This window comes from Eretmochelys imbricata, chromosome 9 (genome assembly GCF_965152235.1).
Source record: "Eretmochelys imbricata isolate rEreImb1 chromosome 9, rEreImb1.hap1, whole genome shotgun sequence".
NCBI lineage: Eukaryota > Metazoa > Chordata > Testudines > Cheloniidae > Eretmochelys > Eretmochelys imbricata.
In genome coordinates this window covers 57,766,572-57,838,296 of record NC_135580.1, presented here as the reverse complement: position 1 = coordinate 57,838,296, position 71,725 = coordinate 57,766,572, and the positions used below count along the sequence as shown (strand labels likewise).

Sequence of the window (71,725 nt, the reverse complement as noted above, 5' to 3'; positions counted from 1 at the left end):
AATATCTGTGAGAGTGAGGAGGAGATATTTATGGAGGGATGGGAGGTTGAGGCAAATCACCTGGCTGCTGGTTACGCACAGTCAGACACCAGGGCGGTTAGAAGAGCACAGGAGGGCGGGGTGTGCATCAGAGAAGCTTTGAAAAACAGTTTCATGACTGGACAGGCTACGGTGTGACAGTTCTGTTTGTTTCTCCTTGATGAAATCCCCCGCCCCTTGGTTCACTCTACTTCCCTGTAAGCCAACCACCCTCCCCTCCTCCCTTCGATCACCACTTGCAGAGGCAATAAAGTCATTGTTGCTTCACATTCATGCATTCTTTATTAATTCATCACACAAATAGGGGGATAACTACCAAGGTAGCCCGGGAGGGGTGGTGGAGGAGAGAAGCACCAGGAGGGGTGGTGGAGGAGGGAAGGACAAGGCCACACAGCACTTTAAAACTTTAAAACTTATTGAATGCCAGCTTTCTGTTGCTTGGGCAATCCTCTGGGGTGGAGTGGCTGGGTGGCTGGAGGCCCCCCCACTGCATTCTTAGGCATCTGGGTGAGGAGGCTATGGAACTTGGGGAGGAGGGCGGTTGGTTACACAGGGGCTGTAGCGGCGGTCTGTGCTCCTGCTGCCTTTCCTGCAGCTCAACCATACGCTGGAGCATATTGGTTTGATCCTCCAGCAGCCTCAGCATTGAATCCTGCCTCCTCTCATCACGCTGCCACCACCTTTCAGCTTCAGCCCTGTCTTCAGCCCACCACTTACTCTCTTCAGTCCGCCACCTCTCCTCCCGGTCATTTTGTGCTTTCCTGCACTCTGACATTGTCTGCCTCCATGCATTCGTCTGTGCTCTGTCAGTGTGGGAGGACAGCATGAGCTCAGAGAACATTTCATCACGAGTGCGTTTTTTTCACCTTCTAATCTTCGCTAGCCTCTGGGAAGGAGAAGATCCTGTGATCCTTGAAACACATGCAGCTGGTGGAGAGAAAAAAAGGGACAGTGGTATTTAAAAAGACACATTTTCTAGAACAATGGGTACACTCTTTCACGGTAAACCTTGCTGTTAACATTACATACATAGCACATGTGCTTTCATTACAAGGTCGCTTTTTGCCTCCCCCCAGCTCGTGGCTAGCCCCTCCCCCCTCCCCGTGGCTAACAGTGGGAACATTTCTGTTCAGCCACAGGCAAACAGCCCAGCAGGAACGGGACCTCTGAGTGTCCCCTTAAGAAAAGCACCCTATTTCAACCAGGTGCCATGAATGATATCACTCTCCTGAGGATAACACAGAGAGATAAAGAACAGATGTTGTTTGAATGCCAGCAAACATACACTGCAATCCTTTGTTCTACAATGATTCCCGAGTACGTGCTACTGGCCTGAAGTGGTAAAGTGTCCTACTATGGTGGATGGAATAAGGCTGCCCTCCCCAGAAACCTTTTGCAAAGGCTTTGGGGGTATATCCAGGAGAGCCACGAATGCCAGGGCAAATTAATCATTAAACATGCTTGCTTTTAAACCATGTATAGTATTTTAAAAGGTATACTCACCAGAGGTCCCTTCTCCGCCTGGCGGGTCCGGGAGGCAGCCTTGGGTGGGTTCGGGGGGTACTGGCTCCAAGTCCAGGGTGAGAAACAGTTCCTGGCTGTTGGGAAAAATGGTTTCTCCGCTTGCTTGCTGTGAGCTATCTACAACCTCATCAACGTCATCTTCCTTGTCCCCAAAACCTGCTTCCATGTTGCCTCCATCTCCACTGAAGGAGTCAAACAACGCGGCTGGGGTAGTGGTGGCTGAACTCTTTAAAATGGCATGCAGCTCATCATAGAAGCGGCATGTTTGGGGCTCGGACCAGGAGCGAAAACTCTCTGGTTTTCTGGTAGGCTTGCCTCAGCTCCTTAAGTTTCACGCGGCACTGCTTCGGGTCCCTGTTATGGCCTCTGTCCTTCATGCCCTCGGAGATTTTGACAAATGTTTTGGCATTTCGAAAACTGGAACGGAGTTCTGATAGCACGGATTCCTCTCCCCATACAGCGATCAGATCCTGTACCTCCCATTCGGTCCATGCTGGAGCTCTTTTGCAATTCTGGGACTCCATCATGGTCACCTCTGCTGATGAGCTCTGCATAGTCACCTGCAGCTTGCCACGCTGGCCAAACAGGAAATTGAAATTCAAAAGTTGGCAGGTCTTTTCCTGTCTACCTGGCCAGTGCATCTGAATTGAGAGTCCTGTCCAGAGCGGTCACAATGGAGCACTGTGGGATAGCTCCCGGAGGCCAATAACATCTAATTGCATCCACAGTACCCCAAATTCGACCCAACAAGGCTGATTTCAGTGCTAATCCCCTTGTCGGGGGTGGAGTAAGGAAATCGATTTTAAGAGCCCTTTAAGTCGAAAAAAGGGCTTCGTCGTGTGGACGGGTGCAGGGTTAAATTGATTTAACGCTGCTAAATTCGACCTCATCTCCTAGTGTAGACCAGAGTTGTGTCAGCAGCTGGTGAGCCAGCATGCCCTAGGATTCACCACTCTGTCCAGCAGCCACAGATAAGCACATTCCTGGAAAGTTTCTGCTAAAACACTCAGCAGTGAAATAGCAAACACTGGCAAGGCTGTTGTCGTCCAGATTCTGTGTCAACACCCCATTGGGATGAATGCGGCACTCCGTACACTGCAGAGCTAGTGGGGCAGCTGTCTGGCTGCAGGCTCAGGGAGATGTCACACACTGGTTCACAGCTAGCTCCTGTTTTGAAGATTTTCCTCATAACTCTAAGGGTCAGAAATTTACTTTTAAATTAAAGCTCAGACTCCACTGAGAACAATTCATGGGCAGTGGAATTTCACAGCCATGGAATCTCAGAATATATAGGCCCCTCCCCATACACATGCATACAGGCAGGCTCACAGGTTTATAAGCATGTTTACATTTGCAATGCATGTACATTTACACACATCTGAACTGAAATGCATGAACATTTACACACCAACTCTATCAGAGCATGTGCAGATACACACCAACCTGTACACTCTCCTGTATGCATTCCTTTGCACATGCTCCCTTTCAGAGGATGGGTGATCCTCTGTGCATTGCATCCCTTAGCAAGTGAGCTCAGTTTTATTTTCCCACCCCAGGGTTCGCATGTCCAGGTCTGAACAGTATCTGAGAGCAGAGACCCTCTGAAAAATTCTCTGGTGTACTGCAGCTGTCAGTCCTGAGGACCCGTCACACAGCATGAGCCCAACCAGCACTGCCAACCTTGGTGATCTGAGAAAGAGAGACAGACAGATTAATGCATGAAGAGCAAACAGTAAACTCAGTGCTATACATTGTCCTTTCGTGTAGGTTCCTTCGTGCTGTTCATTCCCTCTGGGGCACCTGGCATTGGCCACTGTCAGAGAGTTTTATAATGAAAAGGTTTGATGTTCAGGGTGCTGCACAAAGGTGCTGCTGGGTGCTGATGTTCAGGGTGCTGCTGGGCTTTAGATTCCCCCTTGATAAAACAGGAATAACAACCCTTCCATTCTCTCACCCTTTGTCTGTCTGATCTAGGTAGACTGCAGACGCTCTGGGGCAGAGATTCTCTCACCATGTGTTTGCACAGTGCTTAGTGCAGTGAGTCCCATGCTAGCTGGGACTTCTAGCCATTACTAGCATGCAAATTATAAATGCTGTCTTGCACTCAGACTCATCAGCTGAGTAATGCAAGTTGAGCGGTGGGAGGGATAACAATGCTCACAGCTAACCAATCTGTGCAATCTGAATGCAAACGCTGTGATACCTGCATGATCTGCTGCTCTCCTTGCAAGTGCCTCTTAGTCCCAGTGATGTGCTCCTTTATCTTCATCCTCACCAGGAGCATCACTGGGCGTTCGGAGAGGAGTGGGCCTACAGAAATTAAATGAGAGATGCTGCAGAGAGGAGAACAGAGAATAACGATACGGAGTTGTGGTTTCCAAGGTGAGGGGAGGAGAATGGTACTGGAGTTTAGCAGCTCTGTGATTGTGGCCCTGTTAAACCCTAGAGGTCTTGACCCAGCCTCCCGCAGCAAGGCGGTCTCACATCTATTAATAAGGTCTTAGTCTGCATCATGAATTCATAGGCACTGAACTGATGGGGCTCTATGTAGGACCATCATGTAAGCTGTCCCAATTTATGAGCCTCAAAAAGATGCCGCCGCTCTCTCACTGGTTGCTTCTGCCTGAGATCCATGGGATACACATCGTCTCTGCTGAGTAAATCTCACCTCCAAAATAAGAACAAAGGACTTGCTAGAGTGGATTGGACCTCGAGCCCAGCATCCCATCTGGGACAGGAGCCTGCACTACAGAGCAAGAGCAAAAGGGGTCAAAAGGCCCCCTTTGTCGCCCAGAGGCAGGACTCAGAATACCCAGAAGGGGCCACTCTGCTGAGGAGGACAGGGCCTTCCCCACAGGCACTTCATTGTAACCATAATCCAATGAGCAGTGTGGTGCGTGGCTCGCTCTGGGAGAGACGGTGTGGATGTGTCACAGAAGCTGCATGCAGGGGCTGGCTCTTTAGCTCAAGCTGTATGGACTTGTGCTTCTGGCCCTACAGGTCCTTGGCCCAGTGCCTAGTGTGCTGGCTTTGCCAATGACGTTCGGTTTTTAACGCCACAGTGCACCCAGACACCACAGTGATGGGCACTTAAATATGAGGAATGAATAACTATACACCCCTCACCCGGTAAGTGAATGAACAACGAATAAGTATGTGGATTCAAACAACCACACTTTCCCTTGTCTTTCCAGACCCCTGGAGTGCAGATGATGGGCTCCTGGAGCACTCCTTTTCCTGCCACTGAGTTCACACAGCCTCAGATAAATAGCTTCATTTGTGAGATCCAAGATGGCTTCCTTGCAGTGACACTCCCTGTGATGTACTCCCTCATCTTCATCATCAGCCTGCTCAGCAACATGCTGGCCCTCTGGGTGTTCTGGCGCCACATGCAGAGGAAGACCTCCATCACAGTGTCCATGAGGAACCTAGCTTTGTCAGACCTCCTGCTCTCCCTCTGCCTACCCTTCCGGGTGGCCTATCAAAACCAGAGCAGCCCTTTGATCCTCTGCACGGTAGTTGGTGCTTTCTTCTACCTCAACATGTATGTCAGCATCATGTTCCTCAGCCTGATCAGTCTGGACCGCTACCTGAAGATCATTTGACCTCTCCAGCAGCCTAAAATCCACAGTAGCTCCGAGGGTGGTTTGGCTGGCCTATGCCATTTTCACGCTGCCTTTCTTTTTCAAGACTAGAGAAAAGGGGCCTTATGCCGACAACCGCTTCCACTGCAGGAGCAAACGCCCACTGGGGGCAGCCCTCAACATGGTCGCTGAGGCCACCTTCTTCATTCACCTGCCTCTCTTCCTCTATTTTTATGGCAAGATATCTGCCAAGCTCCACAATGTCTCCTCAGGGAAAGCTCAGCAGCAGAGCAGAAGGACAAGCAGCAGGTCCATCACAAAGACCTTTGTGGTCCTGGTCATCTTCACTGTGTGCTTTGCCCCCTATCACTTTGTCCGCATGCCATATGTAAGGGGACTGTTGCCCCCTTACTAACATTCAGTGGGGGTGTTTTAGTTGCTAGCTCCAAGTACTAAAAAGGGGGAAGGGTCGATGGGGAATCAGGACCCTGAGACTGAAAGCCCCCAGGAACAATGGGGAGAGGCCAATGCTCCACGTCAGCCTGAATGACAGGGCGGGCAGGCTAATCAGAGTCAGGAGGCCAGGGAGGTCCCATCCTGCATGTGAGCTGGAATTGCCTGGGTCAGACAGAGTGGGGCCGAGCTAAGGAGAAAGCAGGGGCCCAAGCTGAGCTGGGGAGCAGAGCTGTGCCAGACCCAGAGAGAGCAGACCTTGTCCTGGGAGCAGAGCTGCAGCCCCAAAGCCAGAGGCACAGCCCAGGGTGAGCGGACTTGCCCTGGGAGCAGAGCTGCAGCAACCAGAGCCAGAGGGGCAGAAAAGCAGCCCACGAAGCAGGTCAGTGCTGGGAGCAGAGTGACAGAAGCAGCCTGCAGAGCAGACCTGTCCTGGGAGCAGAGCTGCAGCAACCAGAGACAGAGGGGCCAAAGAAGTAGCCCAGGGAGCTGGAGGCAGAGCACCAACAGCAGTGCTGAGACAGAGTGGTGGAGCTGGGGCTGGAGCAGTCTGGAGCTGGGTGCGGTGAGCAGCTGGGGAGAATGAGGGGGACCCTGGGCTGCAGGCCCAGCACAGGGAGACGCCTCAGCCAAGAGGCTCTGCAGGCCAGGCTTGGATTGTAACCCCGACAGGGCGGGGGCGACACTAGGAAGAAGGGTCATACCACTTAGAGCCTGAGAGCGTGTGGCCACCACCAGAGCAAGTGTCCAACCCACAGCGTCCCTACAGCACAGCCAGGGCCTGAGAAGGCGGCCTGGGACTTACAAGGAACAGACTGTGAACTGCCCTGACATTCCAGAGACACTGTTGGTGATGTTCTCTGCCACAGAGCTGGTTGATGTGTTTCCTTTAACCTTTCCCATTTTTCCTTATTAAAATTTATCGTTGATTAAATAACTTGCTTTTGCTTTAACTTGTATGTAATGGTCAGTGGGTCAGAGAAGAGTACAGTGCAGAGAGAGTACCCCGGAGTGGGGACACCCTAGCCCCTGTCCTAGGTGACCACAGCATGGTTGGGGGTCGAGCCCCCCAGGAATCCTGGGCCTAGCCTTGTTGGGGTTACGAGGACTCTGCCAGACAGAGAGTGGAAGGGGAGTCCTCAAGGGCAGGGAGGCCACTGGGTAAAGGAAGTGGGAGCGAGGACTCAGATCCTTTCGCTAGCCCATTTCACCAGGGTAGTGCAGAAGCCAGGAAAGTTCCCCACAATAGCGGGACTATTCCCCCACTTACACATACATCCTGGCTCAGCTGGATGTCATCTCCAGCACACAGTGGAAGTAGGCTCTCCACCTCACCAGCAAGCTTGTTCTCTGCATCTCGGCCCCCAACAGCTGCCTGGACCCCGTGATTTTCTTCTTGTCCAGCAGCTTCAGGAAAGCAGTGCTATGCACCATCCAAGGCAAGCTGAAGAGAGCTCTTCTGAGGAACCAGGGGGCTCTAAACCACAGTAAATCAATCACAGAACCAGGGCAGGATTAAAGAATTTTAATTTTAATTTTTAATTTAATCAGACTCCCCAATATTTCCATTGCGGGGGTTCTAGTGCCCCACCCAGCTCCCATTCTGCCACCCTGTATTGGGCTGTGTGTATACAGAGGTTTGTAGGAAACTTGTCACACCAGGGATAGCGACACTGGGGGCTCCAGGGTAGACCAGCTGCTGGCCTTTTTACCAACTTGCATCCAATCCTGTTCTGAGCGTGGCTGTAGGTGACTGTGGTGGTGACAGCTGGGCCCAATCTACACTAGCACCAGCAAAGCATTTGTGATGCTCACAAGTCTGGGGAAGTCCTGACTGGACCTGGGGGAAGGAAGCTGCCCCAGCTGCTACAGAGCCCTCTCTGGATACAAGGTGAAAGCACCAACACAGAGAAGGTAGCGCCCAAGGGCTGAGCTGCAGGCAAGCTGCAGTCCTACCTCCGTCAGCACGTTGCACCACAGCTGTGTGTGTTTATAGTAAAGGAAACAGGATATGGTGTGGGGCAGCTACTTCTCTGAAGTGAGCATCCTCCCCTCTAGTCCTTGGGGGTTTGCAGGCAGTACATTCAGAATTCAACCAGTTCAATGCCTCTTTGCCTTTGTTTCCATTACGTCCTGGGTCTGGCACGGAGCCTGCAGGCACACACCTTCCTCCACCACCTCCAAGGGCTATGATGTGACTGGCAGCTCCTTTATCTCCACCTGAAAGGTCTCTTCCTGTCTTTTTATCAGGACCTCCTCAGGACCTGGAAGCTATCCTTGGTAATTAGGTCCCTAGTGGGTGCCGAGGGGAGGAGTGCTGCACAGAACCCCTGCTACATGCCTCACACCTTTGTGTGCAGGTGGTGGTGCCTCCTTGGGCCACTGGAGGATGGCCCTGGCACGTCACCAGACTTGGAGACCTCCTGGACTACAGTTGGAGGGCCTGGGTGGACCCCATGGCATTCAGCCAGGGCATGGGGTTGCCCATTCTGCTTTTCCCCAGTTGTGTGCTCCTAGAGGTGAGGGCAGCCTTAACCCACACTGCTCTTGCTTATCCCAAATGGGTCCTGAGAGAGGGCGCTCCCCAACCACTCCTCATCCCAGGCCACTTAGAGCTTGTCACCAGGCCCCCTGCTAAGAAAGCTCTCCCAGCTACCCCCGACACAATACCAGCTAGGCCACCTCTGAACCATGCCCTGAGAACATCTGCACATGCTTGAGCTTCATGCCATCCACTTCCTTGCCCTCATCTCCTGCCCCGACCCCCAATTGCAGGCCATGCTGCCACCTGCCCAGGGCCAGGAACTCCAGTGTTCTGGTTCCACAGACCGCCGTGGATATTGGTTGGTGAGCACAGATTCATATTTCACATGGTCCATGGACTCTCCTGACACCCATCCCTTCTGCGCCAAGGGGGAGACCCTGGCACACATCTCCCGAGGGTGTGTCAGGCTGCAACCTCTCTTCCAGCGCTTTCCCCCTCCCCTGTTGATCCTGGCACGCCCTACATGTGGCCCCACAAAGTATTAAGACCTCCTCATTGACCTCCTCGTGGCACCAACCATCGCTCCAGCAGGAGGATGGGGCGGGGGTTCTATTTCTGGTCCCTCATCAAATCACACCTGTGAGCAGAGTTCCAATGACTCTTTAGCCACCTGGGAGGAGCGTTGGGCACTGTTAGGGGTTCTCTGCTCAGTGTCCCTGGCTGGAGCCCTGATTTTTTGGCCTCTGATCCTGGTTTTCCCTTGGTTGTCCCCAGAATTCATTGGTGGCCTAGGTTCAATGGTTTCTCCCCTTGGTTGAGGGAGCAGATCTTCAGTTGTAGGCCCACCCATCCCAACACCCGCAATAGGTACACCCCGGCCCTTCCACCCCTGTGTTCACAAGGATTTTCAAGCAACTACTGTTAATCAAGGCAGAAGTCCATTCCACAGCAACACAAAAATCCAGGCGAGGTGCTGCATTTCTTCCATGTCCCTGTGAACTTGGTCCTGGACTCAGTATCCTGGGCTTTTGGTATAACCCAGTGTGGCAATTCTTACCTTGTTGTGCTACATTAATATGCTAAGCTCCACCCACCCCTCTGCTGTAGGTAACTACTATCTGTGGGAAACTAACACAGAGGCCAAGGGACATGCTTGAGGTCATGTAGCATGTCTGTGGCAGAGCCAGAAATACAATCCAGAACTCCTAGTCCCCTGCTTTCACTGCTAGACCACGCTCCCTCTTGTGACTTGAAGAGGAGAAGTGGGGCAGCATGGGCCTAGGCAGTGTGGTATAGGCTTTTAGGAAAAACAGGCCAGACCAGACTTGAATTTCTAACATAGTTTAAAAAAAAAAAAAAAAAGTAGAACAATGTCCTCTTCTTTTGCAGGGTGAGGGAAACGTGGGCCTTTCTTACTTCTCATAAAAAAGCCAACAATTTTGCTGATTTTGCTTTTCTTTTGCAGGTCACCTTTAAAGGTCAATATTGTAAAAGGTGCATGGGACATTAGAGTCTGTGATTGTCTTGGTTTTGAGAACTTAAACCAAAGCTCTTCCCTGTTGCAACATATTACAGGATCAGAAGCCCATGCTCTTGTCATAGCCTGAACACTTCCACTAGTACCCTGTCGGCTGTGAGCTTCCTATTCAATTGGCCAAATGCTAACCCTGGGACTATGTTGGCTGGGAATGGAATCGGTGCATGCAACTGACAATAGAAAATGTGACAAGTTTGATCAACTAATTGCAGGCGCTAGCATAGTTTAAAGTGGTTTGGTGAATGAAAAAAGCTACACTGGCAAAAGCACTTTTATGCTGTACAACTGGGTCTACACTAGGACTTCCATCAGCACAGAAATGTTGCCAAAAAACAAGATCACACCCTTTACTGACACTGCTATACTGGAAAGGTTCTAGTGTACACCTGATATTGCACAATGAAGTGTCTGCTGCTTCATTTAATAGAGAAGGGAGAAGTATTACATGAATTCTCTATAGTTAAATTCTTTCAGCCAAATTCAGCTTTGGGGTAAATGGGCCCATTTCCACCAACTGCAGCGTAGTTGTGCTAGTTTCTAACCTGCTTAAATTTAGTCCTTTAGAATTTAAGGCTTACCCCCAAATTCTGCCTCCAATGTGCAGGGTGTAACCCCACTGCTAATGGAGGAGACACAGTGGGGACCAACCCAGAATTGGGGTGTTAGTCACTTTCTGGAACAGTTCTAACGATGGAGGATGCGCAGGTGCAGTGATGGCCGCAATAGGAATTTCTAACTGAAGAGATGACTACATTTTCTCTTGTGAGAGCATTTGGGACAGGTGAGAATCAGGTCACCTTAAGTCTGGTACTGGGAAATGCTGCAGGTCAAGAGGAGACCTTGACTTGTGGCCTCTCATGCCCATCTCCAGCCTTCTGACCTGACAGAAGTTAAAGATCCCCTAGTATTAGGGGAGAACAGAGAGCCAAAACTCCAGGGATAATAAAACAGGCTCTCCCTTTATAGGTTAGCACTAGGCACACTCCAAACCCCAAGTCCTCCAAGCATCCCTGCTCCTGTGGACACTCTCACAATTAGCAGACCCGCTGTTCCCCAAAGAACCGTACACCACAGCTTACTAACTACACCCTGCAGCACAGCTTCGGCTTAACACACAGCAGTTACATATATTTATGTTAGGATATAGATATTCAGGCCTGTCTGCAAAGCCTATACTCTAAGAATTTAGGTGTATTCTTATCACTTAGCTAGTTATAGAGGTATAAAAGAATCAAGAATCAAAACCACTGTCTGCCTGTCTGAGGCCCTGTTCTTAGGCTAAGGCCTTTGGCTAAGCAGCAGAGGCAGCCATAAGCTGGGAAGCGACCAGTCACATCCTCACATTCCAAACTAGTCACATTGAAAGAAGGTGCTATTGGGCTGTTAGGAATACAATCCTGTCCTGATAATGCCTATCGCCTCCAGAGAAAGGGAAGTGCCTAGAAGATGTAAAAGGAAATTTAGTTTGATAGCATCCTGTCTGGCAAGAACTCACTTATCAATAGCTGGAATGTGAAATCCTCATTTCTGTGTTGTTCTATCTCTGTAGTCCCCATTTCCCTATTGTTTGTCTGTATAATCTCCATCTGGTTCTGTGATTGTTTCCGTCTGCTGTATAATTAAGTTTGCTGGGTGTAAACTAATTCAGGTGGTGGGATATAATTGGTTAAATAACCATGTTAAAATATGTTAGGATTGGTTAGTTAAGTTTCAGTAAAATGATTGGTTAAGGTATAGCTAGCAGAACTCAAGTTCTCCTATATATGCTGCAGTCAATCAGGAAGTAAAGGTGGGGGTGGGGAAATTGGAATCATGTTTTGCTAAGGGGGAACATGGGAACAGAGACACAGGTAATGCTCTGTGGTGTCAGAGCTGGGAAGGGGGATACTAAGGAAGGAAACTGGAATCATGCTTGCTGGAAGTTCGCCCCAGTAAACATTGAATTGTTTGCACCTTTGGACTTCGGGTATTGTTGCTCTCTGTTCATGTGAGAAGGACCAGGGAAGTAAGCGGGTGAAGAAATAAGCCCCTAACAGTTTACAGCAAACCTAAGTTTATTTAACAAAGGAGAGAGGTTGGAGAAGCAGCAAGCACCTTCCATCCTGATTTTGCAGGTGTGATTTAGTAGAGACAAATGGTCACATATAAAATAAAATCATGACATGCTTTCTAGGGCCTAAACGTAACTAGTCTAAAGAAGCCCATCTCACCCAAAGTTCTTCCCAGTGGTTTCAGCCAAGCCTGGCTGAGATTTCTTTTCTTGAAGCAAATCCACTGGCAGTTTCCCTTCTCCCCTTGGCATCCATCTGCTGTACCCAGAGAGTTCTGAAAGGTCTTTGTCTTTACTTGCAAATAGGATGCCTCTGCTGGTTTTGTTTCTTTCTGACCCCTCCCCCACCAATCCACTGATTAGCATTTTGTTCAGACTACAAGTGAGCATCCATTATGAACCATCCAATACTCATGCAGGTAACCAGCCCAAGTGAGAAGCATCTTTTGCCCCCTGCTGGGTAGGAATGTGAGTCATCTTTTGGTAACCTGCCTTAGCTGCCAAACCTAGGGACCATCGTCAGCATATATATGTAATTCCTCACAGATTTCCCATACATATATCTTGCAGTACTTACAATGGCCAGTGTGACACAGGCACTCAGAGACCTCGCACAGCATTCTGTGGCAGACTAGTATGTAGGTAATAAACCCCACGGATCCCTATCACCTTTATGTCCTCCTGTGCCACCAGGCCAGCCAGCTGGCACAAAAGTCCCTGGATCACAAGCTCCTCGGCAGACCAGGTCTGGTTATTGCCAGAATCTGAAGCCAGAGACATGTAGGCCTTTGGCCAGCTCCACATCTAATTCTCTTGCAGGAGCAGAGTGTAATACCCAATAGCTTCTGTGTAGGACTAACTTACCAGATAGTCATCCATCCTCCAAATAGAGACACTGAAAGGACTAAAGTACTTCAGGCCCTCTCTCTCTCGGTCAGTCTCATGTCAGGTCTTGGACTGAAGTGTGAGTGACTCTCCTCAGGGCTGATATTGTTGAACCATTTCAAGTCCTTTGTCTGGAACCAAATTGCATCAATCTGGGTGCTGTTTCCCCTAGGTGTGCATTTAAAAAGATGTATCTGCATTGTTTCAGTACTGGGATTTGCATTATAACCCACCAGCAACTTCAGTTCCTGCAGGGAGCATCCCCCATTGAGCCAGGAATACAATCCCTAGCCAGCCCATAACCATACCTAATAATCTTTATGAATTTGATACAACAATCTGAATATTCCAGGCATCCATAGTACATCACATCTCAAGGAATAATCAAAGACTATTATATTTTTTCCAAAGCTTTGCATGTGTCACACCTTACATTCGCTTCAATGGGACTACTTGTTGTCATACTGATAAGGGTAGCATAAAATCCCTCCTGGGTAGCTGTACTGAATCTTTACCTGTAAGGGGTTAAGAAGCTCATATAACCTGGTTGGTACTTGACCAAAAGGACCAATGAGGAAGGAAGATACTTTCAAATCTTGGAGGGGGAGGATTTGTTTGTGGCTCTCTTTGTTTGATCCCTCTCCACCCGGAGAGAGAGGCCAGGCAGGTACATCTCCTGAAAACCTACCTGAAATGACCCATTTAAGTTACAAAAATTGTAAGTAAGGCAAAGAAATGCATTAGGTTATTTTTTGTTTTAGCTTGTGAATTTTCCCTATGCTAAGAGGTAGTTTTATTCTTGTTTTTGTAACTGTGAAGCTGAGAAAGAGGGGAATTCTCTGTGTTTTAAATCTTTTTGTTACCCTGTAAAGTTACCTTCCATCCTGATTTTGCAGGTGTGATTTTTTTTTACTTTTTCTTTATAAATAAAATTCTTCTTTTAAGAACCTGATTGATTTTCAGTGTCCTATAAACAAAAGGTTTGGTCTGTGCTCACATTGTTAACCAGATTGGTTGGTATATTATTCTTAAGCCTCCCCAGGAAAGGCGGTGAATGGGTTTGGGGAAATAGGGACTCCAAGTGACCCTTTCCTGAATTTTTGTGTAAATCACTTGGTGGTGGCAGCAATACCGCCCAAGGACAAAGAAAGGAATTTGTGCCTTGGGGAAGTTTTAACCTAAGCTGGTAAAATATAAGCTTAGGAGATCTTTCATGCAGGTCCCCACATCTGTACCCAGGGTTCACAGTGTGTGGGGGGAACCCTGACACTTGTAGAGTAGGTACTACTTCATGAAAAGATATCACAACTTGGCATCTGTACTGTGTGTCTCAGGCAGAGAGGAAAATTACCCTCTCAAAAAAACTTTTCCAAGATCCAAGTCACTCTTGGAGATTTAACAACCTTGGGAGGAGAAAAACCCTGAAGAAGATTGGACTGAGGACTGGCTAGATGTAACGGAGCACATGTAATGGCAGGATCAGTGTAACACAGGTGAGAGATAAGTCCCATACTCACAGACCTGAGCCTCCAACTCACTGTGGTGAAAAAAAGAAGCAACTCCTATTTTATTAGCAAAAATTAGTCTGAAAAGCTTGAGTACATCGAAGAGCATCATTGTGAACAGACTGTTCCAGACATGATGTTAAGACAAATGCATAGATTTGACAGAGCACTAGTGTGTGACTAAGTACACTAGTACTAAGTAAGTGACAGAGCACTAGTGTGTGACCCCAAATACTTGACTCCAGCAAGTTGCTCAGAAGAAATTCCAAATCCCTAAGATCTGGGGAAGGGTGGTGAGGAAGGTTAAGCCAAGGTTCTCGCCCCTCCACCTTTGTTGCTGGGGAGGGAGGTTAAGAGAAGCTGAAAAGGACATGCAGGAAAAATATGTTTCAGAAGCTTACAAATTCCTGGTAGCTTTCCCCACCATGTGCTTCAAGGGGAAAACAAACCAGCACCACGTCATTATAATGGGGATCGTATAGTCACTTCTGGCGAGTTAGGGAGCAGGGTTCAGTTTCCACCAGAGTCGCTTCTAGGTAGACTGGTATCCCCCATCTATTCAGTCTGCTGGGTCCAGAGGAGCACCTACCATACCCCGGTTCCCTATCAGAAAGGCAGAGGTTTCACTCCAGTCTCTTGTCAATAACCTTGAGGCAATTTTTCCCTTGCTCTAGTCTGAGTCCTGGGTGTTTGAGCTTCCGGAGGTAGCAGAGCCTTACCTAGTAACAAGTGCTGCTTGGAGCAGCTGGCCCCACTGGAGAGAAGATAGAGTGTTACTGGTTGTGTTACCCACAGTGCTGCTCTTTGAAATACAGAGATTTGGACTCAGGAAATCTGGTAGCACTTTGCCATGTGCAAACATCACTGCCATTCCAACAAAATCCTGACAGAACATCCCCCAGGCTGTGAAGGAATTCGTGAATTCCACTCCCTCTCAAATGCAAAGCTCTCAGCTGCGCTTCAGGCCCAACATTTTGATGGCAAACTCCCTCCCCACTCCCTACAGTTTTAAAACACCCAATACAAACAGGTTTTTCCACCTGTTTCTATATCTAGGCTGTTCTTGAAATCACCCGCCGCCCCAGTGCAGTGTTTGGAACCCAAGACGACATTATAGTAAAAGCACCAAAGGCCAGAAAGTGGCACTACCCAGGTGGTATCACTCATTGAGTGAGTGAAGTGCCAAGACCCTGATTTTTAACGTTTTCGCTTTTATCCATTTTTTATGTGTAAAAGGCTTTCAAAATGTATGCTTTGCAGTAGTCCCCGTGTGTACCAAGTACCAGAGTTCTTGTTAATTCATAGAATATCAGGGTTGGAAGGGACCTCAGGAGGTCATCTAGTCCAACCCCGTGCTCAAAGCAGGACCAATCCCCAATTTTGCCCCAGATCCCTAAATGGCCCCCTCAAGGACTGAACTCACAACCCTGGGTTTAGCAGGCCAATGCTCAAACCACTGAGCTATCCCTCCCACCAATTTACAAGAGAAGAATTCTGTGCAGAGGGCTTGATGAGGCTTTTTTCCTTCCTTCTGTGACAAAAATTGAGAGCTGCCTCCTATAGCAGAAACGGTCAGCACCAGAGCAGCCTCCAGTCCATGGGTCTTGGAAAACACACAACTGGAAAAAAGACCCTCTCCACCCAAAACTTGCAGACATGAATTCACAGCTAATGGATCACTTTTGCACATATCCCCAGTTGGTGGATTACACTGGGTGCTGCAGTTACTCCCTGACAAACCCCAGTGACTGAAGCAAAGCCTTGCTGTCTAGCGGAGCGAGTCCCTTAAACGGACATTGTCTAATCGTTTCACCCAGGTAGGTTTCAGAGAAATTTTATGAACCCTAGTACTAGGAGACATTAATCTGTATAAAGAAAAGGAGTACTTGTGGCACCTTAGAGACTAACCAATTTATTTGAGCATCCGATGAAGTGAGCTGTAGCTCACGAAAGTTTATGCTCAAATAAATTGGTTAGTCTCTAAGGTGCCACAAGTACTCCTTTTCTTTTTGCGAATACAGACTAACACGGCTGTTACTCTGAAACCTATCATTAATCTGTATGTGAACTAAATGAAGACCATTGGCTTTATAGGTAAACATCCCCATACTCTGTTTGCAGCAGAACAGCAGCTGGCTAGTTCAGGAGAATCAGAGGCGAGACTGACCAGCCTCGTTTCATTTTCCAGGCTTAGTGAGGTGAAAAAAGCAAACAGCCTGAAGAGTGAAAAAATAAATGAGATTGGTCATGGTCAGCTGTCATTGGTAACAGGAAAGGGTCTGCTTTTAAAGAGGATTTCTATCTTGACAGTGTCCCTTAAAATGCCAGACACTCCTATGCAATCCATGTCTTTCTGGGCCTGAAAGGCATCTCGTTAGCGACCTTTGGAGGAAAATATGATGCAAGACCCTAAGCCTCTCTCAGCAGCAGGTTGCCAGCTTCCCTGCACTAAGCCTGTAGCCCTTAGGCAGAGAGAACAGAAAGGCCTAAGCAGCAAGTCTGCAAGAAACACTGCAGCAGCTGTGCCTTCACCCTATGTGCAGGGAAGCTCTGACCAGGTAAGGCTGTGGGAACAGTGGAGACAAGCCTGCTGCTGCTCAAACCGAGGGGTGTCGGAAATAGTGTCCTTGCCTTGCACTGCTGCCTGATGAACTGCACCTTGCTCCCTCCCAGATCCTTCTCACTTTTCCTCCTTCCCCACAGATCTCCCTGGAGAGGTTCAATACTACACCGGCTGATGCGTTTGGGCCATCAGTCAGCACAGTTTGCCTTCAATTACTGGAGAAAGATGACATTGTATCTGCCCCGAAATGCATGCACATGGGTGTGGCCAGGGGAGGTGTTTAAGGAGCAGGAAAGAGAAAAGAAACTTGTCACCACCCTCAAGCTGGAGTAATTTGGTGTTTGCATTGCTTCAAGCAGGACCAAAGAAACCCTCTTGTTCTCTCTCGAGCTGGAATCAGGTCTAGTTCAGGGTCAAAACAAAGCAAATAGCTACTCTGGCCTACAACATGCAATGAATCCTGGAAGGTTGCTGACAAAACACCTAGGGGAATGTGAGGGCTTTACCACCTCATTTAAAATCCAGAAGGCACTTGATTGGAATTTTGCATCAGCTGGTGTTTGTGAGCATTTTCAGCGGCAACTCAGATTCTTGGCTTCTTCCTTCTCAAGCTGAGTCAGACTGTGCTGAAAGGCCATGGGGATGAGGAGCAAGAGAGGTCTCCCCCTCTGCCCAATAGCTGACAATCAGGTAAAGCTCTGGTGACCCTTAACTCCTGCCCATTCCCCCAGGCACCGAGAACTTTTTGGCAGGGATAGGGTGTATGAGGTATTTAAAACGTGCTCGTTCTGGTGACGCACAGTTTTGGGAGCACTGTGGTTGACAAGTTTTGCTGCCTCTCTGCTGCTGACAGTCTATGTTAAGCTTGCAGCCCCAGGAAACGTGCAGTATTTAGCATGTCATCTCTTGTCAGGTAGCACCCGCACAGCTGGCGGTATCCTGTGAATGATTCCCGCCCATGCAGGATGCGCCAGTTATCCACAAACAGCGCCTACATAAGAGGAGAAAAGCACTGAGAATACAGAGTGAAGAAGTGTCCACATGAACAGAGGTCATACTAGAGCAGATTATCACCTAAATGACACACTGAAACATTAAGTGTGGCCCTTGGGCTGCTCCTGGCAGGCTGCTCAATATATAGGCATTGAAATGAACAATGAATTACTATTTACAGTGCAGTAACTCCTAGCCCCAGTCATGGACCAAGGCACCACTGCGCTAGGTGCTGTACAACTGCAGAACAAAAAGGCACACCCTGCCCCAAAGAGCTTCCAATCGAAGATGAGAGACGACAGATAACACAGACAAACAGTGGAGTACAAAGAAACAATGAGACAGTACTGGCACAGTCTATACCATTTGCTTGGTGCTTCTATGGTAGTGGCCTGTTGGCAGAGTTCACCAGCAATATAAACCTCGCATCCTTTGCCCTTCTCCTGCAGTAACAGGGAGAGGGTGGAAGGGGCACAAACTCTAACCTCAGGGGTTGCCATACTCCACTTTTCGAGCTGCATATCCTCCCCTCTGTCATGCAGGAGCAGAGGGAGGTTGTAGCAGCTTTCTGACACTAATCTCCACGGGCTGAATCTATCTTGTGTATACGCAAACCTTTTTGGTAGGCTTGGACGGATGTGTCGCTAGGCCAAAACATGCCTAGGATCTGCACACTTGTAATATAGTCTGGTTCTGTGCATTGTAATTGTAATGCTAGACAAGGGGTTAAAGCACAGCACATCCTGGGCATTGTAAACCCTGGGGTGGACCCTTCTTTTTTCTGCTTCCATGGTTTGTGCACCACACACTTCAGTCATGTCTGGGGTTAGAGAATATTGATTTTATAGACTGTTTTGCAGTGCAAGACTCTGAAAGCAGCCTGAGGACAGAGCTTGATAGGAATGCTGGTCTCATCCGTTTCCTCAGATGCCCTCTACATGTTTCATATATTTCCATTAATAAGATCTCCCACTTCTACAAGACCTGAAAGCACTTCACACATTAACCTTCACAACCTACCTCACACTGGTATTTTTATTGGCCCTACTTCACAGATCAGGAGATCTATTTCTCCATCTGTGGCAGCCCTCCTCCCACACTGTTTTTGGGTGAATTCCCACTATTTTTGCTTTGACTTGTGGCCATATCCTCCCTCTGCCCCACTTTTCTGGTGGTAAGAATGTATGCAATGGAGACTTGGGTGCTGCCGATACAATTCATCCTGCCACAGGGTTGTGAGAGGGAAACAGGCACATGGAACTTATCCAAAGTATTACACCAAGTCGGGGGAAAATCAGCTGTCTTAATTGCCAGGTCCCTGTTATATCTAAATATGTGCTGCCACCCTCAGTGAAGTGAGTTCACATGCTCCCACATCCTGTGACTACCTTGCCTGGCTTCAGTTTGACCCAGAGTTCGTTTTCTGGTCTCCGTAGCTCTGTGGTGAGTGTGCGATGCGCGGCATACCAGCGATGCACAACATCATAAGGCACCGTGTTGATGACAGCTCGGTCGTAGTTATTGTACCTGGGTCAGAACAAAACAGAAGAGACGGTCACCATGGATCTATGAGCAGAGCAGAGCCAGATATTCCACAGGAAACCTCTATAGTCTAATGCACAAAGGACGTCTTTAGGAAGGCCACAAAAACGCATTGGGGTTACTCTGTATTTATGTAGTAAATGTGTCAGGGGTGGGGTGGGCGAAGAGGGGGGATTTAAGAAGGAACAATTAAATCCAAACAAAATTATCCTCACTGAATTATTTTCCAAAAACAAAACAAAAAACACAACACACCACATTTCTGTTAATATTTTGTTTTCGATTTTTTTTAAACCTGCTGGCCTCAAATGACCTGATTGTGTCCCTTTCTTATAAAAACTCTTTTTAACTACAATTGACAATTTACACTGGGCAGGGTGAAGTCAGAGCATCGCAGTGCTTCAAGGCAGAGGCAGCATCATTTAAGTGACTCTGAATCACTCATTTGCCAGCTTGGAATGCTGAGAGGGTGAAATTCATGCAATGCAGAGAGCAGGCAAAAGGCCCGCACACCAGAGTGATTATTTCTTTATGGCTGGCAAGTAGGAACAAAATCAAAAATGATGCATGGTTAGTGACCTGTATGTCAAGGGATAGATGGGTATAAACTCTAAGCGGAAGATCAACCCCGATGTATCATGGAGAACCTTAAACTCCTCCTGTCATAATAAAAGGAGATAGTAGATTGCACAATCTTACTCTCCAATCAGTGACTAGTTCAGGGGTGGGCAAACTACGGCTCGCGGGCTGGAGCCAATCCCTCAGGGCTTTGGATCCGGCCCACGGGATTGCCATGCCCATGGCGCTGCGGGCCCCGTACCACTCCCGGAAGCGGCCGGCACCACATCCATGCGGACCTTGGCGGGGGTGGGGTGGGGGCGGAGAGGGGGCAGAGGGTTCCGTGCGCTGCCCTCGTTTGTGGATTCCACACTTGAAGCTCCTATTGGCTGCGGTTCCCCGTTCCTGGCCAATAGGAGCTCAGGGGGAGGTACCTGCAGGCAAGGGTAGCACACAGAACCCTCTGCCCCCCACTTCCCAAGGGGCCACAGGGACGTAGTGATGTCCGCTTCCGGGAATGGTGTGGGGCTAGGGCAGGCAGGGAGCCTGCCTTAGCGGCGCTCTGCCACCCCAGAGCCGCTCCAGGTAAGTGGCGCAAGGCTGGAGCCCACCCCCCACCCTGAGTCCCGTGCCGCACCACACATCGCTCCTGCACCCCAGCCCCCTGCCTTGATCCCCCTCCTGCACCCCGAACCCCTGTCCTGAGCACCCTGATGCACCCTGCCTGCACCCCAACCCCCTGTCCTGATCCCTCTCCTGCACCCCAAACCCCTGCCAAGCCCCCTCCTGCACCCCAACCCCCTGTCCTGAGCCCCGTCCTGCACACCGCGCCCCCTCCCATACCCCGCACTCCCTCACGCACCCCAACCCCCTGCCCCAGCCCTACATTCATGGCCCTGCATGCAATTTCCCCACCCAAATGTGGCCCTCAGGCCAAAAAGTTTGCCCACCCCTGGACTAGCTCAACACTGTTTTGGGAATACCAGTGCTTGAACAAACTGACCAATCAGCATCCTCAATAGGAAAATCAGTGGAAGCCTGCTTCAATACTATGTACGTTTAATGAAACAAAGGTACAGGGCTGAATGTTTATAGTTCATCTTAGGTGCTGTTATGAGGTACAGAGATGGCAAACACAACTGATCATCATCCAAAATAAAGAGCACAAGCTGGACAGCTTGCATTCTAACCAGAATCAAAGAATCAATAAAACTTGGGCTAAGTTTTACCCCCACATCCCTGTAGACTAGGTGACATATAGAAAGACCTGTATAAGGGGCCTGATCCTGCTGGCATTGAAGTCAATGGCATGACTCTCATTGACCTAAATAGTGCAAGATCCAGCTGAAGAGGAAGACCTGTGCCACCTGCAGCCCCCCTGCAGAAAGGTGACTGGGCAGGGCAGTGGGTGAGTGCATTGGGGTTGGCAGCGACTCGCAGTCTGAGATTTAAGAGCCGGAGTTCTCTGTTGAAACGTACAGAGTGTTTGGGCTTCTGGCTGCTTGCCCAGGAGATGATGCCCTGAAAATTCCCTGGACACCTCCCCATTGTCAGTCTGGGAATTTGGCAGGCACGGAATTGCCACGGGTTTAGACTTTATAATGAATGGCATGGGTAATGACTGAAAAATAAGTGCATGGAAGTTGGTGAGAATTACATCAAATATTCAGATTAGAATAGTGGCTCCCACCCTTTCTGGGCAACTGTCCTCATTTTTCAGATGAAAACCTTGCCTGTAGACAGGGCCCGTCCCCTCCCTTTCAGCCAAGTGTGCTGTAACCCATATTAGAGCGGAGGCTGTTTCAAACCCAGTCCTGCAACTGTTCCGTTGCAGGGCAGACAGCTCGCAGCTGAATGGGAGATGGTCAAGAAGTGGCATTGCCAGAGCTCAGAACAGAGGCTTATCTTTAAAAGATAGGGTAGAGAGCCTAAAGTACCAGTTAGAAGAGCCAGCAGCCCCAGCACTGGTACATGGTTCAGCACTAGTACTGGCTGGGAGAGCAGGAGAAAATGCAGGATGTAAAAGGAGAGTGGTTCTATCAGTCTACACTGTGCAAAAGGACCAGCATGCTGGAAAAGCCACATATGTCTTTAATGGCTGCTCCCCCCTCTCCACCCCCCAAACAATGGTGTGATCCATTACTTCTCACCTGATCAAATAGAGCTCATTGTTCCAGGGGTAGATATTCAAAACTGGCCCAATCCCAATCATGTGGTTGTGAGAGCCCACAACATTCTCAATGTACTCATGTTTCAGCGGCACCGTGGTGAGGAGCTCAAATTCTTCAGGAGCTCGCCGGAGAACCTGCTCTGCTGCGTAAAAGCCATCAACCAGCAGCGTCCTGCCACCTGTCCCTTCGTGTTTGAGGCAGTGGAACACCTGGATACTGCAAGGGGGGAGAGAACACACATCACAAACGAAAATCCAGTCAGTCTGTCACTTGGTAGAGAGTGAAGTCATGTGGGTAGTTATAGGAAGATAACTACCAAGAAAGGGGAATGAACCTGGAAAAGAAGCAGCTCATGACCGCTTCAGAGTCTCTTTTATAGTATACTTCATTTAATTGGGACACCTGACATGGCTCAATAGCAAGTGGCAGATGCTGCTGTTTTACATCGTCAGCTATCATGCATTTCACTGAATGAGGACAAAGCCAGCCAGTGCAAAAAGCTAAGAAGTGTTTAACCCTAAAATATAAGTAGTTGTGAAATTCTAAAGCCCAGTCTTATAACTGAAGTTATTAATTAAAGACTGCAGGTTTATTTAGTAAAGTGTTCCCCTACTCCCCGCCATCCCAACTGAAGTCTGAAATGGCTCCTTCTCTTACTAGGGATTGGAAGACATGCTAGGACAGGGGTGGGCAAACTTTTTGGCCTGAGGGCCACATTGGGTAATAGAAATTGTATGGCGGGCCATGAATGCTCACAAAATTGGGGTTAGGGTGCGGAAGGGGCTGCGGGCTCTGGGGTGGGGCTGGGGATGAGGAGTTTGTGGTATAGGAGGGTGCTCTGGGTTGGGATCGAGGGGTTCAGAGGGCGGGAGGGGATCAGGGCTGGGGCAGGGGGTTGGGGCATGCGGAGAGGCTCAGGGGGTGCAGGCACAGAGCAGCGCTTACCTCAAGCGGCTCCCGGAAGCAGTGACATGTCCCTTCCCCGGCTCCTATGCGGAGACACGGCCAGGCAGCTCTGAGCTCTGCCCAATCCGCAGGCTCCACCCCTGCGGCTCCCATTGGAGTGCGTAGGAGCTGGAGCAGGGCCATACTGCGGCTTCCAGGAGCCGCGTGGTGCGACCCCGACCCAGGGCCCTGGCCGGAGCGCCAGAGAGGAGCCAGGTCATAGTTTGCCCACCCCTGCACTAGGACATGGCTTAATTAAAATACTGTGTTACAGTTTCTACAGCAGTTTTTACAATGATCAAATTGCATTGAAGTACTATAAACTATTCCCAACCCAAAAGAAGATTCATCCTGGATTTTAAAAGTTGAACAGGCATAAAACTAATTCCTCTAAAATGCCTTACAATAAAGTGAGTTAAAAAAAGGCAAGCTTTGGAAAAATAGGGAAACCAAAGTTAAAGTTCTACTTAAAATATGAACCTCTCTCTCTTAGATGCTCATCATCGTAGCATCTGAGCACCTCACAATCTAACATATTTATCCTCAACACCCTGTGAGGTAGGGAAGTGCTACTGTCCACATTGTACAGATGGGAAACTGAGGCACAGAGCTTGAGTGACTTGCCCAAATCACATAAGGAGTCTATGGCAGAAGGGAATTCAATTCATAACTTGAATCACAAGCTATTTCCTAGCCATTGGGCCAGCCCTCCACAAAATATTGTAAGGGGTGGAATTGCTCAGACAAGGGAAGCCAAACAACCCAAACTTCACCCCTCTACCACCTCCAACATATCTTTCTCATTTATTTCTCTTCAGACCTACTTGGTAAGGTGTAGTCTGTCAGATGGCACCCTCCAGCCAAACAGAGCTCCCCAGCACCAGTTTTATGAGTTGACAGTTTCACCCATTAAATTACCACCACAACTTTCTGCAGCATTCTGTGCTTTCCCTGGAAGTCTCCGGTCCAATTCTAACTGACTGGTCCTAAGTTTTAGGAGGCCCCATGAGAAAGGTGTGTAGTGATCCATCCAGCTCATTCATCCAGCACCTGCAGCTTCTCTCTGTTGGGCTCTAACTATCTCCTTACACCTACAAGCTGCAAGAGACTTCAAAACTCGCACTACAGATTCAAAGGCAGATCTCCTTACAATGGGGAGAGCTGCTGACAGACCAATATGGCTGCAGAAAGGTTGCTTGAAGACACTGTGGCTTTCAAAAGGTCAGCATCCTGTAACACCTAGAGGTAATCCTACCTGTTCATTTTAGGATATCAAAACCAGAGATAATGCTGCAGGCCACTGCAGACAGTGACACACTAGGGAGACAGGTTTTTTTCAAAGCAGAAAGGAACAACAATAGCTAAAGATTAGCAATTTCTCCAGCTACTGGTTTAATCAGAAACCTTTACTACTCTGCAAGAAATAAACGCATTCACTCTTGAGAACTTTTTTCTATTTGTTTCAGTGGAGTTTTCATCGGATAGTTCCTTAATAAAATCAGCTCTGAAGAGCATACTTCGCAAAAAAGGGCTCAGAATAATGCCTGGCTGTTCATAGAACATACTAGAGCAGCCTAGCTCCTGGATGACGGTGTGCCAGCAGGACCTATGCCTTGTGCAAGTACTCCTCTCCCACATACAGGGCATACTAATAATTCATTCATTTAACATCCCTCGCTGCTATGCAAGTTACTCCCTGCCACCTAGACGTTTCGTGCTAGTTTCATTGCCATGACAGTACATGAGATATGAACTGGGCAGCTGGAGCTTAACTCCGGCAGGCAGTTTTGTAAGTTCCCTCTACCCTTCCTGAGGGCTGCTCTGCAGTTTATATGCAGCCAGAGGATCTCTCACCATTATTCCTTCCTCTGCTTTAAAAGCTCCATACTGCAGTTGCCACCTTTCAGATGATTAGAAATAGGGATGTAAATATCCATTTAAAAAGTTAACAGTTTAAATTATTAAAATTATGTTGTTTAATCAATTAACCAATTAAAGGGAGAGGGGCTGTGGCCACTTGCTCTGGCCGGCCCACGCAGTTGGGGTTACAACAATTAGGGTCAGTTAATCAGTAAGACTAAGGCTTACCGTTTAATCATTTTAGTATTTTACATCCGTATTTAGAAAGTGCTAAGTAACACTGGTCCCTAATTGGGCCTTTGCCTGGTGACTGAGGGAGCTGTCTCCGCAGCATTCCCAACCTCCCGCTATGAAAAGACAGACTGAAAATGAGGCCTTGAGTCTCCTACACAACAGTGTGATCCACATTAGGCCAGCTGCCTTCTTCTCTCAGGGCATCAAAACCTGCATCACAAATAGGGTATAAAGTCTACATCACAAGGGCCAGACGGGACTAAATCTACTTGTGAACACAGAGAGTCTGGGAATGAGCATTAAATGAGCATGTTGCAGTTCTGAACATATTGAAAATGGAGACAGGCATGAACTTTGGAATTGAGGAGTCCGAGCAGCAGGCTGTTTAACTGATGATAGTAATACACCACTGGAAGAAAGTAAATCCAAACTTATTTGAAGTTCTTGCTCAGATCATGTGTAATGATGGTAAATAAGTCAGCACAACCCACACATCACAGCCTACAAATAATCAGTCATTAATATGCAACTTGTGAATTTTGGGATTCTGGAATCTATACATAGATTTTCATAGTAATTTTACTAACGCTGTAAAGCACATAAACTGCTAAGTAGCTGGGTGGCTGGGCCTACTGTATATATGGTCGTAAGGCCAACGTCATCCCAAAAGAGCACCAAAGAAGAACCTGAGTCATTTTGACAGCAAGATGTAGTCACCCAAGAGCCAACCCCTAATAAGAATGTGTGCCTGAAGGACCAGGAATTTTTAGGTGGGGAAAAATGGGATTTAAAAACTAAAGCATGCTGACAGATTCCTGGTGCAGCAGTACCGTACTGTTGGAATGGGTGAGTCTGTTTAGTGCCTGGCTAAGGTCTAGAACCAGCCAACCCACTTATCAAAAATTCTGCCACTAGAAACTTCAGTCTTGTAAATTACTCTTGTCCTTTGAGCTGCATCTTTGGGAACCAGCACAAGCACCTACCCACAGGGCTCCTGGAAGTAGGTGGTGTCAGTGTGACGATCCAGAGCCAGTTTTGTGTATGCTGTGTCTCCGCGGGAGAAGTCAGAGGTGAAATACCACATTCTACCATAGATGGTCTCCCTGGAAGAGAAAAGACAGGATCTGATCAGGTGTACATGACAGAGGGGCTAGTAAACACAACTGGTGAGGCACAGATTGCTTTAGGGAACATCCTAGCTGTTTTCATAAGTGTATCTGCCACCATCCCCCAAAGTGTACAAGTTAGAAAGTCAGAATATCGTGTGCTGCATATTTTCTAATATAAATTAAGTGACTCATTACTAATGTCTCAAGTGAAGGGGTTTCTACTACTTTAAGTGTTTGTTTCCTTTCCCTCATAACAGAGCTCCAACCTCTCCTGTGTAACCCCCATAGCCTTTGAAGTCTCGTGACCAATATCCTCCAAGCAGATGAATGGATCGCCTCTTACAGCTGAACACTATTCCTATAAAATCAACAAAAGCCTCACTCTTGAGTCATGTGAGGCATTCCCACAGTCTGAAGATGCTGACCCTCACACAGCACATTCCCCCTTCCACCCACCTCCTCTGGGATTGCACAGAAACCTTGCTTGAGTTCCAAGGCCCCCCGAGTTTCCGGTCCAACACCCACTCTCCAAGCCTTGAACCATGGGGAAGGAAGATGACCAGCAGAGGAGGAAACAGGCTGATGACAAGCAAATTGTAGAAAGCTGAAAAACACTCAGCCCTAGATCCTCAAAGGTATTTAAGTACCTAGCTCCCAGTGAAATCAAAGGGAGTTAGGCACCTACATACCTTTGAGGATCTGAGTCTCAGTAATGAGGCCTATAAGTACCTAGATAGATAAGACAGATAGGACTCCCTTGGGAACCCATCAATGCCACTCCTTAACCAGCATGAAAAGAGTGGAAATTCCATGATGTAAATCTCTGTATTGCTAATGGCCTGGGGCACGTAAGCTGTTTCTACAGCACTCAGTTTGGAGACAGCCTGAAATTCAAACCCAGGCTAGACCAGTGGAGTTTTTGTTTTGTTGTACACTTGAAATATCTTTCCCACACTTCTCCTTTCGAGCCAACTACAGATTTTTTTTTTTTAATCTTTCCAGCTCCCAGGCCCAGGGCTGCCCTCCCAACCCTTCGTATTAAAACAGGAAATCTCTCTCCTAGTGAAGCTCAAATCTTCCCAGTCCAACACTTACTCATTGATCTTCACATTATCCATTAGCACAGCAGTAGCCAGATGCTGCCTATGCAGCTCCACAATGCCATAATCCTAATTTTAATAAGGAGGTGGGGCCCGTGGACATGGCAGGTTCTACAATGCAACATTCCATCTTGAATCAAATGGCCTGGCCACAGAGACTGCAGGTCCCAGTATGTAATACTTCACCTTGACTGGAGTTATATTCTGGGATCGAGGGTAAGTGAAGGCTGCACCTTCATACTAAAGAGGGAGACTACAATCTGCTCCTTGTTATGTGTGTGGCCCTTGGAGCTCCTAGTAAGTTGCATGTGGCCTTCCTTGGGGCACCTCTAGTTACCTGATCAAGCTGATTCTCTCTGCTAAGATTTCCGTGTCCTCTTTGGTCGGGGGGACGTTTTCTACAAAAGCAATGCCATACAGCAGGAAGTTTTGCAGGAATTCTTTCAGCCCCTCGTTTGTCTCCAGGAAGCTCTGGCAGTCCACAGAGGGCACTTGGGCTTGCTGATAGATCTCAGCATTCCAGAGAATTCGAGGATGCATGACCTGCCGCTTCTGACCCTCATAGCTGTTCTTCACCAGCCACTCTAACCCATACCTGGTCACATGACCATCTGGCCCTGTGATAAAATAGAAAGCATTGTTGCCACTGGAGCTTTGGGGTGATCAGTCAGTTAAAACATGGGACTGGGATGTAGTCATCAGTCTACAATTTTGTCTAGCAACAGCTTCTTACTGCGGAATTAGATTTTTCTTGGACAAGTTACATGAAGAAGTTATCTTTGAGGTTACAGTGAGAAAGTGAGCATTTGATACACCACATTGTTATTTCATATTTCAGTGCACCTGGTGACTCCTTTATTTGCATTACAAGTTCTAGTTCCCAGCTAAATTACTTTTACTTTAGTCTTAGGGCCCCATATTCTCCCTAGGTCTGACATCATGCCTTAGTCAAAGTTCAGAACAGAATACATTAGCTTTGCAGTCCTATAACCTGAAATCAGATCCATTAAAACCCCCTAGACAGTACAGAGTGGTAATGCATGGGGAATCAGGCACCGATAAGACAGGAATGGTCTGAATAAACTGCTGAGCTCTAATGGGACAAATCTACAATCACTCCTCAGAGCCGGAGAAAAAGTGACGAGCTGTGGAGCAGAGAACAATGGGTAGAGGATAAAGTAGAAGACAGGAGTTCTGATCAGACCTTCACATTAAGAGGGAAAATGTAAAAGAAAGGAAGTCATTCATCTTCTAATGTAGTCTTTGAGTGTCTGCATTTTCTCTAGTTCAAACAAAAACATATTTGGCGAAAAAAGGGAACAGAGCTTTAGACTCTGAGGGAATGTTTATAACTGTAGCACAGGCCAGAACCACTCTCTGTTCTCAAGTTATCTGTTCACAGCTAGGTTTCTTCCCAAAACAGCACTTGATCCAGAGATAAGCCTTACCATCAGCCCAAGAATATAAGCTAAAGGGCACCCATGGGGCACTGGGAAATCTTTACCATATGCCTATATTCAGTTCTTACATTCATTTAGAATTTTTTTTTGGTGGGGGAAAAAAGGGCACCACTTGTTTTGTGACTACGATGGTTTGATCCTATTTAAAAAGATATGCTTTAAAAAGTCACCTCTCTGAATTATATATTTTACTTGTTAAAAAACACCCAAGAGGAGAAAAAAAAATATCTTGAACTTTGTTTATTTTGTGCAATGACTACACACAAAGTGCTGTCAAGCTGAAATGTTTCCGCATTTGTGTGGGTCTTTTAACACAACCAACAGGGGAAAGCAACAGTATATAGTGGAAAAAACATGCCTCTCAATCACAGGAATAGGCAGGGAACTGAGGTAATGTGTGGGACCTGAAGCTATTTTGAAACGTTTCTGAAATACACTAGGTTTCTAATTGATATTGTTTCTTAAAGACTAAATCAGCAGTTCTCACAAACCACTGTGTAACAAACTGTCAGCATGCATGCAAAAAGATGCAAAATAATGAGACTGTGTCTAAAACAGAGAAGCTTACCACTAGAGTTATAGTGCTAAAATCCCTGTGTGGACACACTTACTATGGCTAGGTCTACACTGCACTTTTGTCGGTAAAACTTCTGTCAGTCAGGGGTGTGGGAAAAAAAAAAGAAAAGCCATCCAACTGACTGACAAAAGTTTTACCGATGAAAAGCACTGGTGTGGACAGCACTTTGTCGATGGGAGATGTTCTCCTGCCGACAAAGCTACAGCTGCTCGTTGGGGGTGGTTGTGTTTTTCTGCGAGTACAGCTCTCTCCTGCCGGCAAAGAGCGGTTACACGGAAGACCTTACAGCAGCACAGCTCTGCCGCTACCCACAGTGCAACACTCCGGAAGTCGACGCTAGCCTCGGTACTGTGGAAGCACTCCGCCGAGTTAATGCACTTAGGAGATTTTGTGTGGGGACACACACAATCGACTATATAAAAACGATTTCTAAAAAACCGACTTCTATAAATTCGACCTAATTTCGTAGTGTAGACATACCCTATGACTATTGCAGTATATAGCTATGCCAGTAAATTTCCCCATGCAGACAAGCCCCAAGTTTCAGATCTCCAGTGAGAAACAGCTTTTTAGACACACTGACAGTTTTCTTTTCAGTTAAAAGCAACACAACCCTGGAAATGATTTAAGGCATGTGTGGATTGTAGAAAGCACCTAGGGACATCTCGCAGAATGACACTCTTCAATGTTTACCTCGGCTGCAGCTAGGCCCCTTCATAACATTTAGTGCAGACTCCCTTGACTTACATGTTAGAAAGAGCGTGGTCTCATCCACTCGGACAGTCTTTGGTTTGATGCATAGATCCACGCTAGCTGTGTCTAGGCTGCGCTGGTTAGTCTTGGTGTTGTAGCAGGATGCGGAACGGCAGTGATCACGCAGCCACACATAATCAAAGCGCATCAGGGTCTCTGCGTACCTGAGCTCTGGGGAAATAGATAGTTAAAAGAGTCCTTGGTCAAATTAGACAACCCTTGGTTTTAACTTCACTGCAGCTGGGAGGTGTAATCCCCACTTAGCTAGACATACATGTAAGCGCTGTGCGAGCTAGCACACCAAAAATAGCAGTGTGGCTGCAGCGGCCCAAGTACATATCAAGGATTTCAGACTTGGGCGGCTAGCCTGAGCTGTTGTGGCCACACTGCTATTTTTAGTATGCTAGCTTGATCAGAGCTAGCATATTTATGTCCACCTAAACTGGGAATTACACCTCCCAGCTGCAGTAGAGATGTACCCCAAAAGGCTAAGAACCCCACCTATATAAGCCCACTTGCAGCAACTACGAAGTCTATTAGTATTTACCCTCAAACCACTGCACACACACACTATCTACCTCCAAGGAGTGTTGTGAATATTAGGCAAGTGTTGTTTTAACCAGGGCCTAGTATTCTATAGATTGTTCGATTCTCATGGAGACCACAAAAGTCCCCTCCTGTGACACTGTTGGGAAGGAAGACTGCAGCCGTAGCCATGCACCTAGGCAGTTACTTATTCCTTTCTTCCCTATTCCTTGACAGACCAGACCATTCCCTTTGCAGGCAACTGTCCGAGATCAGATGCTTCCTTCAGTATGGCTGAAACCATATTGCTAATGGGCAACTGTATAGAAACACAGAAAGAGGAAAAAGTCCAGCCAAATAGGATAGGTATAAATCAACAGGCCAATCTGAATACAGTGGAAACCACCACTGCACTGGCACTAAGCTTGACACTGAAATATTCCTTGACCTACAGCATGGCAGGGCGCTTTTGCCTTTCTCCCATCCCCAAACGGATTAAAACTGTCTTATCCAGCTTTGATATCTCTAAGAATGTCTTTGTGTAAGAGGAGAGTCCCTCCCCCTCTAGTCCAGCTTGGCTTTTGAAATCCAAGTATCCAGATCCATATGCAATTCGGCATTGCATCATCCTTTGGACCAAAGTATCTTAAATACTGGGCAACTTCCTTTAATTACATACTTAAAAGAGATGCTTTCAAATACAAAGGTCCCCTAAACTAGCCTCATTTGTAGTGCCCTACCAAATTCACGGCCATGAAAAACGCTTCATGGACCCTGAAATCCGGTCTCCCCCAACTTGAAGTCTGGTCTTGTGTTTGCTTTTACCCTGTACTATACAGATTTCATGGGGGAGTCCAACATTTCTCAAATTAGGAGTCCTGACCCAAAAGGGACTTGCCAAGGGGGTTGCCAGGTTATTTTGGGAGGTTGGTATTGCCATTCTCACTTCTGTACTGCCTTCAGAGCTGGGCGGCTGGAGAGCGGCGGCTGTTGGCAAGTGCCCAGCTCTGAAGACAGCACCCCGCCAGCAGCAGTATAGAAGTAAGTGTAGCAATACCATACCACGCCACCCTTACTTCTGAGTGGCTGCCTTCAGAGGTGGGTGGCCAGAGAGTGGCGGCTGCTGACTGAAGGCCCAGCACTGCAGAAGTAAGGATGGCAATGCCATAGTATGCCACCAAACTAGTCACATTGAAAGAAGGTGCTATTGGGCTGTTAGGAATACAATCCTGTCCTGATAGTGCCTATCACCTCCAGAGAAAGGGAAGTGCCTAGAAAATGTAAAAGGAAACTTAGTTTGATAGCATTCTGTCTGGCAAGAACTCACTTATCAACAGCTGGGATGTGAAATCCTCACTTCTGTATTGTTTTGTCATTATAGTTCCCACTTTGCTATTGTTTGTCTGTATAATCTCTGTCTGGTTCTGTGATTGTTCCTGTCTGCTGTATAATTAATTTTGCTGGGTGTAAACTAATTAAGGTGGTGGGATATAATTGGTTGCATAATCATGTTACAATATGTTAGGATTGGTTAGTTAAATTTCAGGAAAATGATTGGTTAAGGTATAGCAAAGCAGAACTCAAGTTTTACTATATAGCCTGCAATCAATCAGGAAGTGAGTGGGTGGGTGTGGGGAGGGGAAATGGGAACAGGGAATGGGGCTGGGGAAATTGGAATCATGTTTGGTTAAGGGCAGGAATGGGAACAAGGACACAGGTGTAAGGCTCTGTGGTGTCAGAGCTGGGAAGAGGGACGCTAAGGAAGGAAACTGGAATCATGCTTGCTGGAAGTTCACCCCAATAAACATCGAATTGTTTGCACCTTTGGACTTCGGGTATTGTTGCTCTCTGTTCATGCAAGAAGGACCAGGGAAGTAAGTGGGTGAAGGAATAAGCCCCCTAACAATCCTTACTTCTGCGCTGCTGCTGACGGCGGTTCTGCCTTCAGAACTGAACTCCTGGCCAGAAACCACCACTCTCCGGCTGCCCAGCTCTGAAGGCAGCGCTGCTGCCTGCAGCAGCGCAGAAGTAAGGTTAGGAGTACCGCAACTTCCCCTACAAAACCCCTTGCAACCACCCCACAACTCCTTTTTGGGTCAGGATCCCTACAGCTACAACACATTTAAATCTGAAATTTCATGAGCTGAAATAATGAAATTTACTATTTTTAAAACCCTATGACTGTAAAATTGACCAAAATGGACCATGAATTTGGTAGGGCCCTACTCATTTGATATGTCCAAGGTATATCTTGACATGGTGACTGTATGTGTCCACATGAGCTGCGCTGAAAGGCTACACATCAATAGTGAATTGCCTTCAGGTAACATATAGAGCAGAAATTAGCTAAGAAGTATCAGGTATCATTTAAACACTGGAGCTATTAGGGGGTCATTAACTGGTCTGTCAGCTGCCTTACCGGTCTGTTTCTCTGTCTGACAAGGGGGTGAAGTGGATTCATAGAATCATAGAATATCAGGGTTAGAAAGGACCTCAGGAGGTCATCTAGTCCAACCCCCTGCTCAAAGCAGGACCAATCCCCAACTAAATCATCCCAGCCAGGGCTTTGTCAAGCCTGACCTTAAAAACTTCTAGGGAAGGAGATTCCACCACCTCCCTAGGTAACGCATTCCAGTGTTTCACCATCCCTCCTAGTGAAAAAGTTTTTCCTAATATCCAATCTAAACCTCCCCCATTGCAACCTGAGACCATTACTCCTCGTTCTGTCATCTGCTACTACTGAGAACAGTCTAGAGCCATCCTCTTTGGAATCCCCTTTCAGGTAGTTGAAAGCAGCTATCAAATCCCCCCTCATTCTTCTCTTCTGCAGACTAAACAATCCCAGTTCCCTCAGCCTCTCCTCATAAGTCATGTGCTCCAGTCCCCTAATCATTTTTGTTGCCCTCCGCTGGACGCTTTCCAATTTTTCCACATCCTTCTTGCGGTGTGGGGCCCAAAACTGGACACAGTACTCCAGATGAGGCCTCACCAATGTCGAATAGAGGGGAACGATCACGTCCCTCGATCTGCTGGCAATGCCCCTACCTATACATCCCAAAATGCCATTGGCCTTCTTGGCAACAAGGGTACACTGTTGACTCATATCCAGCTTCTCATCCACTGTAACCCCTAGGTCCTTTTCTGCAGAACTGCTGCCTATCCATTTGGTCCCTAGTCTGTAGCGGTGCATCGGATTCTTCCGTCCTAAGTGCACTTGTCCTTGTTGAACCTCATCAGATTTCTTTTGGCCCAATGCTCTAATTTGTCTAGGGCCCTCTGTATCCTATCCCTACCACCCTCCAGCGTATCTACCTCTCCTCCCAGTTTCAAAGCCATGCAGCAAGTCAAGGCTGAGATGGGATTAGAACTCTGCCTTAGCCTGCTAGATTGGGCTGCCGCAAAACCGTTAGGGCATGGAGATGACCTGGTCCCCTACGTACCTGAAAATACCAAACCAAACCTCTAAACCATATAGTAAGAGGGCTGGGGTCTGACTCTAGTGGAAATCAAGAGTGACTTGACTGAAAGAGCACCACCACTGTAAAGCACAATCAGAAAAGGCTGCCTCCCACCCCACCCAAGCTAGAGAGGTGGACACACACCAACACACATGCACGCATACACACTCTCTCCCCTTACCTAAATGATCACCATGTAATTGCCAGGCACAGTTCAGAGATGCAGGGGCCATATGGTGCCAACGGGATACAGCAGGGAGGCTCTTTCTGTAACGGGGCTGCCATGATATTTGGTGTCCACTGCCTCTATTCAGCAGGCACTGGGTGCTGGAGAATAGATGTGTCAATCTATGGCACCACATACTGGGGAAATTCAAGAGGAAGGAGAGAGACCAGTGTTACTGTGGCTGGTTCTATGTTACTACTTATCATAGAATCATAGAATATCAGGGTTGGAAGGGACCTCAGGAGGTCATCTAGTCCAACCCCCTGCTCAAAGCAGGACCAATCCCCAATTAAATCATCCCAGCCAGGGCTTTGTCAAGCCTGACCTTAAAAACTTCTAAGGAAGGAGATTCTACCACCTCCCTAGGTAACGCATTCTAGTGTTTCACCACCCTCCTAGTGAAAAAGTTTTTCCCAATATCCAACCTAAACCTCCCCCACTGCAACTTGAGACCATTACTCCTTGTCCTGTCCTCTTCTACCACTGAGAATAGTCTAATAATATCTTTATTACAGAGGTGGCAATCAGGTCAAAGATAGGGCCAACCCAAAATAGTTTAGTTTACAGTCTATGTTACTGACAAGACACAACAGCTAGATGAAAGACAAGTGTGGGTGAAAGTAACAGTATTAGGAGCAAGTTTAGGTGAAGCCTGGCAGTGTGCCCAAAGTAAAACCGAGTTGTTTCATGTTACATAGAATCCATCATGTTCTCTAGTTCAAATCAACAAGTGACCCGTGCTCCACACCATCTACCTAGCCATCATCAGTTGTACAATGAAAATAATTTAATATGCTTCAGGTTTTTAATTAATAAGTTTTTATAATAAGGAGCTTTATTGCTGAACTTTGAATACTACTACTAATATATTCTCTCAATTACTGCACAGCCACGCAGGTTTCTAAGCTTCAATCGGAACCCACCCAGCTGTCTTGGTGGCAGCAGGAATCCGCATCTGTTATAACAACACTGACAGGGCACCCATCACAATGATATCTGGGAGCCCTTTACCCTGCTTTTAATCAACAGCTTTAGATCAATAACATTAAATATAGGAATGTTTGGAAATTATAACTGCATCAAGCAGGAGATGGAGAATATAGACAGTGATTTTTATCTATTTCATTTTTGTCGTCATTTTGGGTGTTTCCTTCATCATTTTATCAATCACAAAAGAAGGTTTTCCCTAACTCTGCTTTGATTCGCCATACCTTTCTATTCTTCTGAACACCAAGCCTGATCTCTTTTCCAGCATCTCCACTTAAGGCTTTACTTGTTCATGGATATCCAGGTGCTGGTAAGAACAGCAGCAATAGAGCGGCTGCAAGTTTCCAAAGCCCAGATCCTCAAAGGTATGTAGGTACCTAACTCTTACTGGAGTTAGGCACCTAAGTATCTTTGAGGATCTGGGTCCAAGACCCTATCTGCTAAGCAGAGGAAGTAACTAGGTTACTCTCTCTGAATAATAGAAAACAGAATGACCTTTATAAAATGGAAGTTGTTTGAGATTAGACATAACAGAATTCTAAGGTTAGAATATCAGTAAAACGATTAATTGAACTCAGTACATAAATTATTCATAGACAATAGGAAACAACAATCAGGAAGTTGCTAATTCTGGTGGTTACTAAAACCTAATAATCCCTCTTAAACAGGCTGCAAGCAAGCAGACTGTTTTGCTAATCATCTGCTTTCAGCTTAGAATCAAAGTGTTTTGGCTCAACGTATTGGAGAGGGTGGGGCAGAAGGAAGGCAGGAAAAAGAGAAAAGTATGCTGCTGCCTTACAGGCCTGTGGCTTGGGACAAGCCCTTTTGAAGCGCTGAATTATCACCGTAAGTGCCTAAGCATGAAAGACATTGAAAACTTACATGCACCACCACTCCTAGCACCAAAGTCACCACCTACATCATTCCTGTATTAGGTGATACCATGGTTCGGAAATCACAGCAGACTGGCCAGTGTTAAGTTTTTAAATGATGTCCAACGTACAGCAGTTTTAAAAAAAAAGGGGGAGAGGGTCAGATAATTTGCACTTGGGATACTTTTCATCCAAGGATCACAAAGTACTTTATAAAAAATGAGTAACTACGCTTCCCCTGCCTCTAGGAAGTTGGTAAGTATTCCCATTTTACAGTTGGGGAAACTGAGGCACAAGCAGGTCACTGTGAAGCAGAGACTACAACCCAGGAGCCCTTTGAATCCAACTCCCTTGCTCTGACCATCTGACACTGCTCCCTCCTACATAAAATTAATTAGTGAATCAGATAGGATTGAAACAAATAAGTACCCAACATTCCTAAGAGCCAGATGCCACAAGAAGGCCTTGTCTAAATGAACATTAGTATGTGGCAAGGAGTGTAAATCTAGCCTGAAGTAGGCTGTCTGCTGTCATGCACTAGGCGTCCACGCGGACCCTGCTGCCATGCACTAGGCGTCCACGCGGACCCTGCTGCCATGCACTAACAGTTTCATAGTGCACTTTAATTTATGCTGCTTTGATATGGGAGAAGATCAGTATGCACTAGGGGACTTATAGAGAGTGGCAGCAGGGTTCACATGGACAGTTTGGCCTGGTCTACACTGGGGGGGAAGGAGGGGAGGGCAAGCGATCTAAGTTATGTAACTTCAGCTACGTGAATAATGTAGCTGAAGTCGACATATTTAGATCTACTTACTGAGGTGTCTTCACTGCGGTAAATCGATGGCTGACGCTCACCTGTCAACTCCGCCTGCGCCGCTCGCCCTGGTGGAGTACCGGAGTCGACGGAGAGCACTCGTCGGTGAATTTATCGCGTCTAGACTAGATACGATAAATCGATCCCAGTTGGATCAATCGCTGCCCATCGATCCAGCGGGTAATGTAGACAAGCCCTTAGTGCGCAGCAGGCTAGTGCAAGGTAGACCAACACCCCAGCTTGCTGAAAACTAAGCATTTGTTTAAACAAGATCTGAAATAGTGCAATGGCTACACATGGAAGTGAGTTAGCCAGGTCTCATTCTAGTCCCTAATTATCCACTTCACAGAGCCACACAATGTCCAGTAGGTGCTCAAGAGAAATTGGGGCCAGAATGGCAAGCCATAGTGCTGCAGCTCAGGAATAAGGTGCCCTGGCAGAGCTGGCTGAGGAAAGGGGACAGTCCCCGCTTTTCCACTATGTCTGGCTCTAGCCAGCAACAGTCACTCATTTTTGTGGACAAACTTCATACTTCTATCATCAGCAACCCTAAAAAGAGAATAAGCCAAAACTGGTGAAAAACCTTTACAATAATGAAACAGCAAACAAGTCTTCAAAAGATGCTATCTTGAGTTCAGCCGTTAATTATGACATTTATACAATTTACAAATCCAAACTGTATTACATACTATGTACACACTGAACCCGAGACGATATCCCTGAGACTCTCATATTGGCTTTAAAAAAAAAAATCTACAGTTTTTTTGCTCCTTAGATCTGTTTTGGATGAAACAGGGTTAACAGAAGCAGCTTAACCAAGAATTTGATTGCTTCAGATTACAAATGGGTGGTTCTTTAGATGAGAGACACACTTCTGTATTAATTGTCAGTTATAAACTAGTACAGAAGAGGGACAAAAACTACCTAGCCAATGTAAGGATAAACTAAGTGTCAAGTAAATAAGACCAAATGCATTCAGTTCTGAAACACCCTGCAAAGACGACACGAACTTTCATTTTGGTGAGCTGTAAACTACAGACTGCCAGTCAAAAGGTTAATTTTAGCTAATGACTTTGATGAAGTTCAACTAGCAGGTTAAGAAAAAGCCTGGTCTAGCCCAACACCATACCATGCATTTGGTATTTCATGACAATCTCTCCTTTCATACTATATATTGAAGAGCACAGTGGTTCATTTCAGCTTTTGGAGCATCCACAAGTTTAGCTGAAAGAAAACTACAGGGTTTATATACATTTCTACATACAGAACACAGAATAGAAAGATTGCTGCTACAAACCTCTTAAGAAAACAGCCTCTGCCTTTGGGAGCTTGAACTGTAGTTATCTCCTTCCACACACACACTCCTTTTATTTCCTTCCTCTTTCAACATCAAAGGTTGCCAGAGAATAAAAACATTTAGTGGGTAAATGATCTGCTTATAGAAAAGGAGTACTTGTGGCACCTTAGAGACTAACCAATTTATTTGAGCATAAGCTTTCGTGAGCTACAGCTCACTTCATCAGATGCATACTGTGGAAACTACAGAAGACATATACACAGAGACCATGAAACAATACCTCCTCCCACCCCACGAAGCTTATGTAGCTCACGAAAGCTTATGCTCAAATAAATTGGTTAGTCTCTAAGGTGCCACAAGTACTCCTTTTCTTTTTGCGAATACAGACTAACACGGCTGTTACTCTGATCTGCTTATCTAATCCAATCAGAATCATACTGTGTTTCTGCTCTGTTGGCAGGAGTCAGTCACTGCAATAAGTGCATTCAGTGTATTTCATTCAAGTCTCAGTTACGGATATTAAAACTAAAAGGAGAATTTGAGAAGCTGAAACCAAAAATCCATATACTGGAGAGCATTTACATTGGGTGCCAGTTTAATGAATCCTGACTGAAAGCAGCAAGTTAGACCTGTCCTCATTAAAATTAGCCATTTAGACAGCTACATATTCTTGCATTCATCTTACCTTTATACTGTTGACCTTTAAGTTGTCCACATTACAGACAGATCTAGTTATCAACGCAGAGAAGTGCAATGGCTTGAGGTACCAAGACGAAGTCCCTTAAGATTCAACAACAAGTGGGCACGCGGAAGAAGCAGCTAAACCATCTCAGTCTGAATCCAAATGATCAGAGGACTTTGAGACGGAAAAGATGTATTGGATCATCAAGCCCATCCCTCTATCAGGGCAGGATAGAGTTGTACACAGAGAACTTAAGACACTGTTTTACGCTATTTATGCAAAAGGCCAAGAACAACAGGAGTGAGAAAGATATAAACATGTCAATAGAATCTTAACTCAAGACAAAGAGTATAGGGGTGGGAGGGAGAGAGACTACTAGGGAAGGGAATGCAAAAGGGTGGAAAATTTAAGCAGTGGTGCCGGTATGGTTATTTAAGAAAAAACACCATAGCACAGCCTTCTGGAGAAAGAGTAAAAAACCCCATTTGTTGCTATAGGAGGCATAGGGACTAGAGCTGCAAGTAACAAAATAGTATCTCTGCAGAGGATACAAGAGGAACTTACAGTGAATGAAATCAGATGGCCTTTCAGTTCATTTATTAAAGTCCTTTCAGTTCCCATTTTCAGGAAAGAAAAATATTGAGCAAAGGAAGTTAGTTAGGATCCAAAAGTATTAAAAAAAAAATCCTTGTATTGATTTAATTTTTTTTTTTTGGTAGAGCATTAAATGAATCTATGGTCTCCATCTAGATTTTAGCAAGCAGATCATTATCATCCCACAAAACCCCACATTATGCCTTCCACTACCTGGGAAAGAGTATGTCATAGTCCAGTGCTGGATTAACAGCACTGTTTAACAACAACAACATTTACTTGTAATCAATGAGGCTGCAAACTCTTGTTCTAATTTGGCTTTTTAAAAAAAGTTTTTCATCAAATGCTGAATGGCTCATATTTACTCTTCCTTTGATTAATCCTTTATTTTCTTACAAGCTTTGAACTAAAACCAAATGTTTCCAATTAATGACTTGGTAATGTAGGAAATAGGGCAGAATTTCAGTATTGCAACCAACCCTCAAAAACATTAGCATTAAAAAAAAAAAAAATTGCACACTGTTCCCCCTAAGCAGCCTGAGAAAAATGTATATTGTCTGCAAGTCTCAGCCGGGATAAACATTTGCTGCTGGTTGCCTGAAGAGACAGTTGCATCTTTAATCTAGAATTTCTATGCTGCTTTAGAAAATGCAACCAACCATCATGAGGCCACACTGCTAGAGTTAAGATAACCTTTGTGAAGAGAATACTGATTAAACAGGGAGGAGATGCCTCCCTTGGGAAGGTTACCATTCAGTGCCAGGGGTAAATGAGAGAGTTATTAAAACTATATCAAGCACTGAAAGTCCAATCATAAACCAAGTGAAATAATCGATAGGTACATAAAACCCAGTGATAATGGGTGTCTAAAATTACATGCATGCTCATAATGCATTTCCTATAGTAACATAGCAGCAGTTTTAACTATTTATGGAGCACATGTTACACAGCACAAGTACCACTTATAAAAAAAAAAAAACAACACAAGTAGTGGATTACACTCTTGTATCAACCTGAATTATTTTCTCTGCCAAGAAACAATCTTCCGGATTTACTGCACTACACTGCAGCAACAGGCAGTTTTCCCACACTGGATCTCTGCTATGACAAATCCCCACTCCCCTTTCCTCCACAATTAAGGTTATGTCAACAGTTAAGTAGTTAATAAAGACATCAGGAGACAATGTCGGCTCTGCAATTAATTTTGCTCGAAATGAAAGCCATAAGACAAATACCTGGTGTTTAACGCTGACTGCTTGAGACAAGACCCACCTTGCAGTAATTGTATTGAAATCTGCCAACTCTTAACTCATTTGCATCAAGACTTTCATCTGCTTCTTTTTAAAGACCATAGCACATTATTCTTTCTGTAATTCTCTTTTCCAGCAGACTAACCAACCTTCTTTTTTATCTCCCCCACACATGATCACATTTACGATAGTACTTACTTCATTCAAATGGTCCAATTTAACATGGTTCTATTTTTGCTGGGTCTGTACTCTGACACTAATTAATCCTGGGCTAAATGCAGGAAAGCTAGCTCTCAACATGTCAGAGGTGTACTGCCACCTGCTAGAGAAGAGGTAAAAACAGTGCCCTCCCCCTTAATGAATGACCATTGACAGAAGCATAGAGAAACTTATTATAATTCACAGATTAATAAAATTTGAAGTAATAATCCCGCTGTGAACTTTGGGTCAAACCATATTAGACAAAATTACACTAACATGGGTTTGAACTGTAGTGAAGACAGGGCCAAAATTTATCTGGGTCCAGGGCATTTTGACAAATGCAAATCAGAGCAGATCCAACAAGCTGAAAATTCTTGCCTAGTTTATATGTGTGGTTTTTTCCATTATTTCTTCTACAAAGGAAAATATTTAACTTTCTTATAAAGCTAAAGTGTCTTCAGCACTGAAGTTTTATAGCACACATCAACATATACTCAGGGTTTGGTTAAAAGAAGCAAGTAAAATACCCCAAATATTTTAAAACTCTGCATGCTGTCATAGAAGTTATTTTGTTGTAGCCAGAAGAGTTAATAATTAGACACCCTACTGGACTAGAATCAATGTATAACTAGTAGAGAGCTCATATGTAATCTAGTGGAAGCATATTCTAGCGAACTAAGTTTGAGGCTGGAACTGTGGACACAACACTTGACATCTCTGTTTCAGCTTTCCCTTCTGTAAACAGGGACAATAATATTTACCTAATTTTTAAAGGTGCTGGCAGGATTAAAGTTTGTACAACATGTTGAAGATGTTAAATGCTATGTAAGTGCTAAGTATTAGATTACATTGTCCCCAGTGGGTGAAGAGATGATAGCATTGAGTGGGAAAAGGCCTCTCCACTCCACTGAACCCATGTAGACAGCCGGCCTCTCCGTAGATCTGACTGACAGTAGGGCAACACACATGCATCCTGTGCAAATCGGTTGTTTAGATAAAACAGATTTTATCAGGCAGCTGCCAAAAGTCTTTTGAGAGTTCAGCTCCCTCCCTAACGGCTGGCACTCCTGTCCACATAGCCTGTTATGGCTAACTAACCAAACAGCATCATCTAAGCAATTGTTGCCAAAAAGTCATGGCTTTTACTGGAAAAAAAGGTCAAGCCATCCTTTTCCCACACATCTCTCCACCACAGTCTATCACCCAGAGAACAGGCTGAGCCTCCCTTTCACGTCCACTGAATGTCATTCTTTCATTTTAAGGAATCTTTTAAACAGATATTAAGAACAGAAGACCAGGATAATGTACTTTTGATCTAAGCAACGTGGGATGATGCTGGAGTAAGCCGTAGTCTACAGAGACAACATCACATACTTTTCCACATCCCCTAAGCAATCGTTTGGCTGATAGTCTGGAAATTGCTCGTGTTCTAAGGATTAAAAATCCTCCAGTGAATCAATCCCAATTTAAACCAGAAGCAGATTGTTTCAGCAACCTCTTTCTACACCTAAACCAAATTTGTGTACCAAGTGTGCTATCATTCAAACTTGGAAAGTAGCCTTGTCTGGATTCAGGTGGTCTATCAATCAGATAGTTCAAAGGTCAGCTCCCTCTCCCACCCTAAAGTTTAGTAAAGTAAATGGGGTACAGGACATCAGGGCAAAACATATAAATCTAGTTTTGACAGTTTAGTCCATCTAAAGCAGCAACACTGTGTAAAAGCACCTGAAAGGGCAGGAGATAGAAAGAGGTCAACCATTCTCTCTCATCCCTCCAACCTTTTCACGAGTTCACAGAACCAGTTATACAAAAATTACAACACACCACACTAGTCTCTAAGCAAGACAGTACTTGGAATGTTTCTCCAATAACTTTAGAGCAGTAATAAAGCACTAAGATAGCTGCTCTTACACTTTGGGAAAGCAGTTTTACTACAGAAATTGAAGTCTACACACAAGACGACTGGAGCTGGAACAGGGGGAAAAAACAGTTACTAACCTTTCCGTAACTGTTGTTCTTCGAGATGTGTTGCACATGTCCATTCCAATTTAGGTATGTGCACGCCCCGAGCACAGCTGTTGGAAATTTTTCCCCTAGTGGTATCCGTTGGCTTGGCTCCAGAGCCCCCTCGTGCTGCGCACTCATAGCGCTGGTATAAGGGGGCCCCGCCGAGCCTTCACTCCTCAGTTTCTTCTTACCAACGACTCCGAGAGTGGGGCCAGTGGATGGGTTTTGGAATGGACATGTGCAACACATCTCGAAGAAAAATAGTTACAGAAAAGTTAGTAAGAATTTTTTCTTCTTTGAGTGTTTGCACATGTCTACTCTGATTTAGGTGACTCACAAGCTGTAGCACAGGAGGCGGGCTCGGCGTTCAGGGGCAAGCCGACTGTAGTACTATTCTGGTACACAATTTGGTACACAAATTTGGTTTAGGTGTGGAAAGAGGTTGCTGAAACAAAGAATCTGCTTCTGGTTTAAATTGGGATTGATTCACTGGAGGATTTTTAATCCTTAGAACACTAGCAATTTCCAGACTATCAGCCAAATGATTGCTTAGGGGATGTGGAAAAGTATATGATGTTGTCTCTGTAGACTACGGCTTACTCCAGCATCATCCCATGAGTAATGGCATAATGAGCTGAAAACGTATGTACTGAGGACCAGGTTACTGCTCTGCAGATATCCTGAATGGGGACCTGAGTCAGAAAGGCTGCTGATGAGGCCTGACACCTTGCTGAATGAGCTGTGAAGTTTGGCGGAGGGGGAAGGACTGTGTGGTCAAAGCAAGTTTTGATACAAGATGTTACCCATGACGAGATCCTCTGAATGGAAATGGGAAGACCTTTTAGCTATCACTATGAATAGGGTTTTGGGTTTTGGTGGAATGGCTTGGTCCTTTCAATATAGAACGCCAAAGCCCGCCTAACATCCAGAGAGTGCAAGCATTGTTCCTCCACATTAACATGCGGTTTAGGCTTTAAAAAAGGCAAAAATATGGGTTGGTTGCAGTGAAACTGGGACACCACCTTAGGAAGGAAGCTCAGGTGTGCACGTAACTGCACCTTGTCCATAGAGAAGATTGTATAAGGAGGTTCTGCAGTGAGGGCTCGGCTCTCTGACCCCTTCCTGGCCAATATGATTGCCTCTAGAAAGACTACTTTCCATGAAAGGTGAAGTAGTGAACATGTTGCTAGTGGCTCGAAGGGTGATCCCATCAATTTTGAAAGGACAAGATTCAAATCCCATGGAGGGACTGGCTTCCTCATTTGAGGGAATATCCTCTCCAGGCCTTTAAGGAAGCAGATTACCATTTTATGAGAAAAGATCCATCTATTGCCTATCTTCAGATGGAATGTGGAGATGGCTGCCAGGTGGAACTTGATCAAGGAGAGAGCCAAGCCCTGCTCCTTCAGGGATAGAAGATAGTCTAAGATGAGTTGTAAGAGGGTTTCCAGAAGTGACATTCCACGTTGTGAAAACCAAAAGGAGAAACGCTTCCACTTGGTGCAATAAGCTTCCCTCGTAGAGGGTTTCCTGCTGCCTAGGAGGATTTTATAGACCTGCTCCGAAAAGGCTCGCTCATCAGGATTTTTCCATGAAGACTCCATGCTTTCAGATGCAAGGAGCCAAGGTTCGGGTGGAGCAGACAGACACCTGTGGTCCTGAGAAGTCAGGTCTGGGTGGAGCAGAAGTGTGACCGATGTCTCCATGGACAGTTGAACTAGCATTGTGTACCAATGCTGCCTGGGCCAAGCTGGAGCTATTAGGATGTCTCGGGCCTGCTCCTCTCTGATCTTTGTCAGCATCTTGTGAATCAGTGAAATGGGCAGAAAGGCATAACACAGACCATGTCAGCAGGAAGGCATCTGTGATGGATTCTGGGCTGTGACCCCTCACGGAGCAGAACTGTTGACACTTCCTGTGGGCATGTTTAGCAAACGGATCTATCTGGAAATAACCCAACCTGTGGAAGATGTCCCATGCGACATTCGGGTGAAGGGACCACTCATGGTGAGCGGAAAAGAACCTGCTGAGGTGATCTGCGAGGTGGTTCTGTACCCCTGGCAGATAAGAAGCCTACAACTCGATTGCATGAATGCTGCAGAAATCCCATAGACTGATTGCCTCCCGACTCAGAGGGGATTAACAGGCCCCATCTTGCCTGTTGATGTAATACATGGCTGACATACTGTCCGTGAGAACCGAAACGGTCTTGTTTGTAATATGGGGCAGGAATGCCTGGCAAGCTAGACAGACCGCCCTGAGTTCCCTGATATTGATATGGAGCAATAGCTCCTCCTGTGACCATAGACCTTGTGTTCTGAGATGACGTAGATGGGCTCCCCAACCTAGCGCTGAGGTGTCAGAGACTGGATGTGCAGATGGTTGGGGCCTTGTGAAGGGTACTCCCTTGCATAATACTCTGGGGTCCAGCCACCACTTCAGGGAGTCAAGGACTGAGGCGGCACAGTGAGGATCCTGTCCAGATGGTGCCTGGACAGGGAGTACACCGAGCTCAGCCAAGCCTGGAGAGGTCCGAGTCTCAGCCTTGTGTGCTGCATTACATATGTGCAGGAAGCCATGTGACCGAGAAGGCTTAAGCACAGTCTGACTATTGTGATGGGGTGGGACTGAAGGGAGCATATTAACGACTGAATTGACTGGAAACATTCATCTGGGAGACAGGCCTTTGTCAACGTCCAGTCGAGAAGAGCCCCGATGAACTCTATTCTTTGAACAGGTGTTAGAGTTGACTTCTGTATGTTTATCACAAGGCCCAGGTCCCAGAAGGTTGACTGTATAAGGGCAATGTCAGGCTGTACTTGTGCTGGGGCCAGCCTTTGATGAGCCAGTTGTCCAGGTACGAGAAGACATGCAATCCTCTTTTCCTTAGGAATGCTGCTACCACTGCCATACATTTGGTAAAGACCTGCCAGGCAGTTGAAAGGCCAAACGGGAGGCCAGTGAAGTGATAATGCCCCTGATTCACCACAAACCTCAGGATTCATCTGTGACCTTGGAATATTGAAATATGAAAATATTAGTCTTTCAAATCGAGGGCAGCATACCAGTCCCCTGGATCCAGCAACAGAATGATGAATGCCAAAGAGATCATCCAGAATGTTAGCTTTTTGAGGTAACGATTGAGTTTGTGCAGGTCTAGGCTCGGCCTCAGGCCTCCCTTGGCTTTGGGAATCAGGAAGTAACTGGAATAGAACCTCTTTCCTCTTAGCTGATGTGGAACCTCTTCCATAGCTCCATTCAAAGGAGGGACTGCACCTTCTGCTCTAGCAGAGGCTCATGAGAAGGGTCCCTGAAGAGGGACTGGGAAGGGGTGGGGGAGAACGTAGAAAGAAACTGGAGGGTATACCCTGTGTAGCAAGAAGAGGATCTGAAACATAAGGTCTTGTATCAGAGGCCTGAACTAAAGTAACGGTCAAACTTTGCTGAAGCATAGTCAGGTTGTGAGCAAGAGCCAGATCCTGGTCACAGAATTTGGCAAGCACAGGGCTAATATTGCAAAACGCATATTCCTAAGAAGCACTGGGCACAGAGTACTCACACAAGCACATTCCAGAAGGGTGGTACCAGAACACCTTGATACCAGCACATTCCCCAAAGATAACAGGAACACACTGACCCATCCTAAAGAAAAGGTCAGGATGACAGCATGATGGATAGAGATGTTTTGATCAAACCAACATGTACAAGGCAACGGGTGGCACCCTGATATATCAGGGGTACTATGTAACTTGTTTGAATTGGTGTATAAAGATGTATCTCAGAGGGAGTGTCTTTGGCCAGCTTACGGGGCAGTGGAAAGTCCCGTCACTGACTGAGCTGTGTCCATTGTCACGGGCATACATGTATTAGTGGTCCGGTAGAGTCTGCGTGATACTAGCACCGTGCTTCATCAACAATAAACCTGGCCGGGTGCCTTCGTACCTTAACAGATTTTGTGGTCTTTGAGCAGTTCGCTTGAGATCTGCTGTGTCAACTATCTGCACAGAGCTGGGACAGCACACAGGGAGAACAAACGCAGACAAACATCTAACCACATCCCAATTCTACTGTGTTTAAAACCCAGCAGTCAGAAGTAACCCATTTCCAGGCCTTGAGGAAGTGGGTAAGGCAGTCAGAAAAGATAGGGAATGGATCCTGAGATTGGGGGGGTTGGATGTCATCCTCAAGAATCTTGTCAAAATGAGTGTCTCGAGTTGTGTGAGCAGTGTGGGCCCAATTAAGAAGGTCCTGTGATGGAGGAGAGTGGAGGTGGTCTTCTACTGAATCCCCTACTCCTTCTTCTCTGGTCATGGCTAGGCTCCTGGGTGTAATAGCGCTTAACTGCTGGGGTCTGTATTGCCTTCTAGGCTGAGACAAGTTATGTAGCCCTAGAGATTTTAATGTGGTCTTAGAATCTTTAAGGCCATGAAGCCTAGCACCTGAAAAGAGCAAAGAGCCTTCAAAGGGCAATTCCTGCACGCAGTGTCTTCTGGACCTCCTGAGGAAAGCCAGCTTCTCACAAACAAGAGCTCCTTCTCATGGTAACCACCATGGCCATGGATCTAGCTGCAGAATCAGCAGCATCCAAGACCACTTGCAGGGAAGCCCTGGCAATTGTCTTGCCCTCGTCCACCATTGCTGAAAACTCCTGCTGGTTGTCTTGAGGGAGTTTCGCTTTAAATCTGCCCATTGACTCCCACATGTTAAAGTCATAGTGATCCAGCAATGCTTGCTGGGTTGCTATGCAAAATTGGAGCCCTCCCCACCCCCATCGAGTATGCTTTTCTGCCAAGTAAGTCTAACTTCTTTGGTTCCTTTGCTCTCTGCACATGATCCATCTGTCCTTGCTGGTCCCTCTCGTTGGCCACCACCACCATGAGAAATCCCGGCGGGGGATGAGAAAGTAATAATTCACAGCCCTGAGCTGGAATGAAATATTTGTGCTCCATTCTCTTGGCTGCGGGTGGGAGGGAGGCAGGCGTCTGACACAGGACTTTAATCGGCTTCATTATTGCTTCATCGCAGTGGCAGCACAACTTTTGCAGGCCCTGATGCTGATAAAATAGCCACCTGCTTTAGCAAGTCCTGGGGGTTCTTAAATCATTGGGCGCGGGAAGGGGAAGCCCTCTTTGCTATAAGATCGTCATACAGTGAAGAGCAGGATGTGACATTCTATATGTTTGGGGAGCGGGCTGTAACCCCCATATTCCTAATTTTCATATAATTGTGATTTTACATATAAAGCATGCCTTGTAAGGTATCGGGGAAAGGTTATGATCTCCTGAAAGTCATTTCTCTATCCATATATGTATATCATTAATGTGTATGAAGTTATGAGAATTGTGTAGTATGGTTGTCACTAAAACATGCTGTAAGTTGAGGGAAACAGCAGGATATTTGCTCCCCAGAGGCAACAGCAAGGAAAGTAACCAATGCCCGGGCAAGGCATCAAACAACCCATCAACAGCCATTGTCCAGCAAGGGAGCTACAATGCAATGACTCACCTGCATGAGGCCACACCACGGGAATTGCTCAACCTTGCTTAGCTTAGAGAGACTCAGTAATGCTCACCTGACTCTGAAGGGGGGGAGACACAAAACCAAGGGGGAGGAAAGGACATGATAAAAGGAAGAGACGTTTGCCATGCTCTTCCTCTCTCTTCCACCTACATCTATAGACACCACACCAAGCGACTGAAGCACTGATCAAAGGGGAGAGCCTGGCTGAAGAGCAACCAGCCAGCCTGTGGCGAGAAGCATCTAAGTTTGTAAGGACAATGAAATAAAAGCAAAACGCAATCAAAGCTGATCTTAACACTTTCAATTGACCAAATCAATTCTTGACTTCTTGTGCTTTGACTTATAATCACTTAAAAACTGTTTGTTTATTCTACCTGAAGCAATGCGTTTGCTTTGAAGCATGTCAGAGGATCCCCTTGGGAGAACAAGCCTGGTACATATCAATTTCTTTGTGAAATTGATAAACTCATAAAAGCTTGCAGCATCCAGCAGGCATAACTGGACACTGCAAGACGGAGGTTCCTAGGGTTGTCTCTGGGACTGGAGGTATTGGCTAGTGTCATTCAGTTACAAGTAGCTGGGAGCAGCTTACATCCCAGAGGCTGTGCGTGAACAGCCCAGGAGTGGGGGTTCTCACAGCAGAGCAGGGTAAGGCTGGCTCCCAGAGAACAAGGACTGGAGTGACCTAGCAGATCACAAGTCCAGATAACACCAGAGGGGAACATCACAGAGGAAGGGGCATGAAAAGCTGTCCTTTCTTCCATTGTCTCCTCTACTTGGGATGCCTGAGCCGGCTGTTCGGTACCAGTTACCAAACACGCCAGGGTATGTACCAGGTTGCAAGCCCAGGCCCATGCCGTGTTTGGTACTGTGTGCAGCTCCTGCCTTGGTACTGGTCGGTTCCAGCGTCTCTCATCACGGTGGTGCCACAGTCTCCAACCGGACCAAGAAAGAGCACCGCAAACTGGTGCCCTGGCCCAGGGGAAACCCATGCATTCTAGAATGGCCATTGCATGAGTTTCATCCCCCATAGGTCTATAGGCCAGGCATTCATCGCCGCTGTAGCTCCGGAACTCACCAATAGTCATGAGGAGTGGTGGCTGTAGCGCTGACGGTTCTGTTGGTACTCGGAATAGGTGCCTGAATCTGACCCCAGGGAGGAAGAGGCATACGAAGTGTGGTCCCCACAGCATTGCCGACCCTCCCGGTGCTGGTGAACAGTGCTGCGGTGAAGCTGGAGGGGAGGCAATCAGAGGTGGTTTCCTTCTAGAGAAGGGTCTCTCAATGGTGGAAACCTCAATGTTTCCTGGTGCCGCCAGGGGATCCCAGTACTGGCAGAGTCAAAAGGTCCCTGGCTGCCGCATACACCTCTATCATTAAAGGGACCGCAAATTGGTTGGCACAGTGCTGGCTGGAGTGCAGCTCCTTTTGTAGAGTCTGTGGCACCGGCATGTTTGTTGGGGCTGGTTGCCGTTGCGGGAAAGTGGACCATCCTGGGTCTCATCGCATCCCTATCTCCCTTGCTGCTGCTCTCTGGTGCCAGTGGACAGCTCTTGTTGTGATGCCTGAAGTGCCTCTTCTTTGGGGAGTGGCGCCATGGGCCTCTAGCAGTTGGCAGTGCACTCTGCACAGATGCTGATGTGCTCAGCGCTGAGTCCGATCTCGGTTCCGAGGCAGGTCTCAGCGTGGCCTCCATAGGGAGAACTTTAAGTCTCGTTGCCCGGTCCTTCTATGTTTGGGGTTTGAACTCCTGACAAATCTGGCAGAGGTCTTTTCAATGGCCTTTTCCCAAGCACTTTAGTTGTCTCAAGTGTGGGTCACTGTTGGGCATAGGCTTCGAGCGGCAGCGAACCAGCTGAGCAGTGGGGGACAGCAGAGCAGCACACAGCAGGAGTTTGCCTGGGAGTTCGCCTGGAGTGAGCCCATAGAGGCTTACATCTTGCCAACTTCTCTGAGGAAGCTCATAGTAAGAAGGTGGTATGGAAGGGAGGGGTTTAGCTATTGTGACCTGCACTGGATGTGCCATGTTTCTTTCTTCCACAGGACAGAAGTGACTTTGTGTGTACAAAGTGCAAGCTGGTCTCCATACTGGAAGAGAAGATTGAAGGTCTGGAGCAACAGATAACGACCCTGCGTTGCATACGAGAAACGGAGGATTTTCTGGACAAAAGTCAGGATATGCTTCTACGGGCACAAAGCTCTAAAGATTTAGAGCAGGTTGCACAGCGGAGCCAAGAGGCCAGTGAAGAAGCTTGGCAACATGTGACCTCCAGAAGAAGAAGGGGGAATGTCCGAGTTCCAGCAATGCGGACACAGGTAACTAACCGCTTTCATGTTCTCTCCACAGGTACCGTTGCGGAGAGTGGACCAGATGATACGTCTGGGGGGAGAAAGCAGAAGGAGACTCCGCTGGTTGGAAGGCATGAGATGCGCTGTCCTGAGATGGGGGGTTCCACGACACCACTCCCAAGAGAAGGAGGCGGGTGGTGGTGGTCGGGGACTCTCTCCTCCGGGGGACTGAGTCATCTATCTGCCGCCCTGACCGGGAAAACCGAGAAGTCTGCTGCTTGCCGGGGGCTAAGATTCGCGATGTGACGGAGAGACTGCCGAGACTCATCAAGCCCTCTGATCGCTACCCCTTCCTGCTTCTCCACATGGGCACCAATGATACTGCCAAGAATGACCTTGAGCGGATCACTGCGGACTACGTGGCTCTGGGAAGAAGGATAAAGGAGTTTGAGGCGCAGGTGGTGTTCTCGTCCATCCTCCCCGTGGAAGGAAAAGGCCTGGGTAGGGACCGCTGAATAGTGGAAGTCAACGAATGGCTACGCAGGTGGTGTCGGAGAGAAGGCTTTGGATTCTTTGACCATGGGATGGTGTTCCATGAAGGAGGACTGCTGGGCAGAGACGGGCTCCACCTTACGAAGAGAGGGAAGAGCATCTTTGCGAGCAGGCTAGCTAACCTAGTGAGGAGGGCTTTAAACGAGGTTCACCGGGGGAAGGAGACCAAAGCCCTGAGGTAAGTGGGAAAGTGGGATACCGGGAGGAAGCACAGGCAGGAATGTCTGTGAGGGGAGGGCTCCTGCCTCATACTGAGAATGAGGGGCGATCAGCAGATTATCTCAAGTGCTTATATACGAATGCACAAAGCCTTGGAAACAAGCAGGGAGAACTGGAGGTCCTGGTGATGTCAAGGAATTATGACGTGATTGGAATAACAGAGACTTGGTGGGATAACTCACATGACTGGAGTACTGTCATGGATGGTTATAAACTGTTCAGGAAGGACAGGCAGGGCAGAAAAGGTGGGGGAGTAGCACTGTATGTAAGGGAGCAGTATGAATGCTCAGAGCTCCGGTACGATACTGCAGAAAAACCTGAGTGTCTCTGGATTAAGTTTAGAAGTGTGAGCAACAGGAGTGATGTAGTGGTGGGAGTCTGCTATAGACCACCGGACCAGGGGGATGAGGCTTTCTTCCGGCAGCTCGCAGAAGCTACTAGATCGCATGCCCTGGTTCTCATAGGTGACTTTAATTTTCCTGATATCTGCTGGGAGAGCAGTACAGCGGTGCATAGACAATCCAGGAAGTTTTTGGAAAGCATAGGGGACAATTTCCTGGTGCAAGTGCTAGAGGAGCCAACTAGGGGGGGAGCTTTTCTTGACCTGCTGCTCACAAACCGGGAAGAATTAGTAGGGGAAGCAAAAGTGGATGGGAATCTGGGAGGCAGTGACCTTGAGTTGGTTGAGTTCAGGACCTGACACAGGGAAGAGAGGTAAACAGCAGGATACGGACCCTGGACTTCAGGAAAGCAGACTTCGACTCCCTCAGGGAACGGATGGGTAGGATCCCCTGGGAGACTAACATGAAGGGGAAAGGAGTCCAGGAGAGCTGGCTGTATTTCAAGGAATCCCTGTTGAGGTTACAGGGACAAACCATCCCGATGTGTTGAAAAAATAGTAAATATGGCAGGCGACCAGCTTGGCTTAATGGTGAAATCCTAGCGGATCTTAAGCATAAAAAAGAAGCTTACAAGAAGTGGAAGGTTGGACATATGACCAGGGAAGAGTATAAAAATATTGCTCGGGCATGTAGGAATGAAATTAGGAGGGCCAAATCGCACCTGGAGCTGCAGCTAGCGAGAGATGTTAAGAGTAACAAGAAGGGTTTCTTCAGGTATGTTGGCAACAAGAAGGAAGCCAAGGAAAGTGTGGGCTCCTTAATGAATGAGGGAGGCAACCTAGTGACGGAGGATGTGGAAAAAGCTAATGTACTCAATGATTTTTTTGTCTCTGTCTTCACGAACAAGGTCAGCTCCCAGACTGCTGTGCTGGGCATCACAACATGGGGAATAGATGGCCAGCCCTCTGTGGAGAAAGAGGTGGTTAGGGACTATTTAGAAAAACTGGACGTGCACAAGTCCATGGGGCCAGATGAGTTGCATCCGAGAGAGCTAAAGGAACTGGCGGCTGTGATTGCAGAGCCATTGGCCATTATCTTTGAAAACTCGTGGCGAACGGGGGAAGTCCCAGATGACTGGAAAAAGGCTAATGTAGTGCCAATCTTTAAAAAAGGGAAGAAGGAGGATCCTGGGAACTACAGGCCAGTCAGCCTCACTTCAGTCCCCGGAAAAATCATGGAGCAGGTCCTCAAAGAATCAATCCTGAAGCACTTACATGAGAGGAAAGTGATCAGGAACAGTCAGCATGGATTCACCAAGGGAAGGTCATGCCTGACTAATCTAATCGCCTTCTATGATGAGATTACTGGTTCTGTGGATGAAGGGAAAGCAGTGGATGTATTGTATCTTGACTTTAGCAAAGCTTTTGACATGGTCTCCCACAGTATTCTTGTCAGCAAGTTAAGGAAGTATGGGCTGGATGAATGCACCATAAGGTGGGTAGAATGTTGGCTAGATTGTCGGGCTCAACGGGTAGTGATCAATGGCTCCATGTCTAGTTGGCAGCCGGTGTCAAGTGGAGTGCCCCAGGGGTCGGTCCTGGGGCCGGTTTTGTTCAATATCTTCATAAATGATCTGGAGGATGGTGTGGATTGCACTCTCAGCAAATTTGCGGATGATACTAAACTGGGAGGAGTGGTAGATACACTGGAGGGCAGGGATAGGATACAGAGGGACCTAGACAAATTGGAGGATTGGGCCAAAAGAAATCTGATGAGGTTCAATAAGGATAAGTGCAGGGTCCTGCACTTAGGACGGAAGAACCCAATGCACAGCTACAGACTAGGGACCGAATGGCTAGGCAGCAGTTCTGCGGAAAAGGACCTAGGGATGACAGTGGACGAGAAGCTGGATATGAGCCAGCAGTGTGCCCTTGTTGCTAAGAAGGCCAATGGCATTTTGGGATGTATAAGTAGGGGCATAGCGAGCAGATCGAGGGACGTGATCGTCCCCCTCTATTCGACATTGGTGAGGCCTCATCTGGAGTACTGTGTCCAGTTTTGGGCCCCGCACCACAAGAAGGATGTGGAGAAATTGGAGAGAGTCCAGCGAAGGGCAACAAAAATGATTAGGGGTCTGGAACACATGACTTATGAGGAGAGGCTGAGGGAACTGGGATTGTTTAGTCTGCAGAAGAGAAGAATGAGGGGGGATTTGATAGCTGCTTTCAACTACCTGAGAGGTAGTTCCAGGGAGGATGGTTCTAGACTATTCTCAGTGGTGGAAGAGGACAGGACAAGGAGTAATGGTCTCAAGTTGCAGTGGAGGAGGTTCAGGTTGGATATTAGGAAAAACTTTTTCACTAGGAGGGTGGTGAAACACTGGAATGCGTTGCCTAGGGAGGTGGTGGAATCTCCTTCCTTAGACGTTTTTAAGGTCAGGCTTGACAAAGCCCTGGCTGGGATGATTTAATTGGGTATGGGTCCTGCTTTTGAGCAGGGGGTTGGACTAGATGACCTCCTGAGGTCCCTTTCAACCCTGATATTCTATGATTCTATGATTCCCACAGGAGGAGCATGCCTTGAACCCCATGAAATGAGGCAGGCACTGGTGCCGGGACCTCCTCTCCAGACATGGAGAGGTGCCCTGCTAACCTTAACTTACTAAGAATCTACTAAAACTACCTATTGAAAAAACACTACAACTAACTATAGATAACTATATACAAATAGCCAATTAAGGACAACCGCCAAAAACTCTTTGCCAAGGCAAAGAAAGGGATGTTCCGAACATTCGTCATGGGTGGTAAGAAGGAACTGAGGAGTGATGAATCGGCGGGGCCCCCTTATACCGGCGCTATGAGTGTGCGGCACCAGGGGGGCACTAAAGCTGAGCTGACAGATACCACTAGGGGAAAAATTTCTGACAGCTGTGCTTGGGACATGCACACACCTAAATAGGAATGGACATGTGCAAGCACTAAAATAAGAAGAGGAATTAAGGTGTGTAATTTTTCTGAGAGAGAGGGCTATATAAAATATGGGAATACACTGAAAATGAGAACGAGAGCAAATATAATGAGCAAATATCTATACCCTTGTGAGGGAAAATTCACAGGACATAAAACTCAGGTTAAGGCCCTGACTTTGGTCAAGCTTGCCTGCAGGCCGTAAACTGAGATCCTGCTTGCTTATGTTTGTCAAGGGGTAGGAGAAGGCACAGTGGAAAGTCCCCAAAACAGAACAATGGTTTTCTGTGCATAAGGGGCATGAAGGGGCAGGATGGAAAAGTCCCAGACAGAACAAATTTGCAATAGATAAGCTTATGAAATATATAACCACAACAGTAGTGTTAGAAAGGTCACTGACTGCAAAAGAACAGACAGTGAACAACAGGAAGGGCCTAGTGGGGGAAACGCTTGTTTTTGCTTTTGACCAGTGTTAATTTTGCAATGTATTCCAAATAAGGTAATTAATATGGAAGTATGTGTAATTTGCTTGTGGTTTTAAGCTTTAAAAAGCTGTGTGTGCTTTGCTTCGGGGGGCAGCTACTTAGAGCTGTTACCCCCCCTGCGCTTGTAATCAATAAAGGAGCTTCAGGCTTGTTCTGATCCAAATACAATGAGTGGTTAATTTTTCCACGACACCCTGAAGGGGGTTTTGTATCATGCCATGGACTAGGGAATGTTGAAAAAAAAAGCTAACCCCTACTATTCCATCTCTTGCTCATTAATGAAGAGGTGATGGTTCATTTGGATTCTGAACACATTTGGTTTACTGTAAATATTTTCTCCCTCCCAACTATATAGAATGAAATCTTTCAAGGGGAATTTTTTCTTCCCTGCCACAATTGTCACTATCTGAAATCAGATGTGTAAGTGACATGATCTCATTCGTTGACTCAACTAAAAGCTGTTGGTCTGCAATAATTCTGAAATCAGACGCCCTTCTGGTCCATATTAGCAATATGCACTTTTGCCTAGAAACTCAGAAGTTACTTTTCACATCCAAAACATCTTCAAAATCTCCTCTTGTTTGTGCAGGTACATGTGTTAATCCATCCTTCAACATTTCCCTCTCCCCCCCTCCCACCCCAAACTAAACGCTTCCAATATCTGAGAAAGAATGCTGCCAGCTAATAAGACAGATTTTTCACACCCACATTTTCTGTATCTCTTAACTCCCTTCATCCCTTATAAGAGAGGGACATACAAGGAGTATTTACAGAAGCCTCAGAACACTGGTGCTTGTCCATTACTTAAAAGCGTATTGATGCCATGTGTGGTATATCAGGATATCTAATATAATTCATCCAGCACTGCTCTATGAAGTTACATAGAGGTATTTACAGACACTAGAATGAAACCAAGCTAACTTCCAATTCATTTATCAAGTTCTCTGTAGCGGGGTGGTGACCCCGCTCCAGCCCTGGAAGGGTTAAAAGCAGCCCTAGAGAGGGCTGTAGCTGCGTAAAAGGGATTAAGAACAGCTGGGGAAGCTGACTGAGTAGCTGACCATAGGTGTGGCCAGCTTAATTAGGGCCCAGCTGCCCTGATAAGAGGGCTGTGGGCCAGAAGCTTAGGAGTCTCTCTCTAGCTGTGGAAAAAGAAGGACCTGGCTGCCTAGGAACTGAAGGTGCCTGAGTGGAAAAGGGCAAGGGCAGCTCCCACCTGGTAAACCCCCAGGCTGCAGACCTTAGTAAAGGCCCAGAAAGGTACTGGGGCTGCAGAGGGGCAGCCTGGGAACAGGTGGAGGCAGCTGGTCCTAACCCCTTGCCAATGATGAGTGGCCATTACACTGAAGTCTTCCCCAGTGAGTGGGGGTTAGATGACGACTGGCAGTAGCCACTGAGGCAAGGTGGGTTTAGAGAGTTGGGGGTTCCCCTGGGAGGAGATACCCAGAGAGTGTGGGGGCACTGCTGGGGCAGAACCCTGAGATAAAGAGGCTCTGGAGTCTGGAAGGGACATGGGACCAGCGGCAGGCAAGACACCGGCCTGCAGAGGGCGCTCTGGGCCAGAAAGAGCTAATTCTGGAGATGACCAGCAGGAGGTGCCACACTCGTGAGTCATCGCCTCACTACATTCCCATATAGACGAGGTGAATGAAATTTAGAGCAAAGAAATGTAGGCCTATTCTACACTAAAAAACATTTGCCAGGATAGTTATACTGGCAAATTCTCTTAGCGTAGTTGCAGTTTTTGCTGGTATAGATTACATTGGTTCATCCAATTAATTATGCTATACCAGCAAGAGCAGCTTTTTGCCAGCACAACTGCATCTACACTAGGGCTTTTGTTGGTATAGAATTGTTGTAAAATAACCCACCCCATACTCATGTTACTATACTGGCAAAAGTTTCTAGTGTAGACCTGGCCTGTATGCCAAGTAGTTCAAGAGTAAATCAAGTATAAATGGGATGGGTCTTGCTGCCTCTGGTTCCTTACTTCCTATTTACCAGGTGGTGGGAGTGCTCAGAGAAAACTCTATTACTGTGAAGTATGCTTATTTCACCAACAAACAAGGTGGGAGAAGATATGATTTCAAAGAGAAAAGTAGTAGAGATTTTGTTTTCAGCTGAAGCCCAGGTACAGAGAGCTGGGCCTCAGAATCATAGAAGCTGAAAAAGAGTAAAGCACAAACGAGATTTATGGTTAAGATACAATAGCTGGAAGAATTGATAACAAAACCAAACAGGATTTAAAAAAGAGCATTGTTATCTGACATCAGCTTTTAAATTAGCAAACACCACACTTTGTTAAATTGCTTCCCAACTCTTATGAACACAATGGGCTTCATTTCAAAGACTTATACCCATATATCTGAAGTGGAACAGGTTTCAGTTGCACCAAAACCTGCTAGACTTCTAGACCCACTTTCCAATGGGGGCTGCTTAACAGCAAGATTTGTAGAGGATATCTAAAACTTGAGACAACTCAAAGGTAAGACAGGACTAGTACAATTCAATGTCCAAAAGGTAGCTGAGTTTGAGAGATTTGCACATGAATCTTATCATGAATGCTATTAAAATAACCCCTTCGAATCATATGCTTCCCCACTGCTCAGAAGCCTCCTGAGGTTTGTGCATCAACTTTTTTTAAAAAAAAAAACAAAAACAAATCTGTTTGTTTATGAGGGAGAAAATATTGTCAAGATGCAAGAGAAGCAGGAGGGACTTTGACTGCCACATCCAGAGCTCGCAGACCCGGTTTTATGCACTTAGCAGGGAAAAGTGGCCTGGATTCAATCATGGCTATGCAGTTGGACATTTAACATCTGAAAACAGCTTAGACAGACAGATTAATTGCATTTAACTGCTCAGAAGCTGAACAGCTCAAATTGTTATCTGAAAGTATATTACTCACATTTTTAATACATTTATGTGGCTCTTGCTAGACAGCGAAAACTCCAGATGTGTCTTTGGAGATGCCTGGAACTGCTCCTATGATTGTCCCAAGATATCCAAATTGGAACTTAAAAAAAAAAAAAAAAGGAAGGGTACTGAGTTTAGGTAGGTAGCTCAGTTAACACATGCAAAAGATTTGAGAGTTCTCAAATACAAAAGATACAGTTGCCCTCATATTTGAAACCACCCTACTTGAACATTAGTGAAGCAGGAAGAACAGAAAATGAGATTCACCAGCAACTGAATTTTCAGATGAAGAAGTCTTCCTGGTCCTAGATTACTGTTAAGGTGGTAAGCAGGGAGTAATGAAATTGACACTTGGGAGGAGCTATTCTCATCTCCAAGAATGCTCAACTACTGTTATATACTAGGAAGTTAAGCCTATTCATAGGAGAAGAATAGAGTTGTAACAAGAAATGAGGCAGCAGAAGCAACTTATACATCCTTGATGAGCCAGTAGTCAGGTAATTGTGCAACTAAACAGGCCTTTATTAGCAAGGGGAAGGAAACCAACTAATAAGAAAAGAACCCAAAAGAGGCATTAGCAAGTTCTGGATAAACTGAAAGGAAATCTCCCTACTAATAAAAGATAAAAACAAGAATAAGATATTTACAAATTCTGATCACCTTAGATTTTTGTAGGCCCATTTACACAATTTATTTTAACGTTCACTAAGGATTTGTCTACAGAGGAAAATTGACCAGCAGAGCTATTATGGAGTAATTATCTCACTATAGCAGGGGAGGGCAAACTACAGCCCACAGACCGGATCTGGCTCATCAGGGCTTTCAATCCTGCCCGCAGGATTGCTGGGTCCAGAGGCCACGCCGCCAAACACAGCCCCCTCCTCCGGCCGCCCCCCCCCCAGCTTCCCCCAAACACAGCCCCCCCCTCCGGCCGCCCCCCAAACACAGCTTCCCCCAAACACAGGCCCCCCATCCGGCCGCCCCCCAAACACAGCTTCCCCCAAACACAGGCCCCCCATCCGGCCGCCCCCCAAACACAGCCCCCCCCTTTCGGCCGCCCCCCCAGCTTCTCCCAAACAGAGCCCCCCCTCCGGCCGCCCCCCAAACCACAGCCCCCCCTCCGGCCATCCCCAGCTTCCCTCAAACACAGCCTCCCTCCGGCCGCCCTGCACTCAAGTCACCTGCCAGGCAGTCCGAAGCACAGATGGGTCCCCCCTGACAACGGCTCCGCTCCGCTCCGCTCCGCCCCGCCTCCCGCGGGGTCCCGCCCAGCAGTGAGGCCTGCGAACCATCGAGAGCAGCTGCCAGAGCGGTGCTGGAGGGTGAAAGAAGGCCTCCTAACCATAGAACATGCGGGTTCTGGACAGAGCGGCGTGGCACCTTCCTAACCATAGAGAGCGCGGGCTCTGGACAGAGCGGCTGTGAGACGGCGGGGGAGGTCTCCTGGCTACAGAAGCGGACCCGGCGGGAGGCGAGGCGAGGCGGGGCGGGGTGGAGCTCCTCTCCTCTCCTCTCCTCTCAGCCCAGGGCGGGTTACATATGGGCTCCGTGGAGTCGGCCTTGTGTGGCAGGGCCACATTCCAAGGTTGTGGTTCCTGTGTCGTGGCATTTGTGTTACATGTGAAGTTGGCATGCAGGGTTGCCAGGTGTCCGGTTTTCTACCAGAATGCCTGGTCAAAAAGGGACCCTGGCGGCTCAGGTCAGCATCACTGACCGTGCTGTTTAAAGTCCGATCAACCGTGCAGAGGGACTAAGGCAGGCTCCCTGCCTGCCGTGGCTCTTCACGGCTCCCGGAATCAGTGGCATGGCCCTCCTCTAACTCCTACGTGTAAGGGCAGCCAGGTGGCTCTGTGTGCTACCCTCATCTTAAACGCCAGCTCCGCAGCTTGCATTGGCCAGGAACTGTGGCCAGTAGGAGCTGTGGGGGCGACGTATGCAGACGGGGCAGCATGCAGAGCTGCCTGGCTACACCTTCATGGAGGAGCTGGAGGGAGGACATGCCACTGCTTCCAAGAGCCGCCTGAGGTAAGCACCAGTTGGAGCCTCCACCCTGACCCCCTCCTGTGCCCCAACCCCCTGCCTCAGCCCTGATCCCCCTTCCACCCTCTGAACCCCTTGGTCCCAGCCCAGAGCACCCTCCTACACCCCAAATCCATCATCCCCAGCTCCACGCCAGAGCCTGCACCCCCAGCTGGAGCTCTCACACCACCCATACCCTAACCCCCTGCACCAGCCTGGAGCCCCCTCCTGTACTCTTAATGCCCCAGCCCGAAGCCACCGCCTACACCCCAATGCCCTCATCCCCAGCTGGAACCCTCACCCCCCTCCCAGATCCCAACCCACTGCATCAGCCCAGAGCCCCCTTCTACACCCTGAACTCCTCCTTTCTGGCCCCACCCTGGAGCTTGCACCCCCAGCCAGAACTTTCACCCCCTCCTTGTACCCCTGAGCCAGTCCAGTGAAAATGAGCGAGTGGGGGGTAGGGAGACCGAGCGACAGAGCAATTCATCCCTCCTCCCTCTTGCCCCACCCCTGCCCTGCCCTCACTCCACCCTTCAGGGTGAGGCCAGAAATGAGGAGTTCAGGGTGCGGGAGGGGGCTCCGGGCCAAGGAACTGGGTTGGGATGCCAGAGGGGGTGAGGGCTCCAGCTGGGGCTGCGGGCTCTGGGGTGGGGCTGGGGATCAGAGGTTTGGGGTGCAGGAGGGGGCTCTGGGATGGGGGGTGGAGCCGAGGGGTTCGGAGTATGGGAGGGGACTCTGGGCTGAGGCAAGGGGTTGGGGTGTGGGAGGGGGTACGGGCTCTGGGCTGGGGGTGCATGTTCCGGGGTGAGGCCAGAAATAAGCATTTCAGGGTGTGGAAGGGGATTCCGGGCTGGGGCAGGGGGTTGGGGCGGCGGGGGTGATGGCTCTGGCTGGGCATGTGGGCTCTGTGGTGGGGCTGGGGATGAGGGGGTTGGGGTGCAGGAGGGTGCTCCAACTGAGACCGAGGGGTTCAGTGGGTAGGAGGGGGATCAGTGCTGGGGAAGGGGGCTGGGGTTCAGGGGAGGTGAGGGCTCTGCTGGGGGTGTGGGCTCTGAACTGGGACTGAGGGGTTCATAGGGTGGGAGGGGGATCAGGGCTAGGGCAATCAATTTGCAGACACCTAGAAGATAATAGGTGATAAGTAACAGTCAGTATGGATTTGCTAAGAACAAATCATGTCAAACCAACCTAATAGCTTTCTTTGACAGGGTAACAAGCTTTGAGGATGGGGGGAAGTGGTAGATGTGGTATATCTTGACTTTAGTAAGGCTTCTGATACTGTCTCGCATGACCTTCTCATACACAAACAAGGGAAATGCAACCTAGATGGGACTACTATAAGGTGGGTGCATAACTGATTGGAAAACCGTTCCCAGAGAGTAATCATCAGTGGTTCACAGTCAAGCTGGAAGCAAAGGAGTACTTGTGGCACCTTAGAGACTAACAAATTTATTTGAGCATAAGCTTTCGTGAGCTACAGCTCAAGCCGGAAGGGCATATCAAGTGAGGTCCCCCAGGGATCAGTCCTGTGTCTGGTTCTGTTCAATATCTTCAGCAATGATTTAGATAATGGCATAGAGAGTACACTTATAAAGTTTGTGGACGATAACAAGCTGGGAGAGGTTGCAAGTGCTTTGGAGGATAGGATTAAAATTCAAAATGATCTGGACAAATGGGAAAAATGTTCTGAAGTAAATAGGATGAAATTCAATAAGGACAAATGCAAAGTATGCCACTAAGGAAGGAACAATCAGTTGCACACATACAGAATGGGAAATGTCTGCCTGGGAAGGAGTACTGCAGAAAGGGATCTGGGGGTCATAGTGGATCACAAGCTAAATATGAGTCAACAGTATTACACTGTTGCAAAAAACATGAACATCATTTCAGAATGTATCAGCAGGAGTGTTGTAAGCAAGACACAAGAAGTAATTCTTCTTCTCTACTCTGTGCTGATAAGGCCTCAGCTGCAGTATTGTGTCTAGCTCTGGGCACCACATTTCAGGAAAGATGTGGACAAATTGGAGAAAGTCCAGAGAAGAGCAACAAAAATGATTAAAGGTCTAGAAAACATGACCTCTGAAGGAAGATTGGAAAAATTGGGTTTCTTTAGTCTGGAGAAGAGAAGACATAGGCGGCAGGTTTAAGAGGCTTGGTGAGGCTTAGCCTCCCCACACAGGGCAAGAAATGCCAGATGCAGGTGTGCCAGTCTGCTGCTTTTGGAGTTCCACCGCTGGAAGTTCTGGAGAACCAAGGAGGCCAGTGGCATCTGGACCAGGGTTCTTCCTGTGTTCTGCCCTCACTCTGCCCTGAGGCCCTGCCCACTCTGTGCCTCTTCTTCCCAAGGCCTGCCCTCGCTCTGCCTCTTCTCGCCCTAACTCTGCCTCTTCCCGCCCTCATTCCACTTCTTCCCCCCAAGGCTCCTGCCTGCCGCTCGCTCCTCTCTGTCCCCTTTCCCCCCCATCACAGACCCTTAAGGCAGGAGAGGGCAGAGGAGAGTGAGCGACGGGGGCCTCGGAGGAGGCAGTGGAGAGGTGCAAGTGACAGGTGAGGGGCTTCGGGGGAGGGGTGGAGAGGAACGAGCGGCTGGGGGAGCTCGTGGGAGGGGGCAGAGAGGAGCAGTGGAGGGAGCCTCAGGGGTGGAGAGGAGTGAGTGGCAGGCAGGGCGGCCTGGAGGGAGCGGGTGGAGAGGAGTGAGCAGTGGGTGAATCATAGAATATCAGGGTTGGAAGGGACCCCAGAAGGTCATCTAGTCCAACCCCCTGCTCGAAGCAGGACCAATTCCCAGTTAAATCATCCCAGCCAGGGCTTTGTCAAGCCTGACCTTAAAAACCTCTAAGGAAGGAGATTCTACCACCTCCCTAGGTAACGCATTCCAGTGTTTCACCACCCTCTTAGTGAAAAAGTTTTTCCTAATATCCAATCTAAACCTCCCCCACTGCAACTTGAGACCATGGGTGGGAAGAGGCAGAGTGGGGAAGGGGCACAGACCCTCCACCTGCCCTGGGTCAGGCGGGAAGCCCAGAGGGTGGGGACATGGCCAGGGGGCTGCTTTCATGCTCCCCCAGCTTCTTTGTCATGGTGTTTGTCTTGCATGACAGCACAGGCTCCCTGTGTCACATGTGACAGTGCCACATCCCCACATCATAGTATTTGCATTATGTCACATGGCAGAATGTACAGTAAGGGTCCAATATGCATCAAACTCTCCTAAACCTCTTGCAGGCTGAATTTAAGACAGTCCTACACCCTTCCCCTCTTGCCAATCATCTCTGCATGTTTACATAACCATGGAGACATCTAGATCATTTAGACATTTCGGTCTTGCAGGTGGATTTCATAGTAAATTGCTACACTTCTCAGTCTGCAAACTGAAGAGCATATGACTGTGAAAATAACAATTATTTATTTAAAGTCTTGGGGAAGTATTGGGGTAAGGGAGAAAAGCAGATGTAGTACCAACCTTACCTTCAGTAAGAGAAAGAAGGATGATTTGTGACTAGATGATCTAACAGGTTTTTTCCATCTCTAGATTCTTTGGTCAAATTCAGACCTGATATGACGGGGCACAACTTAGCTGAATTTAATAATCTGTGAATCATATATCAAAGGGAGAGGTGGCATGGAGAAGACCATTATATTATCAAAGGACCTCAGCATTTCTTTGGCCTGCACTCTCTATTCTGGGTTCTCATTGTTTCAGATCATAAACAGGTAAGAGATTGCATAATGTATCAAGGAGAGGTTCCTTCATGGCACTTACTTGCCTTATGACTGGTTGAGGACACAGCTCTCACATTTTTAAAATGGTCCAAGCTCAGCAATTCCTCCCATTTCTCAACATATTGCAGCATGAATAAGAATGCTTGTACTGGGTCAGCCCCTGGTATGCCTGTTCTGTGACTATAGCGACAGCTTTAGTCTCCAGAGCTGGGAATCTGGCACCAAATTCATTTAGAAAAGGGAATCATATTTCTTGGAGGAATCTACAGGGTGATTTGCTCTCTCAGATGGTTGAATTTGTGGGCTAAGATCAAAGTTTAAGAAACGTAAGACAAAGAATCTTTGGAATTGGAAGAAAAGATGGATATTGTAGCACATTGGTTAAGGAAGACTAGAAATAAAAGGAATATTTTGGATCCAGAAAGTTAAAATAAATCAAGATGAGTTTTTCCTAATGTATGAACTCGATGCAAACTATTTGTGGGACTTTTCTGTCTGCCCACTAGAGGGCCTCATTGTCAAAGGATTTTTGGACTTGAATCCTTTTTGTCTATTCAAAAGAAGTTCATACCAGTGAATGTATATGTGGACTGCATACTACAGCCAGAGAATGAGATGTCTCTTCCTGTTGATCCTTCATTCTATGTTCCTGAGACCAGATATATTTTGTTGAAATCAAAGTGTTCACTTGTATAATGAGAGATGGTCTAAATAATACTTAGTTCTGCCATGAGTGCAAGGGACTGGACTAGATGATCTCTCAAGGTCCCTTCTAGTCCTATGATTCTATGATTTTATAATGGATTCCCACACAGCTCTGCTAATTCATGTCTATTCCAGTCCTGGCTCCCATTCCCAGCTCTGCAAATTCACCTCACTGCTGACCTCCTTCATATTCCAGTCTTCTTCTCCCTGAGGTATGATATTCCAGTCCTGGAGACGTTTACAGTTTTACCAGTACTAATCTATAATGCTTCCTATTTTCAGTATCAGGTGTGTTTTGAGCAAGGACAGAAAATTGTGCCAAACTGCATTAGTTCTCTGAAGTGGAAAAATGTCCACGAGGAACCAGGCTTGAAACCTCCAACCTCCTTTCACATATGACCACTTGTCTTGATGGATAATTTTATAGATGGTTAGGTGGACATTGTGATTCTCTTCTGTTCACCCCTTTCAGTGAGATGGTTCCTAAATGCTCCTCCATCTGCCCCATCCTGACAAGTCTCCTTGGTATACAGCTGCAATGTGATAGATAAAGCTGGAAAGGGGAAGGTTAGCATCACTGATCATGATATAAACACATTTTAACATATCACACTAACTGATGGTGAATAAGGGGTTTTCCCTTTTCACCTTCACCTCTACTAAGTCCTGATCAGTGGCACTGTTCTGCATGGTGGACAACCTAGTGAACCCCAGTTGTCTTTGCCCGGAAACAGTCCTGAGTGCTCTTCTTGATAAGGAGTTTTATATCTACATTATAGATATGATTGCTTAGATTCCAATTGGGTTGGTCCTTTCCATGGTGGTGGAAATGTGGAGGCAAAAGTGACATCTTCTCTGCCAAGGTTCCTGGCCAGTTGCGGTCATTGGGGTTCTGGAGAGCTTCACACTGCCAGTTGTGATCTGAAGCAATATCCTTCTTGGTTGGCAAGAGCCAGTGGAGACACATTGTGTCCATTACTGGTGCATATTGGTTTTACCTCCCTTTGGGAGGGCAACTCTTAATGATCGACTGTTAAGCTCATGCTCAAAAAAACCAACAGTCTCCCCCATAACACCCTATTTCTAGTCTTCCTTTTATAGGACAGAACATAGAGAAGGATTGGATGAGGTGTCCCTGGTAGCATCTGAAGGTCTCAGAGTTTCTTAACCCTTCCAGTATGATATCTATGAGTATGACAAAGAAGTGATGCTGGTCTCATTGGCCAGTGATGACCTCCTTCTGGCGATGGGCAAAGGTCAAATGTTAATGTTGATTCCATTAAAAAAAAAGGAAAGGAATACCTGTGGCACCTTAGAGACTAACAAATTTATTAGAGCTTAAGCTTTCGTGAACTATAGCTCACTTCATCGGATGCATACAGTGGAAAATATAGTAGGGAGATTTTATATACACGGAGAACATGAAACAATGGATGTTACCATACAGACTGTAACAAGAGTGATCAGGAAAGGTGAGCTATTACCAGCAGGAGAGAGGGGTGGGGTGTGTGGGGGGGGAACCTTTTGTAGTGATAATCCAGGTGGGCCATTTCCAGCAGTTTACAAGAACAGTAGGAGGGGAAATAAGAGGAAATAGTTTTACTTTGTGTAATGACACATCCACTGTATGCGTCCGATGAAGTGAGTTGTAGCTCATGGAAGCTTATGCTCTGATAAATTTGTTTGTCTCTAAGGTGTCACAAGTACTCCTTTTCTTTTTACGGATACAGACTAACACGGCTGCTACTCTGAAACCTGTTGATTGCATTAGACTGTGATACCATCCACCACAGACCATAACAGGAATAGAAAGAGTCACCCTTGAGTAGGTCTGTCAAGGTTCCTTCCCCACTCTGAACTCTAGGGTACAGATGTGGGGACCTGCATGAAAACCTCCTAAGCTTACTTTTACCAGCTTAGGTTAAAACTTCCCCAAGGTACAAACTATTTTACCCTTGGACTTCCACTGCCACCACCAAACGTTTATCTGGGTTTATTTATTAGGAAAGCGTTGTTTGGAAACGTCTTTCCCCCAAAAATCCTCCCAACCCTTGCACCCCACTTCCTGGGGAAGGTTTGGTAAAAATCCTCACCAGTTTGCATAGGTGACCACAGACCCAAACCCTTGGATCTTAAGAACAATGAAAAAGCATTCAGTTTCTGAAAAGAAAGATTTTAAGAAAAGTAAAAAGTAAAAAAGAATCACCTCTGTAAAATCAGGATGGTAAATACCTTACAGGTATTAGATTCAAGTTGATTCTAATTCAATTGAATTAGATTCAAAACATAGAGAATCCCTCTAGGCAAAACCTTAAGTTACAAAAAGACACACAGACGGAATATCCATTCTATTCAGCGTAGCTTAATTTCTCAGCCATTTAAAGAAATCACAATCTAACGCATATCTAGCTAGATTACTTACTAAGTTCTAAGACTCCATTCCTCTTCTGTCCCCAGCAAAAGCATCACACAGACAGACCCTTTGTTTTTCCCTCCCCCCAGCTTTTGAAAGTATCTTGTCTCCTCATTGGTCATTTTGGTCAGGCGCCAGCGAGGTTATCCTAGCTTCTTAACCCTTTACAGGTGAGAGGATTTTTCCTCTGGCCAGGAGGGATTTTAAAGGTGTTTACCCTTCCCTTTATATTTATGACAAGGTCCATTCATTTTTCTTGGAAAGGATGCAGGCAGACGTATTGCTCTTCTTTTCCTGTGGGTGTCCCTCCTGCTCAATGTGTATATGAGGTTGCAAAAGGCGATAGGTGGTTTGGTCTCTAAATTTGTTAGCCTCTAAGGTGCCACAAGTACTCCTTTTCTTTTTAGGTGGGTTGGAGTGCAGTATAATCAATATTCTGCTAGTACTCAGCTGTGCATCTTTATTTCATGGGTCTGCACAGTTTAGTTACTTATCTTTCCCTGTGTCTAGCCTAGAGGCAGGTTTGGATGAGAACTGGCTGGAGAAAGCTTACCCCAGCTTTGACAGAAATGATAATGAAAGGCTGGGAAAGGCAACCAAAGCAAGGAGACAGTGAAGCAATCTCAGCCCTTTCAACTGAGGGGATATGCCTGCCTGTTGTTACTAAGACCTGGTCCACACACAAAGTTGCACCAGTTCAACCAAGGTGTGGTTTTAAATAGATGAAGTTAAACTGGCACAACTTGTGTATGTAGACAGGGCCTAAGATTTACAGCCTAGAGATCCTGTTAAATCTCCATCTGCTTCTGGAAGTCGAGATAGTAGCAGTGACACTGGATGTTCTTTCTATCTTCATGTGTCAGGAGAAGACAAACATAATCTGCTGTATCTGGGTTCTGGCCAGTAGTTAAACTCTCCTCTTGCATGCACGACACCAGAGGTGTCTAGATTGAGCTGCCTTCTAGTTTATTTCCAGCTGGAATTCAAGCTATTGTCTTTGATCTATAAAGATCTTGATGGTTTAGGTCCAGAGTACCCGAGACACCTGTCTCTCTCTTTAGACCCTGGATTGACAGTCGAGTCAGCTGAGGCAACTAGGCTGGTAAGCCCTACATTTGTACATCTGGGACTCATGGCAGGGTTGCATAATTGGTTCCTAACACCTTTGTTTTTTAAATCATCAGCTTTTGTTGCATTGATATTAAATAAATCAGGTGACTTGAAAAATAGAATTGTTAGCCTGATTTTAGTGTAACTCATAAGGTACATTTTCAGTGCCTTGCATGTAGATACAGAAGGTATAGGCATGAGACATAGCTAGGGAGGTGGTGGAATCTCCATCCTTAGAGGTTTTTAAGATCCGGCTTGACAAATCCTTGGCTGGGATGATTTAGTTGGTGTTGGTCCTGCTTTGAGCAGGGGATTGGACTCTATGATTCTATGATAGCACTGAAAGCTGCTGAGAATCTGACTCTTTACAGTACAAAACTGAACAGTTACAAAAGCTCTTATGAATGTGATCTCCCTTATTCTCAGGCAGAGCATTACTATTAACTTTATCCCCCTATGAGTAACTTACTGCTAACTGTGCAATTACTTTACCATGCAATAAGAAAATTAAAAACGCATAGGGACTGATTTTCAAAAATGCGTGCAGTTACACAAACAAAAAAGTAAATGCAACTGTGCATCTAAACAGAAACACACAGTTACTATGATTACACCTGCAAATTGGGCATTTTTTTGCACAGATGGCCATTTATGCATATAACTAACCTTCTGCATTCACCAATACCTGTTTTGTACATGCAATAGCAGTAACTTGCATGTATTAATGTCTGAAATTCAGGCCTGTGAATTCTGCGAAAAGCCTCTGATTTCCCTGACATCTGCCATTTGTTCTGAGTCTTCGAACTATTTCTACTGCTAATCCAACAGGATGTAGTAAAGTAATGGAGTGATTAGCAATGAGTTACTTTTAGGAGAAAAAACACAGTGATGTGTCATTGGGCTTTGTATTTTTAGCATATGTTCTTTGGGGAGGGGGATGTGACTGGAACTTCGAGAGGAGTTGGCTGAGATCTAATGCTTCCCAAATGCTTGATTACAGCAGAGCAGCTCCCACAGGAGATAAACAAGTTAGTCACTCAGAGTGAGCTCAGAGCTGAGGTATTTCAGCATCCATGAGAATTTGTTGCAGCCCCTTGATTCCAGAGAGAGAGTGTGTGTCCATGCTAATGGCTATGAAGGAGATATCTACCAACCAGCCTGTGGACAATGACAAATCCCATGTTCCTAGGATTAATCTCCCCCCCCCCCCCAACTGCTGTCCATTGTCTAGCCTAACTACCTGCTCCTTTTCCCACTCGTCATACACTTGGCCAACATTCCAGCCCTCTCTCTCTCTTGCTCCAGCATTCTTTGCAATTATACTGCAGAATGCTCTGGCTGAAAGGGGATCTCAGTGGGTGTTTCGAGGAAAAAGACCTACCCTCCTTCACCTCCCCAAAGGTGGTAGTAGCCTTCCTTTGCAATAGCACATTGTTACCCTGTGGCACAATGCTAAGACATTGCAATATGATGGGTCTGCATTGAGATGTATCATCATGTAGGTATGCCGCAATGCCATGTTGTCTCATGATATCATGGAGTGGTGACATCCCATTGGCCTCATAAGTATTTCAACATGCAGTCAAGCTGAAGCGGGGCATGAAGTTGAGAACTTGAGATTTGCACCGCTGGTGTGAAGCAACTGATTGCTCAATGTGTGAGGCTCAGTACATGAATCTTCTTAACCTATCCCTTCCTTTCCCTGTTGGCTCTCTCATTCACAGCTGTCACAGCTCCCTGCAATGCTCACATGTGTTAGCGAGCCCTAGCAGCCACCCTTCCATAGCCCAACAGCATTCGACCTGCTTCTTCCAAAGACCAACTTTGTCATCAAAGAGAACTGCACAGAGAGACTGACACAGAGTCACAGATCCCTGCTTAGTAGGAGATGGTGCTACTGGAAGCTCCTTGGGCCAGGGACCGTCTTTTTGTTGTGTGTTTGTACAGCACAACAGGGTCCCAGTCTATGATTGGGGCTTCAACATGCTAGGGTGATGCACATAAACAATAATATTACATAAGTAATGAATGCACAATGAAAATGCAGCTGTTGGTATGACAAGTTTATTACATAGTACCAGTGTGTAGATGTTATGGTTGATCAGAAGATGGGCTATCTAGCACTTATTTTATCCATTTACAATAATAATAATAATGAAAATCCAGACCTATCATTTTCCATTTCACCTGCCCTTCCCTTCCCACCCCTTGTTTGTCATTTGTCTTCTTAGACTGTAACATTTTCAGGGCAGGGATCATGTCTTCCCACATCTTTGTACAGCTCCTGGCACAGATCCTAATGGGGTTGATACCAAATAGCACAAATATTAAAAACAATAATATAAGTACTATTGAATAGTTAATACTAGGGAACAGTGACTAGCTAGGACTTCTGCAGGGATCTGGCATTCTAGGTAGAGAATTTGAGCATTCTGGTCCTCTTCAAGGCACTGAATTCATATCTGTGTGTTCAGTGAGCACTCAGTGCTTACGGTGCTTGCAAGAGCTCTGCTTTATGCTGTGCCTTGTTCCAACTGGCTGTGCACAACAACCAGAGCATCACAGCGCCCTGACCAGAGTCTCAGCTCTTAAAGGCCTGGACCCCAATACCACGTCTATGTGTGCGTCTCTACAAGCGCATATGTGTCTCTCTCTGCTTGGTTTTAAATAACTCTTTTGTTCCTGTAGCAGATGATTCATCAGCCTCAGGACATCCTGGGATGCCTGGCTAGAAGGAGCCACATGTGGGGCATGTATCTCAAGAGTCTTGTGTTGATTATCACAGAGAGATGTATGGTGGCCTCTAGGGGTGCATCTACACGGCAATCAAAGGCCTGCAGCTGGCCCAGCTCAGCTGACTTGGGCTCATGGGGCTATAAAATCACAGTGTAGATGGAAAAGGAGTACTTGTGGCACCTTAGAGAGTAACCAATTTATTTGAAGTGAGCTGTAGCTCACGAAAGCTTATGTTCAAATAAACTGGTTACTCTCTAAGGTGCCACAAGTACTCCTTTTCTTTTTGCGAATACAGACCAACACGGCTGTTACTCCAGAACAGTGTAGATGTTTGGTTTTGGGCTGGAACCTGGGCTCCGAGATCCTACGATGAGGGAGGGCTGCAGCCCGAGCCCAACGTTTACAGAGCTATTTTTAGCTCTGCAGCCCAAGCCCCGTGGGCCCAAGTCAGCTGAGTTGGGCCAGTTTTATCGCAGTGTAGCTGTACCTAGGGCTGATTAAGGCACAAGAGCCTGCAGTGGATTCTCCAGCAAAGCTCAGGACCTGGGAACTTACTGTATCCCCCATCCCCCATAAATTACTCTAATTTAGATGCAACTACATGGGTCACAAGTTGTTTAAAAAAAAGCAGCAGCCCTCATAATGCTTCTGTTTCCTTCCCTGGGCTGAGGAGCAATGATGGGATGTTACATCCGGCTTCTAGGACACAGAATTAGCCTCCTGCCTGGGAAAGACACTGACAGCTCTGCCTGCAGATCCATCACTCCTGAGTTCTGAGGTCAGCAGCACATCACTGTGTTGCTAGGAAAGCCGTTCCATATCCTACAGATGCATCCTCTCCTCAGCTTGCGCCCTCTCCAACAACTTGCCATGTGAAAGACAATT

At 46.8% G+C, this 71,725-nt stretch overlaps 1 protein-coding gene across 2 annotated transcripts; it reads right to left on the bottom strand.

Annotated features, from left to right (window-relative positions):
• Window positions 1-14,097: 14,097 nt before the first annotated feature.
• On the bottom strand, window positions 14,098-59,404 carry TMLHE (trimethyllysine hydroxylase, epsilon). 2 transcript variants are annotated; one of them, XM_077826541.1, is made up of 9 exons: window positions 59,313-59,404; window positions 58,124-58,231; window positions 34,092-34,273; window positions 29,922-30,098; window positions 27,475-27,754; window positions 25,912-26,031; window positions 21,869-22,105; window positions 19,007-19,145; window positions 14,098-17,616 (listed from the first exon to the last, which is right to left on the bottom strand). In XM_077826541.1, exons 3-9 carry the CDS (start codon window positions 34,270-34,272, stop codon window positions 17,485-17,487), a joined length of 1,266 nt encoding a protein of 421 aa, XP_077682667.1. In that variant the 5' UTR covers window position 34,273; window positions 58,124-58,231; window positions 59,313-59,404; the 3' UTR covers window positions 14,098-17,484. The 2 variants fall into 2 exon arrangements, with proteins under 2 accessions (XP_077682667.1, XP_077682669.1); XM_077826543.1 differs by lacking the exons at window positions 58,124-58,231; window positions 59,313-59,404 and adding an exon at window positions 36,006-36,076.
• Window positions 59,405-71,725: the final 12,321 nt, after the last annotated feature.

What these genes read in the sequence shown, in the direction of transcription:
- TMLHE (XM_077826541.1), bottom strand. Translation starts at nt 34,272, where the DNA reads ATGTGGTGCCATAGATTGACACATCTATTCTCCAGCACCCAGTGCCTG. An exon ending in GAGAGAATCAGCTTGATCAG is followed by an intron (nt 26,032 to 27,474) that starts GTAACTAGAGGT and finishes TTTCTCTTCCAG; the next exon opens with GGAGACCATCTATGGTAGAA. An exon ending in TACTTCCAGGAGCCCTGTGG is followed by an intron (nt 22,106 to 25,911) that starts GTAGGTGCTTGT and finishes CCCCCCTTGCAG; the next exon opens with TATCCAGGTGTTCCACTGCC.